At 33.5% G+C, this 72,089-nt stretch overlaps 2 long non-coding RNA genes across 2 annotated transcripts; both read left to right on the top strand.

Moving 5' to 3' along the window:
• Window positions 1-7,539: 7,539 nt before the first annotated feature.
• Window positions 7,540-8,451, top strand: LOC112735900 (uncharacterized). Its single transcript, XR_003168608.3, has 3 exons — window positions 7,540-7,669; window positions 7,766-7,934; window positions 8,027-8,451. It is a non-coding gene; the product is annotated as an uncharacterized lncRNA (long non-coding RNA).
• Window positions 8,452-35,617: 27,166 nt separating this feature from the next.
• LOC140178141 (uncharacterized) lies at window positions 35,618-40,521 on the top strand. The gene is made up of 3 exons (XR_011870384.1): window positions 35,618-36,374; window positions 36,456-36,583; window positions 40,389-40,521. It is a non-coding gene; the product is annotated as an uncharacterized lncRNA (long non-coding RNA).
• The last annotated feature ends 31,568 nt before the right edge of the window (window positions 40,522-72,089 follow it).

Consider the following 72,089-nt stretch of genomic DNA (forward strand, 5'->3'; position numbering starts at 1 on the left):
AGTTTAAATTTTCATAAATTAATTTATTTTGTTAAAGTGAATTGCGCAATAAAAAAATTCATAAAAAAATTCATATAGTAAAGTAGAAAATAATCTATTTATAAATACAAAATTTAAAAAAAATATTCTTAAAATTTGAATATGCAAATAAAAAAATAAATTATAACTTGTAAAAATTATCTCTAAAATTTATTACAATAAATAATAAAATTATAAAAATCATGTATCTATATGAATTAAATTATATTACATTATAAGATATCTAGATATTTAATCAACCTAATTAATTCGTTTGTAACTGGTTTAATTTAATAATTTAAAAAAATTGAATAACCTTTTTAGAAATATGTCAATCTAAATAATATAGATTGAAGATAAGAAAAATATAACTAAATTATATAATACAATATAATATTCTTAAAAATTTGTTTTATAACAGATCTAATGTCAAGATATTTATCATCATGTGTGGTATAACCTAATTTCACAATTATTTAAACGTTATTTTTATAAAAAAAAATTGCATTATTTATTATGAAAAAACATATTTAATTACTATTATAATTTAAATAGAATATAAAATAGATATTAAATCAATTTCTTTTAATAATTACTCAATCACAAATATCCATCAAAGACACGAGATTTAAAAGCATACAAAGTAAATATAATACCTACAACTTTTACACTACCACGATAAGATAATTATCATAAGTCTTTTTAGTTTAAATTAAACAGAACAACATATAATAATAAAGAAACAATCAAATTCAAAAAAGTTATAGAACACTTATCATACACTACGACGGTTAATATTGAGAAAGTTTTAACCATTTATTCTTTTATTAGCTAGCTATCTTTTTATCTACTTTTCACTTTATCTACGAATATGTTAAGGACTAAACCTATGCTTCAACCTTTCAAAATTTCATATATTCTTGGCAAACACAATATTATTATGCCTTTTTTCTATATAGAAACTATTGAATGGAAGAACCATTAGTAAAAAGATGAGGTTCTCTTATAATATGTATGACTTTTTATGATAATAAAATAAAAATAAAAAGCATGAAATAATATTGTGTATATTTAAGTTAATTTTAATCCTTTTTAATAATCAGATTTATCATAACGTAACTGATAAATAATGACAGTTAATACGAATTGGATATGTTTTGAGTATGCTATACATTTTATGATTTTGTACGAAACAATATTAGTTTTAATTTATATATTTATTATTGGGTATTAAAAATAAAAAGTATTTGTATTGTTAGTATTTTTCAAACTTTATTCAACTTTGACCGTAATTAGGCCTAAAAAATTACCTACCTTGTTGGAAATAAATGTAATCCAATCAATTTTTACCTGATAGTGCTATACATTCACATAATCATAGGAGAATTAACTTTAACAAGATAATAATATAGTATTTAGTTACTACGTACATGAGTATTTTTATATATAGAATTATCAATCAATTATGTATGGCTTTTGATGAAAATAATATATTCAACATGGATATTCTTTGTTAGGTAAAAGATAACAGATTGACAAAGAAAATTAATTACAACGGGTATATTCATTTTAAAAAATATTTTTCTATGTAATATTATAAAAAATATCATGATCACCCTGAATTACTACAAGTTCAACTTTCATCGATAGCGGTAAAATGGCTAAACTGAGACATTTTCAGACTATAATATTTGTCAAACAAACGATTAATGAAACACTCATCCATACCTTCTCATTTTGAGTACATTTATACATTAAAAAAAGAGTTGAAATAACAAAAGCGATAAAAATAATGATTTTTATAATTTTGTGTGGCTATTTATATATAGAAGACCAGAAGACCATGATTATCTAACAAAATTAATTTTATTTATTGCATTCAATTTGAATAAGTAAAAAATCATCTTATTTTAATTTAGTCCTTAATTCACATGATTTAAATTTAGCTTAATAAATATGATTTGATTTGATTTAATTATTAGTGAAAAATATCTCGAGAAACTATTTTATATAGATTTTTTATTTTAATGATTAATTAATTAATTTAATTAATTAATTAATACATATAATTAGTATAATTAATTTGATTTAATAAATTAAAAAAATAAATTAAAAAATACTAACAAAATATTAAAAGAAATAAATTAAAAAATACTACCAAATCAAATTGATATAAATTATAATAAATTATGTGATATTTAAATATCTAATCAAATCAATTAGTTGATATAGTTAATTTATCATAATAAATTGTATTTAATGAGTGAAAAGAAATAAATCGCTAAACACTCTCATAAGTATGTCACGTCAACTCCATCATTAAGTGCAAAAACCTGATTTTTATATAATAGAATAGATAATAAATAGAGTATATGAGAATATGATATGTGACATATTTTAATTATGAAATTGGTATTATATAATAGATTTTTTTCTGAATCCTTATTGCTTGTTCGTTGCTAATTTTTACGTAATTACTTAATAATTTTCGCCTATAAAACTATCAACTACCTAATATTATGATTTAATTAATAAGAATGATGACATTAATATTTTTTCATAAGTCTTGATATTATTTATAATTAGAAAATAGCCATAAATAAATTTATTTTCCTAATGAATGTTAATTTTGTTGCCAAATTCTATATTATCTTTAAAATTTCAGCGTAATTGAGTCTAATTTTTACATTTTGAAATGAATTTATTCAAAAAAATTAATATGTAAATCACATTATTATTATTACAAAATTACTTTTTTAACATAATTAGTAGTGCTTATTTGAACCATTAAATTTAGCTTCTAATGATATTAAAGTCAACCTATTTTATTATCTTGTACCTTCAAAGAATTTACATGACCGACATAAAAATATAACAATTGAAAAAAATTCATTACAATGGGTATATTCATTTTAACAAATATTCTTCTATCTAATACTATAAAAAAATACATCGGCCACTTTGAAAAATTGAGATATATTCACCAAACAAACAATCAATAAAACACTCATCCCAACTTTCCCATCTTGGGTACATTTATATATAAAAGAAATTATACATAAAGAAAAAAAAGAAGAAAAAAAGAAGAGTTAAAATAGCAAGAGTGATAAAAAATACGATTCTTATAATTTTGTGTGACTATTTATATATAGTAGACCAGACAACTATGATTATCTAACAAAATTAATTTGTATTTATTGCACTCAACTTGAATAAGTAAGAAATTATCTTATTTTAATTTAGTCTTTAATTCACATAATTTGAATTTAGTTTAATATATATGATTTGATTTTATTTGATTTAATTATTAGTTGAAAATATCTCAATTGCTTATTTTATTCATAGATTTATTTTAATGACTAATAAATTAATCAAATTAATTAATTAGTACACACAATAAATTTGGTTTAATAAATTAAAAAAATAAATTAAAAAATACTAACAGAATATTAAAATAAATAAATTAGAAAATACTACCAAATCAAATTGATATAAATTATAATAAATTATATGGTATTTAAATATCTAATCAAATCAATTAGTTGATATAGTTAGTTTATCGTAATAACTTGTATTTAATGAGTTAAAAGAAATAAATTGGGAAACACTCTCAGAAACATGTCACATCAGCTCCATCATTAAATGAAGAAATCCGATTTTTATATAATAGAATAGATTTTCTTGTTTAAGTTGTTGATGTTGCTTTCTTGAATATGGTAGTTGTAGGTTTTATTATTCTTGCAATTTATGATGTTTTACTTTTATACCTTTCAAGTGTTTGATAAAATGTTTGGACTAGTTATGGAGTAGAATTTTCAACTCTTGGCTTAGGTTGGTAACTTGGGTGACTTTGAATTACTAATATTCAAGTTGATTGATAATTTAGATATTTTAATTAATTTTATTTTCATTGATGCTAATTTTTTGTTAATTCAATTAGTAAGGTGATTAGAATTTATGGATTAAGATTAATTAAGTCCGGTTGACTTTTCTCGTAGTTTAGAAGCTGACGAATTGAGTTTGCTCTTTGTAATTATCATGTTGTGGTTAGTGACAACCATCAATTCTTGCCAAGATCTTTTTCAATTAATTTTTTTAATTATCTTAGTTTAGTTGTCTTTGATATTTAATTATTGTTTCCTTCTTTAATTTCTTGTCATTTAACTTCTTGTTTATTGCAATTAAAATCCTCAATTTCTCATAGTCAGTAATTCAGCGATCAATTGTAATTTCTAGAGAGAATGAGCCGGAGTTTAAAACTTCCGATAATTAATTTAAATTGTGACAATTTTTTAAACTTTAATAGATTTATTTGTCGATTTAGAATTATGCTACAATAAAATTCGAATTTTATAACTTGTGAATTTTTAAATGGTGTTTAGCCCGCGTCAACACATTGAATTAATTTTGAAGCAAATCAATTTGATCCAATAAAATTTGTTTACATATTTATTAATTAAACTAAATTTAAATTTTGAAATCGAAGCGGTAATATTATAATCTAATAAAATTAGATATTCAACTAAAATTAAATCAAATATTATAAAAAAAATTTTACGTATGAAAAAATTTTTTAAAAAATATTTTATTTATTTTTTGATAATTAATATCAATTTTATTCAATTTAAGAATTAAGCAATTTAATTATTCGATGAATGAGTTATTTCAATCATAAATACGAACATATTTTTTATATTAAAATTTTTTAAATAACTTTTATTGTTGTTTAGCTTTATTCTTTTTCTTTTTCCTGATATTTCAATATTTTTTTTTGTTGAATTTATCAGTGAAACAAGTCAAAATAAATTTATGGGCTAATCTCTTTCAAAAAATCACTCTTTTTAGGCGAATTAAAACACCAATCATTCCAAATACTAAGAAAAAAAAAATCTACATAAATCTATTTACTTATATTTCAAGTTGCCTATTATTTCAACATTATTGGAGATTCAATTAATGTATTATAAAATTATTATAGACTAATATAAATCTATGATAACAGATCAAAGTAACACCATATCTTCATTTTAAAAGAGATATCATAGAATTCGCCACTAATATATATATATATATATATATAAAAGAAAAATATTATAGTATTAATAGAATTTATTATTTTTTATCAGCTAATAATATTTAAAAATATAAATTAAAGTATGTTATTAAATTGTCAAATTAATAAAATTGGCTTAATAACAAAAAATATTGACTAAAAATAACAAATTCAATTGATCTTGAATTTTTTTCTAAATAAAATTCTACATTTCTTTGTTGATATTATTGTTTTCTCCATAGTTAAAATAAAGTTAAACCTTGAGACGGTGATTAAAAAGACCGAACATATCATACATAAAAACACTAAAAATACTTAGGTGTTTGAGAATTAATTAAAGTGAAATAATTAACTAAAATTCATTTGGACATAAAATACAATTATTTGGGTATTTAAAAATCTAACACCTTTTCTCCTTTTTATTATTATTTGTTAGGATAAGGATATTAAACGAAATGTAAATGAATAGCTTTGTTAGCTTGGAGTCGGGTAATGATTTGCTCCAGTAATTTTCTTTCCTAAAGAGTGAATTAACGGGTCAATCAGATGGATTACGTCAAATAAATAATACTCAAAATGATTCCTAAAAATTTAATTTGTATTATGTTTTAAACTAATCTCTAAAATTTAATTAATCCAATATAGACCCCCTAAATTTCAATTCATGATATGACTCGCATCAACTCTTGGATTTATCTCTATTGACAGCGAGTTGAATTGATAAGTTGTCATAGTATACAAATGAAAACAACATCATTTTATGATTTTGTAAATTAGAAAAAGAAATGAATTCATATCAAATTCATAACGAGTTAAATTCGTTCCATGCAGCCTGCCATTAACTAGAATTTAACGTCCTAACTAGTTCTGTCACTAACAAATCAAAATTGTATTAACTAGAATTTTAAAAATAATTTTTAAGACATCATATAAGTTTCAAAGCCATTTTAAAGATGAAAAAATATAAAGTAATTTTATGTTTTTACTCCCAGCTATATATATATATATATATATTTGGTATTATAACAGGCTGGAGAACGCCCAAAGAAAATTACGTACAAACTAGGCGGGGTAACAACTAACAAGGCCCCTTGTTCATCATCAGCAAATAAATGAATGATCTTTCTGGCCACTGATGAGATTTATAACTGTCTAAGAGTCACATTCAAGCACTAATCTTCTAATTTTCATAGTCCAAGCTAATTTAAGTTTATTGACTATCTCCCAAAGTTCAGCCCTATGCACTATAAAATTTTTATTTGTTTGTGGAAGTTTTTTAGTAAAAGTTATTAGAACTTCCACAATCTATTTTATTTGTAACCATTTTAAATATTTAAGAAAAAATCCCACGGTTTGTTTTTAACCCAATAAATTATAAAAAACCCAACTCAAACAAATACTTACCAAACCCATACCAAAAAATAAAAAAAATAAAGGAGTTATTTGAGAGAGAACGAGGATCTGAAACCCTAAAATCTGGATTTTATCGCCACCGCCATTCATCTCTTTGCCGCCGTTGCCGCCAAATCTCCTCCGTCAACGCGTCACCCGTTGGAGTTATGAATGGAGGACGAGGTGATCGTGGAGCTTCTCAATTCGTGGAACTCTCGCCTCTCGGGATAGTATTTCAGGGACGATTCCATTCAAATAATTGAGGTAATGCTTCGATATTCCATTTCTGCGTCGTCTTCCACGGCGGCTTCTTTCGCTAGTTCTGATTTTGCTCCGACAACTTGAAGCACTCAGAGCGCGGTTTCTTCTTGAACTCGATGGCACTGGCTGAGGAGATCTTAAAGGTGAGTGAGATGGAGTCTCTAGAAGCTTCAATTGAAGCTGCGTTCAAAGCTATCAGATCTCGTGGAACTAATTCTTATGTCGTTCCAAGTCATTACGGTGAGAATTTGTTCTTATTTAGTACGAGACTTAAATTTTGTGGTTTTTAATTATGTGAATTGTATATGACACATTCTGTATTATAGGAATTGACTGGTTTGAGTACAAGAGACAACCAAAGAAAGCAGACTAAGTGAATGTGGAAGGGCCTAGCTTCGATCTAATCCCAAATTGGATATAATTTGGAAGAAAGACTTAAGAAGGTTACAATTTTTAATATCCTTACTTTATGCCGTAGAGTTATCTATTTGGTTAAATTATGTAGTGTGATTTGATATCCTTCTAAGCATTAATAAGCATCAGTTTCTTTTCAGTGGAAGACTTGAAGGCCAATACAGAATATAATGGCTATACTGTGGCGTCAAATGTCATTCAATGGTTTTGGGAGGTGGTTAAAACTTTTAACAAGGAAGACATGGCAAGATTTCTGCAATTTGTGACTGGAACATCAAAAGTGATTTACTGTGAACATTGTTAATTTTCATACTCTACTCTTATTTTGTTTGTAAAAGTATGGTGTAAATGGTTGTGCTGTTGTAGTTGTGTGTTTTGTTTTTTGTTGGCATAGACTTATAGTTGTAAGCTTGTTGGTAATCAGGTTCCTTTGGAAGGTTTTAAGGCCTTGCAAGGCATCTCTGGTCCTCAGAGGTTTCAGATTCACAAGGCATATGGAGCTCCGGATTGATTGCCGTCGGCTCATACATGGTGAGTTTTGTATGCAGTTTTCTTTTTCATATGCTACAAATCAGATGGCCATCCCATCCTAATTTCTTTTTCCCTTTTCCCAATTACTTTTTACAGCTTCAATCAACTAGACCTTCCTAAGTACCTCTAAAGAACAGCTTCAAGAACGGTTGTTACTAGCCATTCATGAGGCCAGTGAAGGCTTTGGTTTTGGTTTGACTTCTATCCTTCTCCCATATCTTTACAAAGTAGTTCTACCATTATGTCTTCAACCTGTCATGTGGAGGTATTGTTTTCATTTCTTCGAAAATTTTTATTTTTTTTAATCTTTCTCTCTCTTAAAAATGAGTCAGTTACGAAGAGTTCCCTATTTTTCAGATGATGATGAATGTGACTCGGCTGGCAGTTATTTATTTTTGTTGAGGACAGGCAGCATCAAATGAGGAAATTTATGATGCTGTGTTGATGTGTTCATTATCAGATCAATTTTGTATATATGATGCTGTGTTGAGGACAGGCATTTGGTGTTGTAGAGTCATTATCATATCGATTTTGTATTCATTTTGATGTGGTAAGTATTTTTCTTACTGAGCAACATATTGCTGTGTGTGAATATCAATAAATACATATCTTATTGAGGATGTTTAAAGAGGAATTTATGCTCTATATGTTTAATTGCATAATATCTCTCTCTCTGTGAACGATCTTCTCGCATGCTGTGGCTTTTTGTGTGGATCTGGTTGTGATGGAGGGTATCCCCTAAATGCATCGCGATACCTAGTCAGCCATGGTGTTGTCACTGAAGAGGTAATAAATCATCAGTTTTGCCTAGACAGAATCCCACTGTGTGCAAAATCATTAAACATGGCTATTTCTTGGAGATCATAGATTTGTAGTTCTGCCATATAATTGAATTCTGCCTATTCTTATACAGACCTATGTAGCAGGAGATAGATTTGTTCTAATCCTGGTCTTTTTTGGTTCTAAACCAACTGGTCAAGGAGCACCCGACTATGGCACTCGGAGTATGCTTGCACCCTTTAAGTTTCTGGTTTCTCTTTCTTCCAATATTCTTTGTTTTGGTGTATATGTTCACATGAACCTACATCAAGTTTATGATATGGAGAAGCATCATTGCATTGTCTCGTTTCATTGAAATTTGAGATTGTGTCTGTATATAAAGCATCACCATGGACTCGATTTGCTGGTTGAAGCATCATATTGTGATTATTATCAATGGTTGTAAAACAACCTTATTTCATATTCTTATGATTTGTATTGACATATAGATCATCAAAACTCTCAATTAACTCTAATACAAACGATTTGAAAAGGAAAAAAAGGCTCCCTTTAAGATAATCGTTACATAAGAATACATTTCTTCTCATCTGCTCTTAGGTTGGGACTATTCTCTGGATTGAGGATGCAAAAGCTGCAATCAATGCTGAAGCAAAATTTCTGATGAGTCCAGCAATTGTTAAGGTTTAAATTTTGAGATCTTAGTAGTATATTAGGATGTCAGATAACAACTGCTAGTGCTTGGTCACAATGTTTTGTTATTTCTTTCATTTTCTTTTTCTTTTTCCTTATTTCTTTTTTTTTTGGGCGCTCCAATCAATTACCAGGATGTTATGTATTACATTCAGAATGGTAAAGTTTTATACATTCCTGGCACAATGACTTCAACTGAAGTAAGGCTCAATTTAGAGATTCTATTAACATGAATGCTTGCTTCCTTAACGTCCACAATTTGTGCATCTTTTTTAGCATTCGTTTGATCTTCATTTATTATTCTTAATACAGATATTGTCTGCATGTGAAGCAGGAGCTAAAATTGTCAAGGTTGGCCTTCTAATGTTCTGTTTAGTTTACCATGTTGAAGAATATTCAAATAATAAAATATAGATAAGAGTGTGTATGCAGACTTGTTGCATGGAGGAGTATACACTTTTGGTTTTTCTTGCGTTGCATTTTTTCATCTGTTTTCGGCTCATATGAGGGATGCACTAATCTCCTGATCCCGGTTCTAATTTTTTTTAGATCTGTGCTGATAATTTTCATTTTACATTCTTGTTCTTCTATTAATACAAGTAATATAAAGAATCAATTAATATATATTTATCCAGTTTCTGCACTTGGAGGATTTCAGTCCATATCAGCAATCAAGAAGCCTTTTCCTCATGTCTCTCTGGTTGCTTCTCAGGGGATAAATATAGGTAGTTTTTATAGTTTAGTGTTGATCATTCTCATGAATATTTATAGTTTTTATAGGGGATAAATTTTGTTTAAATATGTAATATTTTAATTTCCTTCTAAATTTTTAATGTGTCTTATTTAAAGATTTCTTTTAAATGATAATTGTTTAGTAGTATAATAATGTAATTCTAGTATTCATATTAATTGTTTAAGAATAATATTGACATCATTGTGGAGGTTGAAACCCCACATGAATGTGTGTTTTTTTTTTAATTAGAAATTCTTTTTATAGGGGCTCTAAACCGCCACAATAATTAACCAAGAATTGCCACAAAACGCTAGCATAGAACCCCTGCAAAAAGGATAGAAAACTGCCACTGAATGGAATTGTGGGGGTTGTGAAAAATTGCCATAAAGGAGCTCGTGGCACCTCCAATTTTGGAAGTTTTTGAAACTGTCACGATCCTTTTTGTGGGGGTTTAAAACCACCACAAACAGAAAAAAACCACCACAAATGAGCAAAATCCTTGTAGTGATAAGCTGTGCACCATCCAATAGCGTAAGAAAAACCTCCAATCCAATTTCCTCTACAATTCTTTAAAAGACCGCTGCATCCCCCTTCATAATGGTTCACTCCATAGACCTGTCAATGTTCAATGTAAAGACAACCTAGTTTTTGGGTACACGCGATCTTTTCTGAAGATAAGGAGATTTTCGAAAAATCAGTGAAAGGAACACCTTGTTGTATCATCAAGCATCTCAATCCTTATTATCACTATGTTATCTCTAAGCCAGAACTTCTTCTGAGACAAGCTCGACGACACAGTCACGAAGAACTTAGTTCTTGAGCCGTATCGGTTAGGAGATTTTGATTCTAATTTCCATAATTAATCTCAGTTTGACGAGCCGAAATCGATTCATGAGAGAAGAAAGATAATAATATATTATTATCATTATATTAGTATTAGATTTGTTTGAATAATATTATAATATTACCTGACTTGTTTTAGTTAAGAACAGGAGATCGGTTTGACCGAGTTCACAGTCTACTGGTGCAGATTAACACCAGCACTCTTTGATAAGTTTAGCAATGCTAATGCCTCATCATAAATATTCTATTCTCATATTAAATATGTTACTAGTGTTATTTATACTAATAGCTCAGAAAATAATTTATAAATGTGGTTTTACGTGTGTTCCGATACATCTAGTTTTAGTAGTTAACTAGTTATACACTGGAGATATTTTAATATTATTTTAAACCACCTCCAAACCAAACAATCACAGTCCTCCTCTACCACCCCAAGACCCCAAGGCTGGATCATTTGCTCCTTGTGGCCGAAAATAGCAAGAGAGAAAAAGAGAGAAAAGTTCTTAGTTCCAAATCTTCAAAGCTTGATTTCTTCTGAACTAAAACTCAAATCAAAATTTCAATTACACCAAAATGACTCTTTCTTCTTTCTCTTTACAATCATATGACTAATCAAGGCTGAAATCAAGATAAGTTGGCTTTCCTTCTCCCTTTTGCTTTGGTTTCACGGAAACATGCATGAACATGTGTTTTATTGATGTTTTTCCTTAGGAATCATGCTTAGCTTGACTTGAGGGCCAAGAAACTTCAATTTCCAGCAAGGGTAAGGTGAGGAATCTCATCCTTACATTCATATGACGGTTCGGTCAGTTAAGGGTTTTTGTATTTAAAGTTGTTATTGATGTTATTTAAGAGGAAAAAGTGCTTAAAGAACACCTAGAAGCATAACAGAATTTGAGGTAGCAAATCAAGGTAGGGTTTGGTGAAATTAATCTTGATTAATTGTATTTGAGTTGTATGATTATGATATGGTTTGTCTATACTTGAAATTGATGGTTTATATGAGTGATTCTTGTTGAAATTTTGGTGAAAATTTGATGAAATTTGATGATATTCAACTTTGAATTTGTGTTCTTCATGGCTGCTGAAAACCGAAACCCTAATCCTTAAATTGGGGTTGATTTTGTATTAAAATAAAGTGGAAAATATGGGGCTTTAGTGGCTGCCAATTTATTATGAATTATGGTAAAAATCGGTTATAGAAAATATTGAAAAACGGGTGAAAACAGTGAAAGAATCTGAATAATTTACGAAGAACATGAAGAACACTTTGAGTATGATGAAGAACAAGAAGAACAACTTTTTTATCTTAAAAAGGGCAAGGAAGTAATTATTTTGGTGTTTAAGGGGTTAATATATAAATATTAAAAGTTAGGGTGGTTAAAGTAAAAATATTAAAAGTTACGGGAAGTAAAAAGTGAATTTATAAAGTTAAAGGTAAAAGTAAGGTAATTTTCGAAAATTCAATAATAAAATAATAAAAATAATAAAATATTAAATAATATTATTTAATTAAAAATAATATTTTATTTAAAATAATAAAATAAGGTAGAAAAAGAAATTTTTTCGAAAAGCCTTAGAAATACAACTTTAAGTTTAGAATCTCATGATTACCTTCATAAAACAATTAGGTAGTGGTAATAACATATTAGTGAGGCAAAAATAAAAGAAAGGTAAAATATTGAAGAAAAGAAAAAAAATCGAAGAAAAAGTCGGTAAAGCTTTAAAGGCAAAGATAAATGACGATTACTGAAACGATCTAGGAGCAACATAGTTAGTACTTGAATTGCGATTAGGGTTAGGTATTATATGAAAGGTCATACTGGTTTAGCATAGACTGAATGAACCTATGCTTGGAACATGCTGACTATTCATACTGAAATTGACATAAGCTATATATACACACGTTAAAAAGATAGCAAGTGTAAAATAAAGAGGCAAAGAGAAAAAAGGAAAAAGAGAATGAAAATAAAGAGTTGAGCCTTGTGATATGATCATCTATTGTATGTTCATCTGCTGCGTGGTGGGGGCAGTCAGATAGATGGTGGTGCGACCACCGAGAATACTTTTTTGGAATACCTAGCTATAATGCTATGCTGTAAGACAAATGTTGCTTACAGAAGTATCGAGATCAATGTACTCCTGTAAGACAAAGGGTGCTTACAGTGAGTATGTTCGGCATATATAGGCTAACAAGTACTATCCTGCAAGACAAAGGTTGCTTGCTGGGTAACATCGAGAGCGGGTTAGTAACCAACAGATGAGCTCATTACTTGCACTAGGTCCAGACATACATCATTCTTGTGTGCGCACCATTCTCTGTTGTATATTCTCTGAGTTGTGCTTTACTTCTTGTATTTCTCTATTTGTAATTTATTTTCTATTTTCTTTGTTTCTCTGTTTATCTGCTTTCTTTGCTTTTCTCTATCTTTTGTAAAGTATGTTACTGTCTGAAAAGCATGACGGAGCCAATTAACATGACTAATTTTCCTGACTCTACTAAGAACTCCCAAGTTTTTATCCCTTTTCTCCCTTCTCCCTTCAGATGGAAGCAGGAGTACCCTTCTGTAGTCTGCTGATGATCGTTCTGCAAAGAGAATTTCGCTCTAGGTAGTCTTTTGAGTCTAGGGTGACTCCGTTATCTGTTTATATGTATATACCAGGAGACCAGCCGACATCACACCCCATTTATCTACAAACTTTAGCCTAAATCCTCTATACAATGTTGCTGTTATGTGGCCACTCAATGAAGTAATAGAGAGATGCTCTTTGACGATGTATGATCGTCCAGAAGAGTAGTAGATGATCTTTTGCCTTTTGATGACTTTCCACCTGACTCGAGTTTTAAAGACCTAGACGTACTTACCCTCGCTTTGTAGATTAGAGGGATTAGGTGAGTATAGAGTCTAGGTTAGCCTGGGCTCCAGCTTAAGGACTTCTTGAACAAGTCAGGGCCTGGGGTATTGTATGTATATATATGTATATAGTTATTATCTAGCTATATCTAGGGGTGTTTTAACTCAGATCTATAATCTATACTCTAATAAAGGCTGGATCACTGAATGTTGTTAACTGCTTGAGATGTATATATGTGTGGTTGTTATATAACTGTTTTACATGTTATTATTTGTTAATTGGTTATGAAAGATTCTATTTATCAATCTGGGCATTAGGTCAAACGTTTTCAAAAAAAAAATTACCTCGTAAAATAGCAACGTTTTAACAACGAATCAGGCTTATATAATAAATACTAGCTAAAGTTAAGGAAAGCAAATTGGCAGTGTTCAGTTTCTAGTATGATCATGACATACCAGAAATTAGGTCGTTACATTCAAGGTTGTCTATCCCGGTGTGGTGGGTTCCATCTAACTAAGATCTCCTCTCTTCGCACTTGGCTTGTAGTGATTCCTTTCTTCTTCCTGAATGCTTTGGTGGATTCTTCAACCTTCTTGCGGCCGTTTGTAATTCGTGTTGTGGAGCTCTCTATTCCTACAACCCCATATCTTCTAGCACGCAGTGAGAAACACATCATCTAATTCTTCTCCTGATCCATCCTTAGCTGGTGAGTAAGATTTAGTTCAATCCATTGCTTAAAGTTCATTCCAAAGAATTGTTGTATCTTTTCTGGTTTGATTAGGCTTACCCATATTCTTGATACCTTAGAACAGTTTCTCAATGCATGTATGATGTCTTCTTCATGTTCTTCGCAGACTTGGTAGATTTCTCTTCCTCTAAAGATGCGTGCTTTCCTTTTATTGGTAAGAATTCTCTCATGAAGGACCTGCCACATGAATGTTTTTATTTTTGGGGACCTTCCCATTTCCATATGGTAGTCCAAGTGCTCTTTTAGGATTTTGACCAATTTTCTATGGCCTTATATATTGCCCCGATAGCGAAATCACCATCACTAGTATGCTTCCATCCAATTTTATCTACACCTTGCTCTTCAGAGGGCACTGAAATTGCTATGATCTTGTGTACTATTTGTTTAGGCAAGAATCTATTAATCTTCTGTGTATCGCAATTTCCTGTCGAGTCCGTCCATTCCCAAACTATGCTCTCTGTATCTGTGATGCTGGTGGTTGCGTTTGATAATAGGTTGCTTTTTCTTTCTACCCATGGGTCTAACCAAAAGTTAATGGATAGTCCATCTCTAATGCAGTGAACGATGTTTTTCTTGAATTTGGGCTAGAGTTTGATCAGTTCCTTCCAAAGAAGTGAGTCTGAACTTCTAACTATTGGTCTTGTTGAAATGTTATTTCCATTGCAGTATTTGTGGATTAGGACCTTAGACCATAGAGAGTTAGATTTGTCCCACAAATTCCATATAATTTTTAGTAAAAAGGCAACATTCATAAAGTTGAGTCTTCTCATACTCAATCCCCCTTCATGTTTAGGAGAGTATATGGTCTTCCAATTGACAGCATCTATTCTCCTTTGATTCTCATTGTCACTCTAGATGAAACATCTTTGTAGTTTTTCAATTTCATTGCAAACTCCTTTAGGGATCCTTCCATGTTGCATTTCAAAGTTGATACCTAGGCTGATGACTGATTGCGCTAAAGTTACTCTTCCAACTAGTGATAAGCATTTATTCTTCCACCCTTTCAGCCTGATTTGGACTTTGTCAATGACAATCTTGAAGTTTTCCTTACCTTTTTGGTTGCTATTGATCATGTCTCCTAAATATCTTCCAAGATTATTGTTCTCCTTAACGTCGGCTCTTACAGTGATCTATTGTTTGATCTGCTTAGGTGTGTTCCTAGAGAAGATGATAGAGGACTTGGTTTGGTTGACCTTTATACCAGCTACTAGGTAGAAGTTCTTTAGAATTTTCTAGATTTTAGAAACTTGCATGGTGGACGCTACCGCAAAAAGAAGAAGGTTGTCTGCAAACATGATGTGAAAAATTTCTGGTCCATTTCTTCCAACTCTAAAAGGCTTCCAATTTCCAACTACAACCTCTTGTTTTATGTATTGATATAGTCTTTCCATGAAAATAACAAAAAGATAGGGGATATGGTGTATCCTTGTCTTACTCCTTTCATAGGCTTGAAATAGCTTGTCTTGCTCCCATTCCAAAGCACATTGTAGTTGACCGACCTTACTCAATACATGATGATGTTGGAGACTTTATCTGAAAGGCCAAACTCTTTGATTCTTTGTTCAATAAAATTTTAATTTATCTTATCATAAGCTTTTTTGAAATCTATCTTTATGGTCATGAATCCTTGTCTTCCTCTAATCTTTCTCATGGAGTGCATCAATTCCTTGGCAATGAAGATGTTGTCCTGTATGTTCCTTCTGGGGATGAAGCTTGATTGATAAGGTGAGATCCGCTCATTTAAGAAGAGGCTTCAGTCTTTGAACAAGAATCTTGTTCAGGATTTTGTATCTCACATTGCAGAGGACTATTGGTCTAAATTGGGTGATGAATTCCGGGTTTTGAACTTTGAGGATAAGAGCTAAAAGGGTTGAGTTTGATTCCTTTATTAGTTTTGGATTGTTCCAGTAGTTCTTAATGTGGTCACAAGTCTTCCTCCCTACGAGCTGCCAACTCATTTTGTAGAAAGCAGCTGGGAGGCCATCTTCTCCTGAAGCTTTGAGGGATCCTATGTTGTTGAGTGCTTTCTTAATTTCTTGGTCAGTTTAGGAGAGCTTTAAGGGTCCTGCAAATGAAAGGATCTAAGCTAGATGGAGACGTAATATTTAATATAACCGGACAACTACTCACCTCCTCTTGGTAGAGGTTGAAGAAGTATTCAGTGATGTGAGTCTCTAATAGTTTATCTTCTTCTATCCAGTTGCCCTCCTGGTCTCTAAGCTTAAGAATCTTATTTTTCTTTCTTCTAATGATAGTTTTTGTATGATAGAATTTGGTGTTCCTATCACCCTCAGTGATCCATTTCCCTTTGGATTTATGTAGCCAAAAAATTTCTTCTTTATCAAGTATGTCACTAAGTTCTTTTGGAGAGATTCTTCGAGTTGGTCAAGAAACGGATTATTGCCATAGGAGTGATGTCTCTGTATCCCAGCTAGTCTGTTAAGCACTCTTCTCTTTTCTCTGAAGATGTTGCCAAAAGTTTCCCTATTCCATTTGATGAGGTTTGTCCTAACATTGTTAATGTTCAAAAAAAGGTTGTCCTTCTCCCAGCTATGGTTGATAGGATCTTCATATCTTGGGTGGTAGGCCCATATAAACTCGAATATAAAAGGCATATCTCCTCTTCTTCCTTCAACTTGGTCAGCGATCAAAAGTGGATAATGGTCCAGACTGGATCTTGGTAGGACCTTGACTATAGCTTCCTGATGCATTAGCCTCTGGTTGGCATTAAGAAGTGCCCTATGTAATTTCTTGAACACTCTCTCGTGCCCCTCCCACAACGGTCCTCTCCAAGTGAACTTTGATCCCCCAAATCCAAGGTCAATAAGGCCACATTTGTTTATCGAGGATGCAAAATTTTTACAAGCTCTTACATCAGTGATGCCTCTACCCTTCTTTTTCATAGTCTTTGATCTCGTTAAAATCTCTAGTGACTAGCCACACTTTAGTCATGTTAGTAGCTATGCCATGGATTATAGGCCACAATGTTCTTCTAATTCCTGGCTCGGGGATTGCATACACCGCCGTTAGGTACCAATCTTCTCTATCGGGAGTTTCCAGTCTTGCATAGATGTATTGGGGGTGTATTTCAAGGGTTATAATTTTGATGTCATTATTATTCCAACAGATTCATATGCCACCAGAAAATCCTAGCGCTTCCTCAATGATATAATGTTCAAACCCCAGACTCTTGATAGTACTTTTGGCATTTCTCCTGCTAATTCTAGTTTCAACAAGAATGACAATGTCAGGTCTGTTCTGTCTCATCAACTCTTTGAGGGTACACCTAAAACTGTTGCTAGCCGCACTCCTTACATTCCATTAGGGGTGTTCGCGGTGCGGTTTGTTCGGTTTTTGATGAAAAAGTCATTCGATCCGATCGTCTAATTAAAATGCGGTTTGGTTTGGTTCGATTTTTTTACCGAAGCCATCCAAACCAAACCAAACCAATTAAATTCGGTTTGGCTTGGTTCGGTTTGATCGATTTTTTCAATCAATTCAAAAAAAATACTACCATACTATTTCACTACAAATACACAATAGCTAACAAAGTTAACCACTGCTAAGTGATCACAACAGTTGCAAAAAAAACATCAAGTTCCATCGTAGTTGAAGATGAATTTGAATCTACATCTTTATCAAGGAGCAATTGTGATCACGTCACCTTTCATTCTCATTCAAAACATGATATTTCAAGTTTCTCACTCCAATATGATACTTGAAAATAGTTTAGTTACATGTTACCTCGTAATCAAGTAAGCAATTAATCTTGATCCTAGATCAAGATTACAAAATGGATCAATGGAATGAACAACGAAAAAGCTCCATCTGATGGAGTACAAGAAGGGAAAAATATCTTGCCACTAAGAATCACAAGAATCCTCGAGGAACAAATATAAATTTCGCTGGCAAGCATGACAGATATGTGAGGACCAATACATTTATGCCACTGCTAACTTTATGAATTGCAAATAAAACATAGCACATGTAGTAATGCTTACAAATGCAAGTCTAAAATTTAACACAACCGTCATAATTTACGCAATTGCCAGGACAAAATTCCAAAATTCTTATGAAATGTCTCATTATATACCTGAATCATATCCTTCTAACTCATACAAGGAGAAAAGCTCACACTAATCAACTTCATTCTTGCAAGCACAAATTATCAAATGGAATTCAAGGAAGGGATTATCAAGCACAATTACTTAACTGTATAATATGCAAAGCAACAAGATGTCAATTATATTCCAAAATGAAAAAGTCTCCATAATTCTAAATTGATAATTTTAAGGCTCTACCGTTGTCACCTATTGCCATTCCCCAAATTAGGTGCCCAAGCAACATCTCGAACCCAATCTGTATGCATCTGAAGAGCCGGGAAGCAGTCCATCTTCCAAAATCCATTGTTCAACTTCCATACCTTCACAGTATTATCACAACCACCAGAACACAGCTTCTGTATAGGATCAAGCAACCCGGCACCAACAAGTGCACCTGGTGCCGTTGACGATGCCCATGACACAAAAGTTACAATCAAATTGTTCTAAGTTAATTGAGATCTGCAAAACAAACAATATATAGTTTGAAATTAAATTAAAATTTTTGAGTCTTTTCTTAGCTTCTCAAATCTATCCAGTGTCATCATACAAACTCAAGTAGTTAATTCTAACATTTCTCCTATTTTAGCCATTTCTATTACCTTGAAACCTTTCTCCTCCTAATGCAATAGTGTCAAATCAAAACTGTATGACAATAATGAATCAATAAACAGTAATTGGTAAACAATGAATCAACAAATAGCAAGTCAGCAACAATAAATCAACAACAACAATACCAACAATAAAGTAAACAATGCCAACAAACCGCAACAATGAATCAATGATTATTGAATAAAAATTAGTTAAATTACATACCTGACTGGGTGGTGGTCAGAAACGCTACTGGCTGGTGGCGTCACTGGCGTGGTGCTATGCTGGCCTGCTGGGTCAGTGGATGGTGGCGTCGTGCTGTGCTATTGCTGCGTCGGTGGCCAAAAACGGTCCTCTGTCCACTGGGTGCGAGCCTGTGACGGTGGTGCTGGCTGTGGCTGGGGCTTCGTGGACCGTGGTGCACTGGTGGGTGAAAAGGTCCTGGGAGCAGTGGGTGAAACGGCTTCGGCGTTGGGAGGAAGGCTTCGAGGTGGTGGGAGCCTGGGAGGAACGGTCTTTCGCCGTCGACCTCGAGACTCAACAACGTGGGTGACTGGGTGCAGAGAGCGAGATTGTGGAAGAGATTCAAGAGAGCGCTAGGTTTCAATTGGGGGTGGGGGCTAGGTCGCGCAGCCACAACGCTCATTTGAGAATTGGGGGTGGGGGTGGGGTGGGTTGGTTTTTTTAGGGTTTTTACTTCTCCGATTCGGTTCGGTTCGGTTGGGGTTTTCATGGTCAGAACCGAAAATCGAACCGAACTGCAAAAAACAGCAAAACACATTTTTTCGATTTTTTTGGTTTTCGGTTTTGTTCGGTTTTCAGTTTTTTCGGTTCGGTCCATTAGTTTAGTTCAGTCCGGATCAGTTTTGAACACCCCTACATTCCATGACATAATAATCATAATGGGGAGGTGATAGAGTTAGAGTTGCATATCAGCAACCGTGTCTTCCTTCATTCTCTCTAGGGAGGGTGTATTAAAGTCTACTTCTTCCACCAATTTTTTTATATTTATTTGCATGTCTATTTCCATAGGGTCTTTTCCTTTTTTATTTGGCTCAATAACATTTTTAATTTTGGCAGGCGCTTCTGGATCTGGAGGCTTTCCTTTTTCTAAAGTGGGGGTGTTGTGAGCTTCTTTCTCCATCTCCATGCTGCAGGTGTTCTAGATTTTATGTTCTTCTTCTATCCAATTGTCTTTGTGGTGAGACTCTGTTGTTTTTTTAATGGATTTGTTAGACACTGCTACATTTGGATTGGTATATTCTAGCTTATTGACAGGGATGCGTCTGATGTTTAGAGGACTTTGGCTGAGGTCATGCTTGTTGGTTTCTGCTGTGACTTTATTTTGGTTAGTCTGGTTGTATTTTTCTTTTTCAGTGTTTCTTGTATTTGACATCTGTTGCTTTTGTGTTTCATTCTTTCCTTTTGGTATCTATTTTTGTATAGTCTCAGTGTTGGCCTGGACATTCGTTTCCTTGATCTTCCTTAGTTTGTGGCTCAGATTCTTCCTGTTCTAAGTCTTCATTCTCAAGGACGCTGAATCTTGTGTTGTTAACTCCTCTCTTAACTCTTTCGTAGGCCTTACTTGTCCCTTCTCTATCATTTACATTATTTTCTTTTGAGTCTTTTCTGGTATCTACTTTTGAATCACCATCCATGGTCCAAAATTGTTGTTGGTTTGTTGTACAACTGCCTTGTCCTTCTCCTTTTTTTTCCTCTTGTGAGTTTTCTGCTACATATAGTTCCTGGAACTCTTGGTTGTTGTTCTCCTTCTAAAAAGGCATGGTTCAGGTCCTCTTTAGTGGAGAACTTCACCAGGTAAAAGTCGTTGCCCAAGTCAATTGTAACACCATAATATTCAAATCCGCTCGAGTCATAAGTCAATGATAATAAGGTGGTACGAATCTCAAGGTGAATTTTTAATACATAGTTTATAAGTATAATTGAAAGGAGTATTAATCGAGAAGGATGAAAAGGAGTAAAAATAAAATCGTGAATTTGTAGCGCTCACGTACCGACAAAAAGAAGGTAAAGTGTGAATTGAGACGATATAAAGATAATTTCGTCGCGAAGAATAAGATAAAACAAAAAATATATATATTATATATATAATTAGCCACTAGTCGCGACCCGCGAAGTTTAGGCCGGCTAGGGTACAGTATAAAAGCAGTTTGGCAACCATATCTCCTAATCTCTCCCAAACAATACACAAGGGCATCTATGGGCAAGTTTTCAAAAGGATTAAATACATAGAATGAGTTCTTTAAAAACAAAAGTGGAGAGAATCTAAGCAAACGTAAATAAGAGATCTTAGAGGTCTTCACCGTCTTTCAGACAACCCACAGCTCACTACTGAGCACCTGGACCTGCATCTGAAAAACAAGGGATATATACGGAATGAGAACCCTCGACCCATGGATTCCCAGTACGGTAAAAGTGCCAAATAAATACAATGCATTGTAATAAAAACTCACTAAGCATCCTAAACTTTCTTTCACCAAATATTCATCCTATGTCCTCGCTAATTCATAAATAGGCAACTGTCATAAGGAAATGCTAAATCTGATTCATATTCCTCATGCTTCCCAACTTTTTAACTCCCCAACAAATCAGAATCAGAACATAAGCCAAACCATCACCAGTTATTCTGTCTCAGCAATTCTATATCAATACTTCATATCCTCACCTGGAGCAAGTGAAATCACTTCACTGCGTCTACCCAAGGAGCTCGAATCACCTCATTCAATAATCATCATTTTAAATTAATCATATCATTACTCCATCTCAACAAGAACAGCCCTCAGCGTCAACCGACACCAGCATGAGGTACCTCTCAGTTGTACAAATACAAGAAATATAGGCAAGGAATACACAATAAGGTACAAGTAGAATAAGTAGCACATAATCAGGTAACATATCATATATGATATAGCAATCCAAAACAAATAGACAAACCCAAACAATTCAAACATATGCAAATGATGTATGCCTGTCCTATGGCTGATGATATCATCTGTCGGTTATCAAGCCAACCCGACGTGTCCGGTAGCTAACCCGGGCACAGTCTCTCTGTTGCACCTTATTACCATTAGAGGGAATCCGTGCCCTATCACCATTAGAGGATATCTATGCCTTGTCACCATTAGAGGATATCGGTGCCCTGTCACCCTTACAACCAGAGAGAAAATACAAGCATACTTACATTCAACATTTTCCATCATTATTCATTTACTACATTCATTCATAATCACTCTTCATTATTACCAATTCTCCAACAATGACCCGGAGCAAGCGGGACGAACCACGACCCTTGCTACTATCCAGGTATCACAGACATACATTCATTCAAAACTCTATAATTAAACTCATTTATCATAATTCTCATTCCCCATCTCATACCCGGAGCAAGTGGATAACGCCACTGCCTACTACCCGGGATCACACGTCACATTCATTTTCAAACCATCATTTCTGCACTTTCTCAATCACAATTCATTACTCAAAGCCTTTCTTCATCAACAAGTTATCACATTTCCTAGCTTCTTCTCATTACTAGGCATACTATAAAAATTTAGAACTTAAAGGATGAAAATGGAGGCTTAGAAGTCTGAAATTCGGCTTTAAAAACTCAAAAATCAATCTTTGTTGAAAACGGGGTCACGTGTGCGCGTCGCCCACGCGCATGCGTGGGAAGCGGAGAAAAGCAAGTGATGCGTAAGCGTCACCCATGCCCACGCGTGGGAAGTAGAGAGGTAGGGTGACGCGTGCGCGTCAGTCATGCGTACGCGTGGATGCGTTTTGTGCTCCTCGCAGAAAACCGGCACGCTACCATCACAACTCTCTGGAATTTGTACCACGCACCTGCATCAATACAGCGACGCGTGAGAGAGTAAAAATCGTGAGTGACACATGCGCGTCGGCCATGCGTGCGCGTCGAAGTACGTTTTTACCAAAAATTTTACTAAGTTTAAAAAGTTACAGGATTACATTTTCAAACCCCAAACTTTCGATGGGCATAACTTTTTTGTTTCAAATAATTTTCCACTCGTTCTTCAAACGGCATAAACATCTCGGATCCAATTTTATTTCTAAATAAATTTGATACAAATCGGGAATCTGGAGACCAAGTTATGCTCCTGGTCAGTGGTTTGATGGTTGGCCGGAGTATTTCCAGCCTCCCTGTAGCACTCATGAGGACAAGGAAGGGTGACAAGGGAGGGTGGCAAGTTTTTTTTTAGCTACGTTTTTAGGTCAGGGACATTTTCTAAGAGGCAATAATGGCATCCCACAAGTTTTTTATTCTCATAGAAGACCATTGACCTTGTATTGACTCCCAAATATTACCCAATGATTTACTAGAATGCGACCAAGTTTGATTAAGTCCCAGTCCAATGGAAATTTCAATTTGGTTGACCCGTAGAGCGGGTTATCAGAGTCTTTACATTTTAACCCATTCAAATATGTAGTCGTCCCGTACCAAACACAAACAAGAAAGAGTCATTTCAACAAAAAAATATAAATCAAACCAATTAAAATAATCTTACTTCATTTACCAAAATAAAACTTACCTTTTAGATAGAATTGAAGTATTCAAATATTCTGTTTTTTTACTTTGAACAAATTAATTAAATTAAATTTGTAAAACAAAATCCATGTAAAATGTAGTCTGGAATGCAAGTACTAATCCAAACACATACACCTTAAGATGGATTATATTTTATTAATATTATAATTTATCATATTTGGCAAGTTTTGGGATCGCCAGTATCTAACACCAACCGATCCAACACTGCGCCATCATAGTGGATTCCTTTCTTTGTTGATAATTTTATTCTTATTAGCTTTTTGCAAGCCTAACCTAGTCTCACATACATCCCTCTAAGAATTCTAAATTAGACATCTAAATTTACATTCATCATGATTTGCAACATTATTTTTTTAACACTTTTCTACTTTTTTTACTTTCTTTATTTTAAATTATTTATTAAGTACTGTCATTTCTCTTCGTATAATTAATGTATCTTGATGTATGTAATCATAAATATGTTTAGTTTTAATATTGAAAAAAAAAAAAAGAGTAAAAACCACAACTTAGTTTAAAATAGAAGTATATATAGTTAGTTGATGTTCCAAAATTTTGCCTAGAAAACGAAATTAAAAAAAAAAACAAATTAAAAACATCATTAAATGTCTAGTGGAATAATAAAAAAATAGTTAATAGTTAAATTAGTCCTAAAAAATAGTTCATTCTTCAAATTCGACATTGAAATATTTTATCAATCAAACCGATCTTTCAAAGATTATAAATTAATCATTTTTATCCTTCAGTCATTTAATTAATAGTTTTTATCAACGATAATTGATAACATGAAATGTTAACTCACGTCATACATAACACATAATATATCTAATTAGATGCTAAATAAATATATCTATAAAAATCTATCAATTTAGTGTCATTAGGTTATATTAGGATTATGGTTTATATAATAAAAAAATTGACTAAATTAATAGATTTTCATAAACATATTTATTCAGCGTTCAATTAGACATACTAAGTGTTATGTATGCTATCAGTTAATATTCTATATCATTAATCGTTTACGAAAACTAACAATTAGATAAGAGAAGGACAAAATTAATTATTTTTTTTAAAAGACTAATTTAATTGATAAAATTTTTAAAGGACAAATTTAGAGAATAATTCATCATTTAAAGATTAATTCGATTATTAACCAAAAAGAAAAGAGTTTTCCTTATATAATTATATATCCCACCTCAAAAGTCACCAAAAATATATCCCACCTCAAATAATTAAGCAAGCAAACATGCATAATATGTCCTTGCATTCAAAGAATAATAATAATAATAATAATAATAATAATAATAATAATAATAATAATAATAATAATAAATCGTATACAAGTTTCCACACCGGAAATTATGTTCCTTCAGAGACAAATGATCATGTGAGTTGGGCAGCTTTTTTGCTTTTTCATCAGCATATATAGCTTATGAATTATGATTATTTGATCTGGATCTAAAGCAAAAGCTTCTATAATTTGGACTACGTACTATAATTAAATAACTCTACTCGTTCTCTAGATCTGGCCCTGTAAAGAATGTGGCATGCATGTACCTTAGCTTGCTAGCTCTCTCTATATATCCTTTTCACTCCACTGGAGAAATATTATTACATGTATTGTATACGCATTAAATTATCAAAGTTTCGGAATGCGATAATAATGCAGATATTTTTCTCTTGGAAGCCTCGATTCAATTTATCTTGGAGGAGAATTTTTTGCGAATGAAATGCAAGATTGATGGACGTGTTATTAATCTCAAATAAAGCGCATATTTTTGGCATGGCAAAAGGGTGAGAAGCTAATAATTATATTGGCAGCCAAAATTCACAAGGTGGTGCAAATATTGTTTTTCTAAATTTGGTCTTACACATTAGAGATTTGAATAATTATACCAAAAAGAGGGTTTTCTGTCAAAAGAATAAAAAAATATGAATTTACTTTAAAATAATAATAAAAATAAAATAATATTTTTTAAATAAAATCTAACTATTTATTTGAATAAATTTTCATCTTTTTATTATTTTTCTATTTACCATACTATGCACTTAGAGTTTTTATTAGTCATGGTGTATATTATATAGTAATCTATAGTACTGATGCTATTACTATTTTGAAGATATACTTGTAAATGATGTGTCTTGATCCTTAGTGACGATAATATAATATTAATTAGGGTTAATTACGATTTTAGTTTTTATAGTTTAAGTTGAATTTTTTTTTGCTTTTAATTTTTTTTTATACAAAATCGTTTTCAAAATTTAATGTGATTTTAAATTTATTTTTTTGGACAATTTAATTTTTTAAATGATAAAAAATTTTTTTTCTCTTTTTATCACCATCACCGTCACCATCACCATCACCATCTCACCCACTATCACCCTATCACTATTTATTCACCATCTGTTCATGAATTAAAACAGTAATTTATCACTAAAATCCTTATCATTAACAAAAAATAAGAAAATCATCATCATCAACGTCAAAACAAATGTTAACAAAAAATAGAGGGAAGGGAAGGGAATGAGAGGGGAAGGGCGGCGGAAGGCAAGAAGAGAAGGGAAAGGGAGGCACGGCAGTGAAGCTGGAAACGCGAGGAACACGATCACCACCACTACCTCTCCGACGACGACGAGGAGCACGAGGGTGAGGGGGAGGTGCTGCGAGGCGAGGGTGAGTCGTAGTGAGGTTAAATTAGGGCGCGAGTCGCAGCGCTACGAGGGTGAGGGCCAAGCGGCAGCGAATGTGAGGTGCTGCAAGGCTAGGTGCTGCCTTTAGTTCGAGACTCAACCAGAGGTAGAGGACTTCTTCTTCCTCACCCATTCTGTCAAATCCTGATTTAGTGACGGCCAGATCAGCGGAAAAACTTGACGGCCTGCACGGAAAAGGCGTAGGAAAGCTTGAGGAGTTGCTCGATGTTGGAAGAAGTGATGGAGAGAGAGGAGTTGTGGAGACATTGCTCGATGGAGTGAGAAGGAGTGATGGCGATAATGTGGCAGAAGATTTTGACGGTGGGAGAGAGGAGGAGGGAGAGTCCAAATAGGAGGGGAAGGGTTGGGTGCGACGGTGGTTGGGTCTCTCTCTTCTGTTTTTGGTTCTGATAAAGAAGAAGAAGAGATGATGTGATGAAAAAGAGGAAGAAGAGAAGGATATTTTAGTTCGAAAGATATTGTATGCAAAAAAAGATTGGAGACAAAAAAGTTTTCATCCTATACTTTAGGGATTAAAATCGTACTTAACCTTATTAGTTACAAAATCATTTTTAAGTTTAAGTTAATAAAAAATTATACATAAATAATTATATTTTTTAGATAAAAAAAATTAACTTAAAAAAAACACAAATAGTTATATTTTTTATAATACCAAAAAAGAACCAAAATAATAATGTCTTGTAAGATTTTTTTTTTCCTTGCTCTTTCTCAAATACATATTTCTTGCTACATCCCCAAATTTTTCTCTTCTCTTTTCGGTCGAATTTTGACAAACTATTGTTAAGAAAAAAAGTCTGTCTCCGATCCGGTGAATGAGGAATTACAGGTAACTAGGTAAGAGTTGTTTCCAAATGTGACAGCTCATGAACTCAACAATGCGGTGGCTTCCACGTTCTTTTTTCTTATTATTATATAATATACAATTCATAAGTAAGTTAATATTGTACGATGAATAGTTATACATATACATCATGCTTAATAATGAAGTTTAATTTGATCCGAATCTTGGTTCAGACGGGGAAATTATAGGAATCAGATTCATAAGAAACAATCCAATAATTAAGAGGATAACGTAGCTATTACCAAGCATGGTCTGCGCTGCTGCAACATTATTATCAATTACCATTGCCGTAAACTAAAGCTACAAAAATGCAAACATTATTATTGGAAGCATTTTAAATATTCCTGTGATTATCTTTGGGATTCGTTATATGCCGCAGCAAGAAATAGGTGGAGACTATGCATTTTCTAGTTAATTAAATTTAGCACAAGAGATTCCCAGCTTATCCGTTAAAACAGTAATCATTTACCACATAATAAAAAAAAATTCATATTTCTCGAAATTATGTATGTTATTCATCTATTAAAATTTTGTATGCAACTAATCTATCTCATAAAGAATAAAGAGGCTAATAAAAAAGGTTATTAAACCATCTTAGAATAAATACTCAAATTGATTTTTTTTTAAAAAAAAATTAGATTATGTTTTTAACTTTTAATAAATTTTTATTCTTTAATTATTTTTGAAATCACTTATGTAGAACAAATTGGCCACTCTGTTATTTTAAAAGGGTTAATTTATCATAAAAATTATATTTTTGAGATTTAATTATTATATAATAAAATTTAAAGTTTAATTTTAATACATTGACAGTACAAAATGTTTAATACAATCGTATAATTATATTCGCTTTTTTTATGAATATTTATGCGATTAATATAAAGACATCAGTTATTTTTACTCATGTGATATTATATCATTAGATATATGTGTAAAACTATTTTAAACTATAAGTATATTAAAATTAAATTTAAAATTTATGAAAAACTTATTTATTTAATACACATTTTAAAATTTTAATTAAAAATAATAAAGAGATTAGTCTGTCAAATAAAAATAATTTAAAAAACTTTTAAAAATAAATAATTTATTAAAAATTAAAATATTTCACAAAAAATTCTTTAGTTGTTTACACTTATTTCATGAAGGGGCACATGATTGTGGAAGCAGCTTTTATGTATAAAAAAAGGCAACTAAAAATACAATGATGAGGGGAAGTAGTGAAAAGAAAAGAAAAGAATGGTTGGAAAGAATAATAAGCAAAGGAAGGTGGAGGAAAATGCGAGGAAGGGGAACGTGAGGAAAAGCAACAGTGGAGTTGACTTGAAGTTTTAAAATGGATATGATTTAACGTGGTTCATTCATGCACAGACAGCGAAGCAAAGTGTATTTGTCAGAACCGCAACGCAGATCACCTCCACACCACAATAATGTTGCTGTCGTAGCTCCTAAGGGAATAGATCCTTCAATTTTTTTTTTTCAATTATTTAATAAAATATAATTTTTTATTTTATATTTTTAAATGAAATTAAACAAATATGTGGAAACAAATATTAAATAATAAAAAATCATAATTTATTAAATAATTATAAAAAAGGAGAAAACCCAATACTACTCTCTGATGACTCCATTTTATTATTAATTACAATAAAGTTTGGCTTCCGACACCATAATAAGGTAGAACTAGAAGGACTCATTTTGAGCACACCGGTCTAAGAAAAAATATAAAAGTAATGTTAGAATTTAGAAAACAGGACTATAGTACTGAATTTCCACCAACACTATAATAAATTATTAAATAATCTAACATGATGTTTATTAAAATAATTTTTTATTGGGTTTGAATTTTAAATTTTTTAAATTTAGTTTTAAATGTTTTTATCTTTAAAAATTTTAAATAGTTTTGATATTAAATATTGACAATAATATTAGATATGCAATATTAATTTTTTTTAATTTTTTTCAAAAGATAAAACTATAAAACTAATATAATTTATTATTTTTAATCAATAATATAAAATAATATTTAAAAATATAAGCTAAAAGTTTAAAGTTAGCTGCTAAACTAAAATTACTAGTCTTTCAACTTTTTTCTTTCTCAATGTATAATAATTCTTTTTATTTCTGATGACATGTAAGATAAATATAATTAATATACCTATTGTCAAGTTAATAGAAATATCTAATGCTAAAACTTTAATAGTGGTTACAGTATAAAGTTTTATACTCGAAATTCACATTTTACGGGTGTTAATGTTAAAATAAAGTCCTAATTAATTTTTTTATAGATCTCACAAACGCTATAGATAATTTTAACCCTTTTTTTTTTTTTTCCTTCTATAAGCCGACAATGTGTATCAGATCGATCTAGGATGTGTTCCATTATGTCCTTTCCTCACCCATTATTCATTACCGACTGAACAAACGCGCAATTTACAAACACAACACGCCTCCTTAGCTTGTTCCTAATTTCTTTATTCTATTTTTAACGAGTTTCATATGTTTTATACGCTTTTATGTATAATAAAATAATAGATAAATAAAAAAAATTAACTAACACATATCTTAACAGTATGTTAATAAAAAAATTTAAAATTTTTAATAAATATAAAATAAATATATTAAAAACTTAACTTTATTTTAATAAATTTTTTTAATTTATAATTTTAACAAATATTTTAAAGATACAAAATAAATTAATTAATTAAAAAAGTTTTCTCATTGATTAATACAACATGACACTCGTAAATAATTGTCCCTTATAGTGTCTTTTCTAGTATTTTCATAGGTATATCCACAATATGAGATGACTCAAATTATTCGTACAAAGACCATAAGAATAATTAACATTAAATTATTTTTGTTACAAAAATAAGGATGAAAATAGATAAATAAAAAAATATAAAAAAGTTATATCTTAATAATATCTTTATAATATAATATTTGATCATTCATGAAAATAAATTTTTTATATTACACAAACATATATAACACACAAAAATTAAACACAAGATGAAGGTTATATTACTTATTTTTGTGAATTTAATGTGTGTTAAATTTTTTTTATAATTTATTTATAGATAAAGTTCTTAAAGTAAATAATAGTATGATATTATTTATCTAACTCTCTTATTGATTAATGAAAACACATTATGAAACTTATGCCACATTAATTGATATTATATCATATTTCATTATGTATGGTAATGTTTCATATTTCATTATCTATGATAATATTCTATGATAAGACATTGACAATAATAATTATTTTATAACATTTTTTTTAAATGTCATCAAAGATATGTCTTGTTAAAAATTTTGTCAAAAAAATTTTTGCAAAATAAAAAATTAATTAAGAAAGAGAATATAATATTCTTTGTAACGAAAACTATTTTATTAAAAGATTTCATAAAAAAAATCTAATGTGATAAAAGTCTAATTAAAAAAAAATTCAGTCTCTGTCTTTCTTAATAACATTATATAAGATCTCATTATTTTCATAATTTTTAAATACCTGAACATCTTTCGATGTTTTAATTATACTGTGATTTTGGTCAACTGTAGATATTTTAATTATGTTTTTGTTCTCCGCAACTAGAAGAATGTTTACTTCTTTATCACAATTTATCTCTCTTTTTTTTATGAGAATTTTTATATTAAAGCATTTTCAACTGATAATAAAATTTTGTTATTCTTTTTGTATCAAAAAATTATTAAACAATTTATTTATAATTTTTTATAAATGTATAATACTTTAAACTTCTAATTTATATTGTCATGACGAAAGATCCACATGCATTACTGATGATGATTCTAATTTAACACTTTCATTAATTATTTATCTACTTCTCCTAATGTATGAAACATTGTCTCATTAAAATGACAAAATATATTAAGTAACTCTTTTTGTTATCGACAAAACATTGTCCCAATACTTTCACAAAACTCTTTTTTGTTATTGAATATATATATATATATTAAGTAACTATTGAAAGATTATTTAATATACAAAATATAAAAAATATTTAATAACAAAAAAGAGTATTATTATAACAAAAAAGAGTATAATTAACAAGATTCAGAAGTCTTGTTGATATAGTTAATAACTCTTTTTTATTATGTATTTTTATATCAATATATGTATAATTTAATTTATATTTAATGAGTATTTTTTATTTCAATAAGTATTTTATATTAATAATTAATTTTAGTATACACTTATCTTGTTTATAAGAAAAAATATTTAGAAGTTAATAACTTTTAGTAATTTTGATTATTATTTAATAAAATATAAATATTAAATTATCTTTAATAAATATATTTTATTAATTTATATATATAAATTCTAATAAATATATATTTATATATATATAAATTATTACTGATTAAATACTGGGTTAAAATAATAATATTTACGGTTTATGTATTATTGGTCTGTTTATAAGAGAATTCAAGTTAGTTTGTAACAACTCTATTAACTTTTCTTTTTTAGACGGTAAATGATTCATTATGTGCTTGTATACCCATAACTCCATAAGGCCATACCCCACAATACAGTAAAGCCCCCACTCCACCCCACCGTCCCCCTTTTCTATTCTCTGTTTCTTTCAGAATCTCTCATCCAGAGCGCCTCAGTTTCTATTCTCTCTCTAAATCCAATTTTGCTGCCACTAACTAGTATTCAAAAATTTCATCATAGGGTGCCAAAACCAAAACCAAAACCAATTATATTATTATTATTGGTACGGTGCCCCCTCCGAATCGATCAAATAATGGGTCTGGAAATCATAGAAGAGTTTCGGCCAATTACTCCAATAAGAACCGTTGCTGCTTCTTCAAGTTCCTTCAAACATGTGAAGGACCTACCCAATCTACACACAACAACAATAACCGAAAAAGAAGAACAAGAAGATGAAGAAGAGTGCCGCACACCCACTTCTCCTTCTCAAACGTTGACTACTCCATTGGAATGCCCACCAGCTCCAAAGAAACAAAGGTTAACACTCCCACCAAACAGAATCAACAAGAACAATAATGTTGTAGCTCCACCTTCTAAATTGTTCTTTCAAGTTCCACTCGATCTGCCTTCTGTCTTTGTTCTTCGCATGCCAAATTAATTATTAATTATTCTATTCTTTTTCTTCTTCTTCCATGATTCATGGTATATACATATATACCATTGTATGTTCATTAATTATATATGTATTAGTATCTGTTATTATGTTGTTTCGGTCGATGAATATTATTATTATTCATTCGAGTGTAGGAAATTGCATAGACGAATTAAGAAATTGTGTAAAAGGGTGTATGTATGTATGTATGATATGATTCTTCATATTAATTTCTGCATCTTTATTCTTGTGTTATTAAATTTAATGGAGAGCTACCAAATGTTTTACTCCTCTGGAAAAGTAAACTCTCAATTCTCTTTTGCAATGTGTTGGTTGAATTTCATTGATTCGTTATAGAGAGATCTAGAGCTATATAATAGACATCCAATTCCAATATGCAAAACTTTGTCCATTTAAGATAACTGTATGCATATGACGTGAAGTGAAGAACCCTCTCCTTACTTAACTGCTTTCTGTTTTTTATAACAATGGCAGCCACATTACTCTGTTCCATTGTTGCATTCTTCCAAATAAACCAAAAGTCGTCAGATGCGTTTAGTATTTTTTTTCCCATTGAACTAACAAGATTCAGAAGTCTTGTTGAGTTTATTATTATTATTATTATTATTATTATTATTATTATTATTATTATTATTATTATTAAGACCCAAATTAAAATTAATAGTGATGGGATTGGAGTATTATTAATAACAAAAGAAACTCACATTGGTAGCATGAAGAGAAAAACTTTAGAGTCAGAAATTTTAATTTATATTGGCTAGTACTTTTCGTCAATAGTCCAATACTTTTATTCTAATCATTTGTCATAATTCTTTTAAATATTTTTGGTTAACTACTAATCAAAGTTAATAAATTGTAATGATCCTATAGCATTGTTCCTTATAGAATGCATCTTGGTAGTAATAATTTAATTCTATCAATCGAATTAGTTCTTTCATTCGTTTCCTACCTTCAAAACTAACAGAACTAACTACACGGACAGTTTAACTAACTACATGGACAATTAACAAAATTAAATTATCTTTTATATGTATTTTTCTCATTCTTTTTGGATATTTCATTGATTCTTAAATTTTTTTTATTTTCTATAGTATCTTTTAATTGAGTAGGTTAAGTGTAACAACCCAGATTTTCAACAACAAATTTCTTAAGCTATATATGTTAGGATTTGCAAAATTCAAGTGACACGTTAGATTTAGTTTGATGAGCTGATTTTAAATATGTGAAAAAATAAATAATAATATTTTACAGTAATAATAATATTTTATTTAATAATAATATCTTTAGATAATAATATTTTAATATATTAATATTTTATTATAATAATATTTTATTAATTTATTTTAATGATTTACTCGTATAACTCTCACGATTCTTCATTTCCAGCCATCTCCTGCTTTCCTTTTCTTCTTTATGCATAATCTTGAGAACTATCTCTTCTTTTCTTTTCTTCGTACGTGATGTTAAGAAAAAGAACGAAAGACAAAAGTTAAATTGAAACTCGATAGTCGGTGAGTTTTTTGAGGCTCGGCCAATTAATTCAAAAACTTTAACAAAGATTTTAAACCAATTAAAGTGTTTGTTTCTTCCTCCTTTCTATAACCGTATTAGTTTTGGCAATGCGAGAATTTTTATTTTGGCCTTACAATTTGTTTATTCTGTATATCGTAGTTTAAATATCTCTTTCATTAAAATTAGGAAGAACGTGAGTTAAAGATTATCAGAAGAATTGATTTCTATAAACTAATCTCGAGAAGTAAGGTTTGGTAAATTAAACATAAATGAGCCATATTTTATTACTTGATTGCTAATTGAATTTTTTTTATATATATATGAAATCATATTTACTTGATGTTTTAATATTTTCTGAAAGCAACATAGGCACTGAGCTTGAAGAGTGCAAGGTGTCCCTCTCTAAAACACTTTGGACACCAAACATAAAACCACTAATGCCCGACGTGAAAACATAGATGCCGAACGCCCGACTAAAACAAACTATAGGCGCCGGGTCCCCCCTTCCCTCAAATAATCATAACATATATATACATATCATATATAATATATAGTATAACTTAGTATATATATGGTGAATTATATGGTACAGATGTTGTTTTAAAGAGATGGAGAGATGTTGACACATAGCAGAATCATAAGGCGGAAGGAAGATGGCCCGGCTACAAGGAGGCAGAATCATAAGGGGAAGGAAAATGGCTTCGATTTTGAGCCATGTAGCTAATGCACTGAAGATCCGTTACAGAAAACGGGAAGATTTTTTTTTGGTGAGCGGAAGGAGATTGGCTACAGTGTTAGCGGTATTGGGTTTTTCGCTCGTTTCGTTCATTACTTCGTTCTCCTTCATTAGTTCCTTTCTCCGCCGCCTCCACGCTGGTAAGACCATTGGAAACTTCTGAAAGATAATAACCATCAACAAGCAGGAGCAGATATCTCCAAAAAAAGAAGGAAAAAAGCAAGCAGGAGCAGTGATCCTAAACGCAATATACTTAGCTTCCACGACGCAGCTAATCAAGCCTTCTCATCTCGCAGTGTCATCAGCGAACCCAGTTGGGAGAGGAGTTGTGATCCCGGAATATTAGTGTGCACGAACTGCGAAGGCACATTGAGACCCCTTGCATCTGTTCTATTCGCCGAAAGAGAAGAAGCTATATTGATATCGTTGCATCGTCACCTTCCACATCGCATAAGGAGCAGAGTTAGTCGACGAGTGTCAGCGTGGGAAGGGGAGCTATGGGGGAGGGAAGCAGTTAGAGCAGCTATAATTGGAATCAATCTATCTTTGCGGCGGTCATCAAAGGCAGCCATGGATACGACGGTCTGGTCGTTGAAGAAGGGCAGTCAATCGTCGTTGAAGGAGGAGGAAGATGGTGCGAGTAAGACCCAGAAATTTCGAAAAATCTTATTATGAACTAATTTCAATTTATTTATTTATTAAAGATTTTATTTTTAGAAAATATTTTATTAAAAATAATTAAATCAAGTTTTGATAATTAAATTAGAAATTTTACTTAACTTTATAATTATTGAATAATTTTTTATATTTAAATTATAAATCTTAATAATTTTAAAAGAATAAGAATTTTATATGAATTAGTTTAAATAATTGAGATTTTAGAATTTAATACTTTAATTTTATAAAGAAATAAATAAATTATATTATCTCTAATTTTAAATTAGAATACTTGAATTAAAAGCCAATTAGTAAATTGATAATTAAGTAATATTTTTAAAGTAATTTTAAGGAATTAAATTATATTTTAAATTTATACATTATACTCTAATTAAAAATTACCCTAATCTATTAAACCTAAATTCCCAAATTAGAATTCACTAACCCTAACCCCTCACGCTACTCACATCCACCGCCATACTTCCCCTTTTTATCATCAACAGCCGCCAAACCCCCCAACCCTCTTCCTCACTCTCAACAGCACTCAACAACACAAGCACACACACACTGAGAGAAGAGAAACAGAGACAGAGAAGATAAGGGAGGAACGGGGACGCGCCAGTGCCGGTGGGCCTCGCTCTCCCTGCTTAGCTGCTCACCACCATCATCGCTGGTGCTGACACACAGGAGAGAACTAGAGGAGAGAACCGACGGAGAAGAAGAGAAGGGGAAGCAGTTGCCGTTACCGCGTCGCAGTCGAGGGAAGGGGTGTGCCGCGCCCAGCCACCATTCAGCCTCATCCTGCCGGGTCTCACCATGGTTGCCATCGTCGTTGTCAGAACCGAATAGAGGGAAGACGCGTGAGATAAGGCACAGTTCTTGCGCCATCATGCTTCTGTTGCTGAGTCTCACCTGATCGCCGCCATGCGGTCATTGTTGCGAGTGGCGTCGCCGTCGTCGTCGGGTTTAGCTGCCGTCGTTGCAGTGGTGAAGGCCCAGGGAGAGAGAGACAAACCAGGAGTCAATGGGGGAAGAGAACAGGGAGCTTAGCAAGAGCTTCATCACTGCCCAGACATCGTTGGCATTGTGGGTTGCGTCACCGAGTCTCTGTCGCCAAAAAATGACGGGGTGGTTGTCGGGAGTTGTCACTGGAGCCACTGCCATTTCATTCCTATGTTACTTTCTAAGTGTAGTAAGTAATTTCTTTTCGGAACCCTTGATATATCAGTTTCTGTTATTTGTGGCTGAGTATTCTACGGATTTATTGCGATAGGGTTAAGCTTCGGTTCTTCCAGCCGCATTTGATAACTGTTGCCGCTGTGGGGATGATTAGATTTGACGTTGCTACTGCAAAATCAAAGTTTTTAAAGAGTCTTGTCGCATAGTTGAGCCGCGATCGAGGTAGGAATTTTTTTTAAAATTTATTTTATATTACAGAGTTGTTATAAATAGATATTGATGTGAAAAATATATTTCTGTGATTATGTGTCTTGTGGATGTGGTTGTTTGCGGGACTGAGTGGTGGGCGGTTGTTGATGAGAAATTGGTTTGTAAAGTTATTTAGTTGAATATTATGTAAAATAGTTTTTTTTGGTTTTGGAGTTAATTTGATAATCAGCTTTGGAAATGATTTGAGATATGAAAATGAATTGATTTTGGAAGCGGTTTGATTTTGAATTAGTTTGATTTTATAAATGATTTAACATTGGAGCTGGTTTAATTTTGAAAAAGATTTATTATTGAAATTAGTTTGATTTGAAAATAATTTGATATTAGAACTGGTTGAATCTTGGAAAATGAGTGAGATTTGGAAATGGTTGAAAAGAGTTTGAGGAATGTTTGGATGAGACCTGAAAAGGGTGGCAGAGTCTGAATTTTAAAGGAGATGCAGTCGAAATTTCTATAAAATCCGAGGCTTTGCTTGAAATATTATTTAGAAAATTGTGGATTTAAGAATTATATTAGTTTATATTGAATTGGTTAATAAAATAATGAATTATGCTTGAGTTTGATTTATTACGGAAAGTATTATATCTTGAGTAACTTGATTGTGATTGTTGAAGCGAGAAGAAACATGTTTGATAAATAAAAAGCATTTGAAATTTAAAATGTTTGTGGGGATCGTGGCGGTGTCTCGCCCGCAGATGGTGGGGATCATGGTTATTTACCACCCACCAGGTTTTAAAGAAAATTATTTTGTGGGGATTGTAGTTATTTACTGCCCACGTGTGTGTTGTTTTCCGATTGAAAACGTCTATGGGGATCGAGGTGGATTACCGCCCGTAGATGGTGGGGATTGAGGTATTGTACCACTCACCAGTTTTCAAGAGGACGATGCCCGGGTTAGCTACCGAACATGTCGGGTGTAACACCCTACCACGTAGAGTCTTATGCTTAAGTCATAAAGTTGAGGTGACAAGGTATTACGACCTCTAAAAGTATATATATATATATATTGAAAGCAATTTATATCGAGGAGCCTGTGAAGAAAAGTTTAAGACAAAAGTCGTACCGCTCACGTAAACTGAAAACTTGCGTACGAAAAACGTAAGATATATATATATATATATAGGAATAATAAAAAGGGAGTGTCAAAGATACAATTAACAAAGCTTCCAACTCAGTTCGCGAAGATAAACTAGTCAAAACATACAAGTATATATATAAGAGGATCTAAAAATGACTCAAAGCAGAAAACGACAACTTGTTTCTCCGAGTCAACTTCTAAGAGGGACAAACATAAAATACAAGGTGGAGAATCTATATACATACATAAATATAAACAAAGATACGACCCTGAGTCCCAAGAGTTCTTCGCTTCATCAGCGTCTCCAGAATACAGAGTGGTGCTTCTCAACCTGCATCTAAAAAATAACAATATTGTATGGGATGAGAATTGGGAATTCTCAGTATGGTTAAGGTGCCCACATATATAATAAATAAGGTCCTGGAATAGCCAGAGGCAATCCTAGAACACCGACACTCAGATTATAACACCTAAAGGGATAAACTGAACCATAAATTTGGTAAAACTCCCTAAGGTGCCCAAATAACGATATATCTCTAACCTTGCAGTTTACTTCCTATCTCATTTAACTTTAACCCTTACCACTGACCCAACCAGTCACGGTCTATGGCCCAAATCAAACCAGTTTGGCCTCCGGCCCAAATAAACTCAACCCAGCCTCCGACCCATTTCAAAACAAATCAACATTATCATCTGTCCACCACCAAAGTACTCAAAACAGAAAGACAATCACAAACACAAGCAAATACAAGGCAAACATATTTAAAGAATAGTTACAGCAAGTATCACAGTTATCAGTTAAACAGAATTTATCAGATAGGCAAACTAAAATAATTATGCACACCCAAACAAAGCAAACAAATGCAACATGATGCATGCCTGTCCTACTGGCCGTGAGCTCACGTGTCGGTTAAATCGCCAGAACCCGACACATCTGGTAGCCATCCCAGATATTTGTCTCTAGGTTGCGCATCTCCAGGAGGATCATAAACGAAGGAGATTGCCTTTTCACATCGAAGGAGTGTGCCTTTCCACCTTCTCCTGGAGGATATACCAAGGAGAGTTCTTTTTCACATCGAAGGAGTGTGCCTTTCCACCTTGCAACTAGAGAAGAATGTGGAAAAAACAATACTAAGGAGAGTGCCTTTTCACTTTTTCCACACCCTCATCATGACAAGAGAGGGAACTTCTGTCCTCAACTTGCCATCCGAACACATTTTCAAGTTAACACGCAAGCGAGATCGCACCCAGACCTTGCCATCTCGACTATTTCGGCCACACACAAATCTCGACCATTCTGGCCACACACAGTCATCCCCAATCTCATCATTAACATAAACATACATTCCAACCTATCCTATGGTCATCTAACCTATGTTTTCACGAGACATTACATGTTAAATACGAGAAACCAAAACCATACCTTGGCCGATTTCTCGCTAATGCACGGAATACCACAAATTATCGCCGTTCTGAAAATACCCAAAGCTCCAAACCTCTTTCAAACAGAAATTCAGCAACAATTATCTGACCTCAAGCTTCTAACATCGTCAATTGACCACCGATTCCATCGATTTACCTCCATAACATATAATTTAATCTTATATCACATATACATCACTAAATCAACACCAAGGCTCAACAAATTTCGAAACTGAGGTGAGAGGATCTGAGCTAGAAAACTCAAGTTTCTTACCAAATTTTCTTGTGGGTTTTGTAGAGAATTTCGAGACGAACACATGGCCGTTGACGGCTCGTCAATCGGAGCTTCGGATTAAAAGTTATGTGAGGTTGAATTATTGTGTGAGGGTTTGTCTTCCATGCAAGCTTCAGCATTTCTTCCTTGCTTTGGGAAGAAGGAGAGTTGATGCTCTTCATATATAAGGGGTTGGATTGGGCCTTGGGTTCAATATGGGCCCGATTCGTTCGGTTTGGCCTGTTCGGTTCAATCTTGGGCCAAATTCTTTAAAATTAGTGTCAAAATTCTCATTTTAATGAGCTCTATTATATTAAACTATAAAATTTTATTTTCTAATTTCTTAGATTAATAATTAACTTACTGGCTAATCATTTATTAATTTCTCAGATTTTACATCGGGTTGGCTATATAACTGACAAATGAGCTCATTAGCCATAAGGCAGGCATGCATCATATGCATTTGAATGCTTTGTTTGATTTTGAATTTGTTTTGGTTCGCCTAACTATTTAACTGTCTTTAACTGCTATCTATACTTGGATTTGTCTTGTCTGTTTTGTTTGTGTTTGTTTTGGTGTGGTACTTTTAAGATTGAGTTTTGGTGCTGAATTGATGATAGTGTTGGTTGATTGCGTGATTGGTTTCTAATTGAGGTTTAGTAAAGTATGAAATATCAAGCTGGTTTAGCATAGGCTTAATGAACCTATGTTTGGAATAGGTTGGTCATTCATACTGTTAGGAAACTTTTAAGATTCTTTTATAAGAAAAGTGAGTTTTGGATTTCTGGATACTTAACTGATTTCTTTTAAAAAGGCTTTGAATTTTTGAGTGGTTAAACTGTCGGTTTTTAAAAGATTCATAAGACATCGATAATCACGGATCTTGAAAATAGATTTTCCTTTAAATATCTTATAAAAATTTTGAAACTCCGTGGTGAGACCGTGTGGTTAGATTCTCACCCCCTACAGCTTTATCTTTTTAGGAGATGGATGACGAGGCTCACGAAGAGTTTTATTGCGTTTTGCTTATTCGATGTTGTTGTTTTAGTTATTATTTATTTATCCCTTGCCATCAATATTATCTTATGTAAGAAGGATAAGAATTGTATGTTTTGTATGTATATTATATAAGCTACTTATATAGAACTTTTGTATATATGTACATGCTTGTTTATTTTCAAGATAAAGTATTTTTTCGGCTTTTTAGAGAAAACAACGATACGGTTTCGAGTCAAAGATTTCTATTTTATTATTAAGTATGTAAGTCGTCGTAATACTTCTTTCTATCAGAGTGGCGCAGTCGGAAGCGTGACATTCTGACAGTGAAAATGTTACAGTGCGAGCTTCTGCAATAGGGCTGCGGGTCTGGATTGTGGTTGTCCATAGAATCTGAGTCCAGTTAGCCCAGACTATGTCCAAAAATATAATTTAAAGAAGGTGACCAAAAAAAAATTTGTTACCTAGCAGATTAATGTGCAGTTTGTTCAACCGTTTTTTTACTTTGTAGGATTTTTTTTCTAAAAAAAACTTAATTTGACGTTAATAATTAAGAAAATTAGAAATAATAAGTTATTTAAAAATAAATTTAAATTAAATTCAGTATAATTAAAAATCAATACATTGTTGTTATGTGTGATAAAATTAAGATGAAAATGTAGCCACAAAAAAAATTAAAATGAACATTTACAAAGTAATTATTTATTAACGGGTTAATAGGCATAAGTTATTTTTCTATTATTTTTAAGAGATTAATTTTTATATTTTTATATCTAAAATTATAAATTTAGTAGAATAATTTAAAAATTAATAATACAAATATTTAGAAATAAATATACAAATTTTAAAAGTTATTAACTTTTAGAATGTATAAAATTTATAGCTGTAAAAATATGTAGGATAGTAAAAAATTTATTATGTTATTATTATAGGTAACAAAATGAAGATAAATATTTATAAAGTAATTATTTATAAACATTATATAAGTTTATTAATTTATTTTTTTAATATTATTTAATTTAAAATAAAGATAAAAATTTATATTCGACGTATTCTTTGTTGCTTTCTTTTTATTTTAATTTAATTATAAACAAATACATGTACTCAAAAGTTAAATTGAGTACCCGTTTAAGAAATTAACGTATTAATATTTTGTTGTGTCTTTGATATGTGAATCAAATAATTAATGCGATATACCAAATAAATGATATAGTGAAATATAAAATTACTAAATTTATGTTGTATGAAACATTTAATTTAATTTAAATTAAAAATAAATATTTATTTAGGAGCAAATTTTAAGTACAATACGCTATAGAATCAATTATTTAAAAAAATTAAAATAATTAACTCATCCAATACAAAACAGTTTAAGAACAAAAAAATGAGATTTAATTTAAAGAATAAATTTTGATGAACTCAAATAAAAAAAATATTTTACATAATTAATTATAAAAATAATTTTATCCTATACAAAGTAGTTTATAAAGAAAATATGAGTCAACAAAATGTTTATGGCCAACCTTCAGTTTATTGTTGAAAAAAAACACATATTAGATAAAAAGAAAACAATTTGGAATCATGAATCAAACAGAAAATGTAACATCCCAATTTTTTGAATTAGGTTCATTTAGTAATTAATTAATTGATTAAAATTGTAATAATTTAAGATTTAAATTTAAAATAAAGAATTAGAAAATAATATATTTGGAAAAAAACTAGCATATCTAATTTGAGATTTAAATATATGAAAGCACTAGCAATAGTGAATTTCTAATTGACAATAAACCACTTTTCAAGATATATTCATAACTAATTCCATGCTTATTGAATTTGAAATATTTTTAGTTACATGAAAAGATAAAAAAACTAGATTTATTCTTTAAGTTCAGTACAAAATCAAATTCAAATTAAATTAGGTAGATAAATCTGTTACAAATTCATAGTAGAAAATCGCGCTCTTATCAGCCAGCATGATATATTAACAGTTTTTTAGAAATATATCAAGATGTGGTTAACTGATTGACTTTGTTTAGGATTCGTTTTAAAGCTAACTCAATTCTCTATAAATTTGTGTCTAATAGCTATTTCCGAATTCTAAATGTAGAAAACTGTATAGGGCTTGAAAAGTGACAATGCATATTGGAGATTTTACCTAAACGCGAATTAGATTCTCCTAACATAATCTATACATATCTAGGAGCTATTTGTGTCCTTTATTTCTCATTCTATTTCCTTTTTTCTATACAAAACATTCTAGATATCTTTTTTAAATTATGCAAACTACAGAATATGGAGATTTTCTTTCTATCCAATCAAAGATTCATACCTATATCAAAACATACTCAAAGTCCTATACAATGGATACGACGACACCCTATAGATAGACTACTAAAAAACTTTTGTTTTTCACCCCTCTTTCCATACTATCTTTAGGAACGACGCAGTACAAAGTAATACACTGCTCGGTTGAGGAGGAAAGACAAGTGCACTATTAGGAGCGAGATATCAAGGACGTAGATACGAAACGTTAAGTGCTTACCCAAATTCATGTTAAGGAGGAAGAATAAGCGATTTTTTTAGTCATAATTATACAAATTAAGAGAATTAAGATTTTCTGTGTCTTATTTATCTTTATTGAGTGATTACAATTGTGACTATGATGTTCCTTTTTTATGATTATTTGGTATGAGTAAAGCTTGTCATTGTTTGTACATTCATAATTTAGCACGCCCGTTTTTTTTTCAATTAGTAACCATTCAAATAAAAACTAGTTATTCACTATTTTTACATATATAAATTATTTTATATATGTAATTCCATATTGCTTTAAAAAAATTTCGCAAGATTTTGAATATCAATTACCAATATAATTCAAAAAAGGCTTAAACCCAATTTAAAAATATTAGGGTGTTACAGAAAAAGACAGTGCATTAGACGGGATGGAGACAACTTAAAAACTTAGACGAATAAAGGCTACAAATTGGGTAAGTAATTTGGATAGTAAGAAAAAATGACTGTGTAAAATTTGTAAATGCAGTTAATGGAGTAAGTGTAACATCCTAATTTTTAGCACCTCATGATCGTATTAAAAGTCCGGGTGCTACCTATCTCTTATCCTTTAATTTAATACTATAATTATTTAATATTGAGCCTTCACGAATACGAATTGAATTTTTATTAAGAAATTGAAAAGCCATTTCTTTAAAACACTTAATCACATAATTATATCCACATAATATTAAATACATAGACTTATATAATATTCCTCAAATACAAGTCCTACCCCTCTAAAGCCAAAGCAATAAATGACGATGGAAAAATAGAATCTAAGATTAAACCAAATACAGAAAGTAGGAATACATGTATATATTAAGCTTCGTAATTCGGTCGCGGCCTCGCGTCAAGGGTTTCTGAACCTGTCACTGAACAAAAGAAATCTGTAAGGGGTGAGAGCATCGTTCTCGCTGGTTCTCAATAAAGGGTTTAAGAATTATTATAAGAAGATGTTTTTAAAGAAAACTGTTTTCAAGCTCAGTGATTATCATTGTCTTATGAATCTAATCAAATATCGACATATAATTAAATGTTAAATTCCAACACCCATATCTTAATTTCATAAAAGTTCCACTCTTTATAAATAGACATAATATTCAATATAAATACCAAAGGATCAATCAATCCAAACTCACCAATCACGGCCTCCGGCCCAAAAAAACTCATCATCGCTATTATCGATCCACCACCAAAAACTCAAATCAGAAATCAGTCACAAGCACAAACAAATATAAGGCAAACAAATTTAAAGAACAGTTACAGCAAGTATCAAAGTTACCAGTTAAACAGAGCTTATCAGATAAGCAAACCAAGACAATTTAAGCACACCCAAACAATGGCAAACAAATGCAGTATGATGCATGCCTGTCCTACTGACCATGAGCTCACGTGTCGATTACTTTGCCAAAATCCGACACATCCGGTAGCTAACCTGGATATGGTCCTCTTGAAAACCGGTGGACCACCACGAACCCCACCATTGCGAGCGGTACACCACCACGAACCTCACAAGATCTTCAATTGAAAAAATAACATACGTGAGTGGTACATAACCACGATCCCCACAAACACTTTCATAGCCCATAGACGGTAAACAACCACAATCCCCACGTCCACCGCGACACTGGACAAGCGGTACACCACCACGATCCTTGTCAGGCGCATAATCACATATAATCATTTATACACACAATCCATCTTAATCAATATACTCAACACTGGATAAGCGGTATACCACCACGTGTTAGGATTTGGTTGAATTAGTCCCACATTGCTTAGGATAGCAAATGGAGTGGGTGGCCTAGGCTATAAATATGAGGCTAAGTTCTCCATTTGTTTTTGCACCAGTCAGAAACACTTTAAGCTTGTATCTGATTTTTCTTTTCCTCTGTACTCTTTATTAGAGAGTGTTGTGAGGTGTAGTTAGATATTTTCTTTGAGAGAGTGTGGGTGTACTGGGGTGCCGGTGAGAGAAAGAAGTCTATGTGTTGTAACAATTTTCACATAGTGATATTCTCTGGTTGTCATTTGACAACGGCCGTGGTTTTTCTCCGGTAATTGGAGTTTCCACGTTAAATTCTTGTGTTGTGATTGTGTCTATTTTATTTCTCTGTCAAAGGTGTTTTCTCAAGGGGGAATGGTGTATGATTCCCAACAAGTGGTATCAAGAGCTTCGGTTTGGTGGGATTTATTCTTAGTATGCTCTGTGGTTGCAGCTTAGTCTGACCTTCCACATCAGAAAAGAATTTTGTCCTGTGGCTTGAGGTTGATCTTTGGTTGCTGTTGTTGTTGCTGGAAGGCAGTGTGACACTGTGAGAGTGCAGTTTGGAAAGATTCTGGCTAAGGAAAGACTTGGTATTTAAGTGTGTCCATTGTGACCCACCTCTCTTTCCTGGGGACCCTTCATAGTGCACGGTTGAGTTATACTATTCCAGTATACGGTTGCAACAATGTCAGGATATTCAAGTGCTGTGAAGCTTGAAATAGAGAAATTTGATGGAAGAATCAATTTTGGCTTGTGGCAAATACAAGTCAAGGATGTGTTGATACAATCAGGTTTGCACAAGGCGTTGAAGGAGAAGATCTCTGGTTGCTCTCTCTATGAGAGAAGATGATGTTCTCTAGAAGACAAGAAGTATCCTCATGGTATTACCGCACTGCCATGTATAAGGATGAGTTGTGGCAATCGGGTCCACAATTGCACACGGGCATTGGTTGGCGTTGAGATGCAAGGTGTGTGGCGGAGTTAGGTCGATGGCTGAAGAACTTCCAGGAAAAGCCAATTTGGAAGTTGCACCATGAATTTTCAGCAAGGTTTCGATCTGTACCAAGGTGAAATGCTTGGAGTGGTCTAATTCCAAGTGAGTATACTTTCATGGTGGAGTATGATAGTTCTCTGAACTATGATTGTCGGTATAGACAATGGCAGCAAAGAATTGTCGGTGTTGACAATGGAAGCTGAAGATGTGTGACTATTTCAATCAAGGTGGAGATTGTTAGGATTTGGTTGAATTAGTCCCACATTGCTTAGGATAGCAAATGGAGTGGGTGGCCTAGGCTATAAATATGAGGCTAAGTTCTCCATTTGTTTTTGCACCAGTCAGAAACACTTTAAGCTTGTATCTGATTTTTCTTTTCCTCTGTACTCTTTATTAGAGAGTGTTGTGAGGTGTAGTTAGATATTTGCTTTGAGAGAGTGTGGGTGTACTGGGGTGCCGGTGAGAGAAAGAAGTCTATGTGTTGTAACAATTTTCACATAGTGATATTCTCTGGTTGTCATTTGACAACGGCCGTGGTTTTTCTCCGGTAATTGGAGTTTCCACGTTAAATTCTTGTGTTGTGATTGTGTCTATTTTATTTCTCTGTCAAAGGTGTTTTCTCAAGGGGGAATGGTGTATTATTCCCAACACCACGATCCTTGCCAATTAGTAATCGCATTCTCCTCAAATCATTTTTATTTAAAAACTAATACCACTCCTTACAACCTTTTCCAAAACCTCCCAAAATCACTTCACTTAAAACAAGTTCTTTCATACAAAACCCAGTTTTTACTTAACCAAGATTTTTTTTTTCATACTAACTTCAAAACTATATTCCACGGAAAGATCTCTAGACTTTAGGGGAGTGACAACTAATCTCATTTCTTTAAATTCATAACTCTTTAATTCATATAAATTCAATAATTTTATTTCCATTTACTCAAATAGCCGAAAACATAATCCTTGTAATTATCCAAACCAAATTTTTTTTGTAAAGCAATTTAAATAATTATTTTTACTCAACAAAAATTCCCAAATCATACTCTTTTCTTTAGTTGTATCAAAATCGAATAAAACGATTCTTCAAATCCCAATTAACGAAAAGTAAAACTTTCAAAAATTCTCATTAAAATTTCAACACCACCTCTTCTAAAATTCGGACCCTTGCTACCCTTTTCGGGTCCCACCCAAACCAAACCAAACACCTGTCAATCATTCAAATCACTTCTAATATTAAATATTTTCTAAATTCAAATCATTTTCAAAATTAAACTAAATCCCAATATTAAATCTCTTTTGGTAATTCAAGGAAAGACGCACTTTAGCAACATCAGCCAGCTAATCAGAATATTCAACTTTTTTAATAATTCAATAAATCGATCAGATAAATAATCACATCCATCCAAACAATTCAATTCAATTCATAGGACTCACGTAATCATGAAAATATATTTTTCATACTATTATCGACTTATAATAACTCTTGAAAGTAAAATAAATTTAAGAAACAATCCCGCTACGTTACCAATACGAAATCTGCCAATATCTACCAATATTTATTGGGTTGGACCATAAAGCCCACTTAATTAAAAAAATCACATCCCAAATTAACCCAGATTAATTTTAAATTACTACTCTAACCCTAATTTACCATTTATCCATGTGTTCTTACCGTAGAGACACTCCCCCAATCCCATCTCCACTTTCAGCGTCGCATAGCAATCCGAATTGCCGTCTTCACCGGCCGTCGCCGTCAACGGAGTCAACGCCTCCGGAACACCCGACGGTGCTACTAACAAGAACGTTCCCACATTCGCCCAATTGACGCCTTCTCCACTGCATGTTGCCGTTGGAAGTGCATTGAAGACGCATCTAGTCGGCTAGCCTTCAACCCGACGCTGCTTTGTATCTCCGCCTCAACACACGCTGTGGCTGAACTCTTCCGGCCTCGTGGAGTCAATAGCAATGCCACAACTATTTGGCCGCTGCATCTCCCACCCAGTGTTGCTCCCTATCTCGCATTCGAGCCCACCTTACAGTGTGTCTTCCTTCCGTCACCGGTGCAACAGTAAGAGGTAAGTGGGTCTTCAAGGTTTTCAATAATTGCTGGTACTAGGTTTCATGTGTGAGCATTACATTGGGGTTGAGATTATTGATTCAACATGGTGCTGACTTTGTTGCATGTTTTATTTAGAAAATTAGAAATGGTGAATTAAGAGGTTTTTTGTTGACATAGTTCCCTACACTAAGATGGTTTCTTATGTTGTGCTCATCTATTTGACAAAAATGTTGTCATGATTCTTATGCTAGTATCAATTACTTAAGAGCTTTTATGTTGATATGGTTTCTTTTTGCCGGATTTTGACTGTGTTATGAAATTTGGAACATATTTGTGGTCCCCCTCCTATATAATATTGTTGTTGTTCTCAACCTTTTTGTTGCCTTTATACCATGTTTTGGTTTTAATATTCTTTTGGTTGTTTGAATAATTTAGTAATATATTTAACTTAGTATATGTATGTCTCCCAACCCCATCAACATTTTAATTTGTGGAGCCTATCCCTGTTAAATTATTCACCAGCCATGAAAAGATAATAAAGTAAAATAATGACAATGAGCCTTATGACGATTCCCTTTGATATGGTAAATTTTTTTCTTCTATATCTGGCTATATATGTGCTATCTTTGTTGCATTAACTTGTCACTGTAAGCCTCATCACCTTAATTTAGGGAACTTTACCTTAGATGTGTCTTCACATTTCTTTTTAAAATTACAATTTAACTTGAACTGTAGGCATATCTCAGTTACTTGTTTGTTTAGTTTACTTTCTATATTGTTTATAATTTTTTATCAATATACTGGATCTAGATGTAATAAATTCAATTTTGAAGTATGAACAATTTGCATAGGTCAGTGTGTCTTGTGCTAAGTTTTATTATAACACACACAGTAGCAGTAAGTAGTACTAAATTTTTTTCTTTTTTAAACAGGTTGACATGTTAATCAATTTAGTTTATAAGTTTCTATTTATTGTCTTGCTTTTTAAAGGTAAAAAGGAAGTATAAAAGTAACTTTCGATTCATAACTGCTTCATGCATCAAATAGCAATTCACTGAATAATCAATCAATTGGGATTAATTTTTTAATATTTATTCTTTGCTTCATTTGCCTATGGCTTAAAGTTTTTTCAGTTGTAACTTTGTAACTTTTTCAAATTTGTTTTGAATAGGAGTAAGCTTAGCTACAAAAGAAAATTATTGAACTATTTCACCAACAAGATAAAATGTATAATAAAATTAGGTAAAGCTTCTCCTTTTTCATCTTTGCACAATCCCTCTTCCCTTGATTTTAGTGTGTGTGTTTGGTTTACAATTGTCACTAGTATTTACTACCAGGTATTATCCTTACTGTCATGAGCAAAACTCTCTATTATACTAGATTCTATAGAGCATGGATCATGACGTAGTATATAGTAATAGATTACTAACATTTATCTTATGTTTTGTACTGTATTAATCGTATGGCATATATTCTCAAAGGTAGTAGCATACAATTTCATTTGCTAGTAAAATTTTCTCTTCTAGTATTGAAACCATTGACTTCATGTAAGTGTATGAATAAGTGAAAAATTGGTCATCAATTAGTAAAGATATCTGTTGGAGATTCCGAACTCGTTGGAGCCAACCATTGACTTCATGTCTTCTACGCCGGGGATCTCATCGTTCTCAATTCTTATCCACATTTATGCAAATGTTTTCAAGATGTTCCATATTTAAAGATGTTTTATTTAGAAAATTAGAAATGGTGAATTAAGGGGTTTTTTCTTGACATGGTTTCATGCACCAAGATGATTTTTTATGTTGTGCTCATCTATTTGACAAACACACTGTTGTCATTATTTTTATGCTGTTATCAATTACTTAAACACGTGTCATTGTTTGTATCTAGATGCAGTAATTTAACATTGATTTTCACATGCAGGACACTATCAAGTTATTTAGATTGGAAATAATGCTTGACATCATCCTATGTCACAAAAATTCAGTAATTGGAGATGCTTTGAATGCCCTTGACAGCCGTGATCGAGCTCCTATGCGTCGCAACCAACCAAGGAACAAACATAAAGTGGTTAGGACACCGTTCATAACACCTAGCACAAAGAGCATGCTTCGGCGAGCTGTAGGAATGCAGAAGAAAAGGACGATCAAAAAAAGATAAACATGGGAAGAAAAAGTCTGCTTACATTCTTGTTTACTTAGGACAGGGATATCCTCATATTCTAAGATATATTTTGTTGGGACTATATATTTTCCTTGTTTTACACAAAGAGAGAGTTTGTTTTGGATTCTTACGCTGTTAGCGGGTAGTTGTTCTTTGAACCTTGTTGAACGCTCAACGCTGTTGGTTATTTCAACGGAAATACATGCACTGTAGATGTGAATCATGTCTTTTGTACATTGGTTTGGAATAATTTTGTGCACAGGCTCAACACCTGCTACACTTTGAAATTTTTTGTTTCCAGTAGTTAATCATGTTGAAGTTTGAATGTCTTATCTTTGGATGTCTCCACTTATGTTAGCTATGTATTGTTAGTCACATATTGTTCACATGTGCCTGAAAACAGAACTGTTTGCTTATGGAAGTGTCTTGATATGGATGTGTCTTTAGTTGGAGGTGTCTATCTTAGTCGTGTATTGTTCGCAGGTGTGTCTTTTCACGGATGTGTCTTCTGATGGACGTGTGTTTTGCCAAGGTGTCTCTCAAGTTTTGTTTAACCATGGATGTGTCTTCTGTTGGAGGTGTCTACCATAGTCGTGTATTGTTCGCAAGTGTGTCTTTTCACAGATGTATCTTTTGATGGAGGTGTCTTTTGCCAAAGTGTCTTTCAAGTTTTGTTTAACCATGGATATGTCTTCCATGTCTTCTTCGGAGGTGTCTAGGTATAGATGGATGTGTCTTCTACTGGAGGTGTCTTATATGAATGTGTCTTTTTTGTGTTTTCATGTAATACGGATGTGTATTCTAAGGGTCGTGCCTAATTTTGTCATTTCTTCGTTGGAGTTGTCTAGGTATGGATGTGTCTTATGCTTTTCGGTAGTTTTTTTAGTTATCATAGAAGGAAGGTTTCAATGAAGACTTGATTGATTCATTATGAGGCCTAACTCACACCTTTTTAGGTTAGTAACCGTAATATTGAGAAATGCAGCCTAATTTAAATAAATTTACTCGCCTTTGTCCTCCACGTTATTAGGACTTAACATTCATGATTATGGTGAAGCTAATTCATACTTAAAAAAACTTGTAACAATATGATCATATTAGTGGATAAAAAAACTCAATAAGTAATTATATATCCTCAGCTTAACAATGTCTATTAAATAAAAAAAGTGAATACTTTGTCAAAGATAAGTGAAAAAAATAAATAATCAAGAAAAGAAAATGTCCATACAAATCTATAATCAAAAGTCATCTAAGTATGTCGAAATGAGTTTAACAAAGACAAGAACTCGCTAATTTTGTCACTAGAATAAAACACATTTCACTCCTCATGATTCACTGCCATTGCATCATCCTCTAATTGAATAACATCTACAGATTCTTTCTCCTAAAATCAATAACTAAGGACATATCACCAAAAAAGATAATCATCCACCATTCGATACTCGAAAAAACTCTTCCAACAACCACTTATCCATTTATACTACCAACTAATAAACAACCAAAACTAAATTGATATAAAACAACACCATCCATTTTCATATCTATAAAACAAACATTAATCAAAGTTGCAAACATCAATTAAACATGGTGAATGGCAGAATAATAAACCACATGAAATGTAGAAAATGTAGAATCATTCTAGCATAATTGAAAGAAAGAATATCCACACCAATTCTAATTAACCAAACAAAATTACAATCCTTCCAACAAAGCTTATCACTGTTAATAACTCAATAATAAAATAAAAAACAAGTACAAATAAACATAACCAAATTCACTCAGAGACGGGACATTAATGTTGGTGGAATCAAAATGATCACTCACATCATATGCAGTATTATACGATGCTTCTTCACAAATTGATTGATCCATCGACGTAATATAGTCCTCTGACCTTCAACGGAGACACATACACCTTACTGAAGATGGTTGAGGAGAAGAGGATTGCGTGACACCTTCAAACACTCACGTCGTAGTTTTCTTCCATGGGATTGGTGGTTGGTCCACTCGCCTTCAACGGAGACACATATACCTTACCAGAGATGGTTGAGGAGAAGAGGGTTGCGTGATACCTTCAATTACTCAGGTCGCAGTTCTCTTCCATGGGCCTAGTGGTGCGACAAAGTGGGATCCGGGTGAAGGCACATTCACTGTCGAAGGGTAATGGCGGTGTCCCGATGACTTGAAAAGTTCCACGAAGGAGAAGTGGGATCCGGGTGAAGGCGCAGTCACCGTCGAACGGCCATGGCAGCGTCCCGGTGAATTTAAAAGCTTAACGAAGGAGAAGTGGGATCCGGGTGAAGGCGCAGTCACCGTCCAACGACAATGGCGGCGTCTTGGTGAATTGAAAAGCTTCACTAAGGAGAAGTGGGATTCGATTGAAGGCGCAGTCACCGTCGAACGGCAATAGTGGCATTCCGGTGAATTGAAAAGCTTCACGAAGGAGACGCTTCTGGCGAGAAGCGAATTGAAAAGCTTCACTAAGGAGAAATGGGATACGGGTGAAGGCGCCATCACAGTCGAATGGCAATTGCAGCATCTCGGTGAATTGAAAAGCTTCACGAAGGAGACTCTTCCGGCGAGAAGAAAGAGGATTAGGGTTGCGTGACGGGTTGCACCGCAGTGTTCGTAATTGGTGTGATGCCTCATGCTACGTTACCACTCCTTGATCTTTCAAAATGCATTATAATGGACCCCACTAAATTTCTAATTGATATAACAAATTATATTTAATTATTTTTAATTATTTTTGGTAACAGTTGGCAGATTCAGATCTTGGCACCCTATACTTTTCCTTTAAGAAAACGCCCCTATCTCAACTCTTTGAAATTCTCAAAACCAAATGCGTCTAAAAACCTTATTTCTCTTGTCCGGCAACTGTGGCGAGAGCTTCAGCGGTAACGCAGCCGCTTGTTGTCACACGCAGCAGTGCTGCCATCACCTCCACTCTTCCGGTCAGCCTCAAACAGCAACGGCGACGGCTCTTGACGGCTCCGGTGGCTGCAACGGTGGTGAAGAAAACCACCATAACTTCCTCTCTTCTCCATCGTGTCCTCTCTTTATCTCGTCTGACTCTTCTCGCGGTAGCTCGATGGCGATGCTCCTCACGATTTCGACTATGGAAGGATCAGCGGCTCCTTCTGGCGATTTCTCCCAAACAAAAGTTTCGTCAATGTGAAGAGCAAGAAGATACAAATACTTTTATCGGATTAGATTTTTTATTGGAGTTACGGATCTCAAAAAGTCGAACGCCGAAAGTTTACGGTGCCATAGAATTCTCTTTCTTTTTCTCTCATGGTTTCTTTCTTCCTTTTTCGAGTAAATACCCATAGTAGTCCCTGAGATTCACGCAAATACCCATAGTAATCCCTAAGATCCCGATTTCTCCATTGTAGTCCTTCAGATAGAGCTCCGAGCACTCAAAGTGGTCCCTATGTACATTTCTGGTGATGAGTCATCACCGGAGTGCTGACGTGGACTCAGTTTGCCACGCTGGAGGGCTCCCAAAGGCTAGCTGAGCTGGCGAGTTTTCAATTTGTACCCAAATTAGTCCCTCCTATTATATTTAACCCTAAATCCCCAAATTCTCAAACACTTCATCTCTTCCTCTTGTTCATCTCTTCTTCTTCTTCTTTCAAGCATATATCAGACACTATAGGTGTTGGTGTTGGTGTTGTGTTGACAATGGTGGTGGAGGAGGAGTGGTTTGGGTTGGGAGAGGGGTCAACAACCCACAACCCTCTGGATCTTCTTCAGAATCAAAGCTGGATGGAGCTTACACAGCGCTACAGGCATGAAAATCTGCAATCACTGATGACCCAAAGAAAATTCTAGGAACATGGGTTGGTCCAAATGTGTGTAAGTACAAAGGAATTTTTTGTGATTTTACTTAAGATGAAATGGGTGCATCTGCATCAGCATTCCCTGTAGTTGCAGGCATAGATCTCAACCATGCAAATCTCCAAGGAATCCTTGTCAAAGAGCTATCTTTACTCACTGACATATCCCTTTTCCACCTTAACAGTAACAGTTACTTCTCTGGGACAATCCCTGAAGAACTCTTCTACAAGAATTTTGATGCACTATTTCTCAACAACAATCAATTTGAAAGTGAAATTCCTCAGAATCTTAGAAATTTCCCAGCATCAGTGATAAATTTAGCCAATAACAAGTTGAGTGGAAACATCCCAGCAAGTTTTGGATTCATGGGTTCTAAATTGAAGGAGATTCTGTTCCTGAATAACCAGCTAACTGGTTGCATCTCTGAAGAAGTGGGGCTATTCACTGAGATTCAAGTTCTGGATGTTAGCTACAATACTCTCATGGGTCATGTACCAGACACATTGTCTTGTCTGCAAGACATTCAAGTCCTTAACTTACCAATTCAGTAATTTGATTAACCTTTTGTCCCCATTTAGAACTCAACTTAGCAAAAAAGTGCTCTTTTTGTTGTTGACGATTTGTATGTGATTCTTCTCTGTTATTTGTGATTAAATATTATTAGTTTTTGTGCCATCTTTAGGGGTTCCCTTCTGATGGATGATGGGGAGCTTGATTTCTCGAACCAGGAAGTGTTCTCAAGTCCAAACATGGCTGAACTTCCAAGCAGTGGATCAATGGATTGCTTCTTTGAAGAACTCCTCAAGGACAGCCATGCTTGCACGCATACCCACATCTGTAACCCCCTGGTCCTGATCATTCCCATACTCATACCTGCTACCATGTTCATACCAAGATTGTGCCTGCGCCGTTTGAGGAGCAAGTTGGAACTGACGACACTGCTGAGTCTGCTGAAAAGAAGTCAAAGAAGCGCCCATTGGGTAATCGGGAAGCCGTACGCAAGTACCGCGAGAAGAAGAAGGCTCGGGCTGCTTCTTTGGAGGATGAGGTTGTCAAATTGAGAGCTTTGAACCAGCACTTGAAAGAAGAAGAAGAAGAGATGAACAAGAGGAAGAGATGAAGTGTCTCAAAATTTGGGGATTTAGGGTTAAATATAATAGGAGGGACTAATCTGGGTACAAATTGAAAACTCGCTAGCTCAATTAGTCGTTGGGAGCCCTCCAGCGTGGCAAACCGAGTCCACGTCAGCACTCCGGTGACGACTCATCACCAGAAATGTACCTAGGGACCATTTTGAGTGCTCGGAGCTCTATCTGGAGGACTACAATAAGAAAATCGGGATCTTAGGGATTACTATGGGTATTTGCGTGAATCTCAGGGACTACTATGGGTATTTACTCTCCTTTTTCACAAGGAATGTTTCGGTCTTGCATGAAGGGAAGAGAATGATTAATGATGATTAAGGTGATTAAGTGACATGTAGGTGGGTTAGGTGTCACTTAATAAGGCTGCTGAGTTAGCGATTCAAATTATAATCATCTTAAATGGATAACTATGAAAACTGGATATATTAAAACACAAGTAATAATATATACGAGTTACTAAGATAAAAGACATTAGCAACATAATGATAAAAATATACGGTAAAGTATTAACAAAGCCAAGTTCATCGAAGAATGCCGATATTTACTCATATCGGTGGTGGATATCTAGCTTGATAATAATATTATTAACTAAATTTTATTTTCAAATTAAAAATATCAATTACTTAAATTAAAATATATAATTTTTATTATTTATAAATTATTAAAATTATATTTTTAATTATGTAAAATATTTTATTATAATAAAAATATATATAAGAATTTCAATTTAATTGAACTCAAATAATTATAAAATTAATTTAATTACTTTTAATAAAATAATTTTTAAAAATAAAAAATTCTAATTAATAAAATAAATTATAACTATTTATATTTAAATTTAAAAAATATGGATCGTTACAGTGAAGATAACTATTAATGGAAATTAAATTTGGGTGGAAATTAAATTTAGGCATTAATGTATGGAAACTAAATTTGTTTAACGTATAAAGACCTTTTATCATTTAGGCATTAATGGAAATTAAATCTGAATACCAAAACTCCATGGAAGTTTCCATTATATGTTGTACTAGATTAGATAAGTGTCTTTAGTTTTATTTATTTTATACATTCTATTTAATTTGAATCAAATTTATAAGATTAAAGTATTTATCTTTATGAATAATTCTCATACATAAAAGAAATTCTTTCTTAGAAAATTTGAAAATTTGGTCTTAAAAATTATTTTTTTTTTTTACAAATTCGTATGTGTAGGTGTTGCAGTAAAAAAATTTATCGAAAAATATTACTAATTATAATTTCACAGGTGTTATTTGGTATTGGAAGAAGATTGGATCATCTAAAAATTGAGATTTTTAGAGAATTTGTTTTAATCAAATGGGTAAATACTAAAAAAGAATTGTGTAAATTAGGAGTACTTCATTATTAGAGTGGAATATGATAAAAGAATAAGGAAATATAAAATTTGAAGAAAAAAATTAATTTGACTTTCTTATATTATTTAAAGGTATTGTATTTAATAAAATGTCATCAATTAATATTTTAACTGTTTAACTCTATTGATTATTATTATTATTACTATTTGAAATTTGAAACAACTGATCATAACAAAATTTAAATAAAAAATTGGTATGACCAAAGAAAATACATTTTGAAGATGATAGGGTAATAATTTTTAAATTTGAAACACAATCTGAGCGTCTTACTACCATTAGACAAAGATAAAAATTAAAAACATGAAGTAATAAATAAAGAATTGCAAATTTATAAAAGTTACTAAAATTTTTATTTTGATTTGCTTTTGTTGGTCAGATTATTATAAACGGAGTGAATATTTATAATGATTTAATTTTTATAATCCTAGCTAGTTTCCTTAATTAATTGCAGCGTATAACCCGATGTAGAAAATGAGATACAGTGTTTCTATGTAATATTATGTATACGGTTTTATTAGGGTTCACGAACAATGAAACATTACTCATAGAAAGATAAAGTTGCACCTGACGCAACACAGCTTAGTAACACCATAATTACTTTAAACATTATCTCATGCCATCATGCAAAAGAATAACTAAAAATTACGATAATTCTAAGACTTATACAATAATATATATAGAAAAAGATAATAATATTAGAAGTCCAATAAAACAATAAGCTCAAAAATAGAGTTATAAAAATGCAAAATGTTTAAACGAAGCTAAAAACAGGCACAAGATATATGTAGATATATGAGTATAATAGTCATAAAGTACTAGCCTTAACTTACGGAGTTTAAACCAACTAGTTACATACAGACATAATAGAGTTTTGAGTTAAAACAACTTATACAACTTATATCTCATAGTCAAGCCTCTAAGGTAACAAAGTAATAAAAGTACAAAAGATAGAGAGAACTATAACAAAATATCCAAAATGACTCCAAAAATGATAAAGATCCTCCGCTCTGTCACTATCAGATAACTCACCGAGGTGGGTTACGACCTGCATCTGAAAAACAACAACAGAATATGGTATGAGAATCGGAAGTTCTCAATATGGTAACAGTGCCCAATAATGTAAGATATAAGGCTCCGGGACGCTAGAGGCAATCATAAAACTTCACATCAAACGTAAGATTCAAACTTAAAGCATAAATAAATCTATAACCATAACTTTAAAACCATAACTAAATAAGGGTAATCTAACTTAGGGAATTCTAAACTATCATTTCACTGCTGTCCCATAGACTTCACCAGCCTAACCACCATGCGATCCCATCGCCACTGCCTACCGAGCCTCCTCAATCCCAGTAGAAAGCACAAATAATTGCATACAAGTGATACACAAGAAATAATCAAGTATAGCAAGTAAATCAAAAAGCAAGGCATGTTATACAATTAGGCATAGTATGCAAGTAGACAAAGCAATCAACCACATAGACAATGCACATGATGAATGCCTGTCCTATTAGCTGTGATATCACATTGTCAGTTCAACTGCCAACCCGACACATCCCCATGGGAATGTTGCCTTTCGGTCACGAATAAAATGGGTACCCCCAAGGATATCGTGCTCGGCGCACGGTGATGATCGGATTTTTGTGTGGTCTAGAATTCACAAATGAATCTTCGTTGTAAGTATAGTTTCTAAACCAACAAATAATCCTTTCATACAAAAATTTGTTTGTCACTAAAACAAACTCCTAAATTTATAAACTGAAGTATTAGAACCTCGGGTCGTTCTCCCTAGGAATTGCAATAAAGTGTCTTGTTATTGGTTATGAGATATTTTGGGATTTTTGGGATAAGAGACATGAAATGTAAATGGCAATAAAAATAAACTAACAACTAAAAAGGTCTTGGCAAAGGTTTGGTGGTCAAGGATCTCTATCCCTATCACTAACCACAACATGAGAATTGGCAAGGATCAACCCCATTAAGTCATCCTCTAACTAATAAAGGAAAGTCAAATGAGCTATGTCAATCCAAGTCCATAAGTCCTAGTTCTACACGAAATCAATTAGTGAGATCTAGCGTTAATGGCTCCCAATCGTCAATCACTTGGACATTAGTGACTCAAGAGTTCCTAAGTTACCTTCTCAAGCCAAGAGCATAAAATTCTACTCTAAAATATAACCAAGCATTTTATCAAACACTTGGAAGGCATAAAAGGAAAACATAGTAAAATTGCAAGGAAAGTAAATCTACTCTACTCAATTGCAAGGAATTAAACAACAACAAATCAAATCAACAATAAAAGAACATGAAAACATAAATTGTATTAAAGAGAAATAGAAGAACAAAAGTGCATCAACAACAAAGTAAAGGATTACAAGAATTAAATGCAAAATTAGAGAGAGGAAGAGTAGAGGAACAAGAAATTGTAAAGGAGAAGTAAATCAAAGCATGAATTAAATCTAGATCTAAGAACTAAACCTAATCCTAATTCTAATCCTAGAGAGAAGTGAGAGCTTCTCTCTCTAAAACTAACTAAAACTAATTCTAAAACTTAAACTATGACTAAAGATCAAAAGTATGTTAATTCCCCTCCAATCATTGGCTTAAATAGCATCAAAAATGAGTTGGATTGGGCCCACAAGGCTTCTAAAATCGCTGGCCACGAGTTGCTTTAAGTGAGTCATGTGCACCCATCGACGCGTACGCGTACCGTACGCGTGTGCGCCCCTATGCACGGTGCAACTATAATAAATCTTATATCATTTTGAAGCCCCGGATGTTAAATTTCCAACGCAACTAGAACCGCATCATTTGGACCTCTGTAGCTTAAGTTATGGTCGATTAAGTGCGAAGAGGTTCGCTTGACAGCTTTTGCGATTCCTTCATTTTTTCATGAGTTCTCCATTTTTACATGCTTTTCCTTCATTCCCTTGATCAAATCTTTGCCTCCTAAATCTGAAATCACTTAACAAAAATATCAAGGCATCTAATGGAATCAAGGTGAATTAAATTTAGCTATTTTAAGTCTTAAAAGCATGTTTTCACTCTTAAGCACAATTAAAGGAGAATTTATAAAACCATGCTATTTCATTGGATAAATGTGGGTAGAAGATCATAAAATCCTCTAAATTCAACACAAGATAAACCCTACAAAGGGGGTTTATCACACGGTCCAGGGATATAGGGCCCGCACACACTCTTGAGATTCCGAAAGGATGCGAGCGGGATACTCAGCCACAGACCTCACATCTCAATGTAAGCAGGACTAACCACCGCCTTTACGCCGCCGCTGCGACCTCGACAGGCGAGATTAATCTATCATTCTTGCCAGGCACATAACGTCTCAACAATATCAGTATAAAACATTATAAATTCTATCAGTGATCACTTTCAGTATTCAATATTTCATTATTGAGGTAATACTCAAAATGGTCCCTGAAATTCTCAATTCACTTCAGATTAGTCCCCCACTTTTTAAAATGACCAAATAAATCCCTCACTTTCAAAATCGTGAATCCCATTAGTCCAAAAATTACCAGAAATTTTAACGGTGCTGATGTGTACAGTTAAGTGCCAAGTTGGCAGTTTGATGCATGCTAATGTGGACATATAATGATTTTAACTCAAACTGGTCCCCAAAATTTAGTTAAAATACCCAAATTGATCCATTCCTACTTATGAAACTCTAACCTCTAAATCTTTATCTTTATCATATTCTTCCCTCTCTACTCCTCTTCGCTATTGCTACACCTAATCATAACAAAATGGTTCCACTCCCATTTTTGTTCTTCACTTTGTTTGTTCCCTCTGCAAGTTCAAACATGAAAATTGGTTAGATTGAGATGATCGACATAATCTTAAATGATGATATTCACATTAAATGTACACCATATAGCTAACAAATGTCTCCTTTATTTGTTAAACATTGATCTAACTTACATCTTAAATTATGCTACCACACTCCTCACAATAGAATTGACTGCTGACAAATACTATCTTTCAAGTTCCATTTAACAATTTGCATGAAAAAGTTTAAGATAAAATTAAAAAAAAATGGTTAGCATTCCTCCAACTACAGGATTTGCCTAAATGCACAACATATTTATCCTCCCAAACTCAAGCTTTATACTTCAGTTGAAGGACATTTCTTTCCACCAAAATTTCTTTCCTTTTTCTCTCCTACAACTCTACCAGTGACCAATTATAATATTAACCACATCAAAGAAGTCCAAACATCAACCAATACTAAAGTGAGCATGCCTCTTTGCATCACCTTTTCAAACTATTTATGTCTATTAAGTGTCGCATGATTGGGTCAATAGATGGCTCCAACAAATAGAACTTAGAAAAGACCCCCTTACTCAAGCTCTAAGTATTTACCAAAACAGAGATACTACACTAGGAGCTAACCAGTGTTGGTGCAAATTGCTTGTAAGAAAGCTCAGTTCACACAAAGAACCATGATTTAATCAAACAAATTAGTTTGTAGAAGCTTGCAAAATCAAAGACCTTCTCCATATGTGATATGGAATTGGTATCTAAATAAAAAACATTGAATTGTAACAAAGGTAAAGACATTCTAATTCCCCATTAAATCCACTACTCTTAGTAATACACAAACATCAGAATCACCCAACTAACACTAACACAGTTGGTGCACGAATTGTAAATCACACTTTTCACAACTCGTACCACTAACCAACAAGTGCACTGGGTCATCCAAGTAATACCTTATGTGAGTAAGGGTCGATCTCTGATGAGCGGATAATTTATACACTTTTTGGCATTATTTTTACATAGTTTTTAGTATGATTTGATTAGTTTTTAGTGTATTTTTATTAGTTTTTAAATAAAAATCACATTTCTAGACTTTACTATGAGTTTGTATATTTTTCTGTGATTTCAGGTATTTTCTGGTTGAAATTGAGGGACCTGAGCAAAAATCTGATTCAGAGGCTGAAAAAGGACTGCAGATGTTGTTGGATTCTGACCTCTCTACACTCAAAGTGGATTTTCTGGAGCTACAGGAATCCAAATGGCGCGCTCTCAATTGCGTTGGAAAGTAGACATCCAGGGCTTTCCAACAATATATAATAGTCCATACTTTGCTCTAGGATAGATGACGAAAACTGGCGTTCAACGCCAGTTCCATGTTGCATTCTGGCGTTAAACGCCAGAAACAGGTTACAAGTTGGAGTTAAACGCCAGAAACAGGTTACAACCTGGCGTTTAACTCTAGAAACAGCCTAGGCACGTGTAAAGCTCAAGTCTCAGCCCCAGCACACACCAAGTGGGCCCCAGAAGTGGATTTCTGCACTATCTATCTCAGTTTACTCATTTTCTGTAAACCTAGGTTACTAGTTTAGTATTTAAACAACTTTTAGAGATTTATTTTCTACCTCATGACATTTTAGATCTGAACTTTGTACTCTTTGATGGCATGAGTCTCTAAACTCCATTGTTGGGGGTGAGAAGCTCTGCTGTGTCTCGATGAATTAATGCAACTATTTCTGTTTTCTATTCAAACACGTTTGTTTCTATCTAAGATGTTCATTCGCACTTTAATATGATGGATGTGATGATCCGTGACACTCATCACCATCTCAACCTATGAACGCGTGCCTGACAACCACCTCTGTTCTACATTCGATTGAATGAGTATCTCTTGGATTCCTTAATCAGAATCTTCGTGGTATAAGCTAGAATCTATTGGCAGCATTCTTGAGAATCCGGAAAGTCTAAACCTTCAAACTCACAAGGGTTGGGCGTAGTGACAGATGCAAAAGGACCAATGGATCCTATTCCAGCATGAGTGAGAATCGACATATGATTAGCTGTGCGGTGACAGCGCACCTGTACCATTTTCACTGAGAGGACGGATGGTAGCCATTGACAACGGTGATCCACCAACATACAGCTTGCCATAGGAGAAACCTTGCGTGCCTGAAGAAGAAGACAGGGAGAAAGCAGAGATTCAGAAGACAAAGCATCTCCAGAACTCCAACATATTCTCCATCACTGCATAACAAGTATTATTTATTTCATGCTCTTTTATTCTTCGAAATTCAAATTGATAATTATAATTGATTTCCTGACTAAGATTTACAAGATAACCATAGATTGCTTCAAACCAACAATCTCCGTGTGATCGACCCTTACTCACGTAAGGTATTACTTGGACGACCCAGTGCACTTGCTGGTTAGTGGTACGAGTTGCGAAAAGTGTGATTCACAATTTGTGCACCAAGTTTTTGGCGCCGTTGCCGAGGATTGTTCGAGTTTGGACAACTGACGGTTTATTTTGTTGCTTAGATTAGGAAAAATTTTTCTTTTTGGTTTAGAGTCTTCTATTATTGTTTTTGGTTGAAATTTTTTTTAAATCCTTATTTTCTCTTTTTAATTTTTTTTTTTCGAAAATTTTATAAACTGATAATTGAGTTTTTCTGTTTGAGTTTAGTTTCATATTTTAAGTTTGGTGTCAATTGCATGTTTTTTTTCTTTTAAATTTTCTAATTTGTGTTCATTGTTCTTTCTTAATTTTCAAGTTGTTCTTGTTTATTTTCCTTGTTTGATCTTTAGTTTTTCTTGTTTTGTGATTTTTCTTCTTTTTCTTTTGTATTTTCAAATTATTAGTATCTAAAAAAAATTTTATTTATTAAATACCTTATTAAAACACATTAAATTTATAGCTCAATTGGCTAGAGCGTTGTGCTTATGTTCTTGGTAATTGGCTATCTTTTTTTTAAAACCTTTTCAAAAATAATTTTTCTTTGAATAAATCTTGTGCCAAACTTTAAGTTTGGTGTTCTCCTGTTAACTTTTCTTTAGTTTTCAAAAATTTTATTTTGGTTTTCTAAAAATTTTAAGTTTGGTGTTCTTTCTTCATGTTCTTGTGTTCTTGTGAGTCTTCAAAGTGTTCTTGAGTCTTCCTTGTGTTTTGATCTTAAAATTTTTAAGTTTGGTGTGCCTTGGTGTTTTTCCTCCAAAATTTTCGAAAACAAGGAGCATTAGATCTAAAAATTTTAAGTTGTGTGTCTTTTGTGTGTTTTTCTTTTTCATCATAAAATTCAAAAATAAAAAAATATCTTCTCTAACTATTTTTGAGCAAATATTTCGAAATTTTTCAAAAAAATTCAGATTTTTATTTTAAAATTTCTATTTTATCTTATCTTAGTTTTAAAAATTTCAAAATTCAAATTTTTTTTCAAAAAAATCATATCTTTTTCAAAATTTTATCTTATCTTATTTCAAATTTCAAATTTCAACTTCCGAAATTTCAAAATTTAAATTTCAAAATTTAAGATTCAAAATCTAATTTTCAAATTTAAAAATCAAATCTTTTCAAAATTTAAATATTTTTCAAATCCTTATCTTATATTGTTGACTTTTTCGAAAATTCAAAAATTCAATTTTCAAATTTCAACTTTCAAATTTCAATTTTCAAATTTAAAATTTCAAAACTTTTTAATTTAAATTCCTTATCTTCTCTTACCTAGCTTATCTTATCTTTTCTAATCTCAAATCTTAAAATCAAATCTTTTTCATATCTTTTATTTTATTTTATTTTCTTACAAGTATCTTTAATTTTAAGACATATCTTTTTCAAAATTTCCTAACAAATTTCTCTCTCTTCATTTTTTTTGAAAATCCTCACCCACATCTTTTTCAAATCTTTTTAATTAATTAATTTAGTTTTTTATTTTCTTTTATTTCTTTTTCTTCTAATTTTCGAAATTATAGTCAATTTTTCATTTATTTTATTTTATTTTATTTTAATTTCGGTTTTCAAAAAAAAATTTAAAAATATATTTTCTTTGCAATTCATATCAATTCTATTTTATCTATCATGGATCTAAGTGGAAATGAACAGTCTAGAAGGACTCTGGGGTCATATGGTAATCCCACTACTGCTGTATATGGGAGTAGTATCTGTATACCCTCCATCAAAGCAGGCAGTTTTGAGTTGAATCCTCAGCTCATTATCATGGTGCAGCAAAGTTGCCAGTATTCCGGTCTTCCACAGGAAGAACCTACAGAGTTTCTGGTACAGTTTTTACAAATTGCTGACACAGTACATGATAAGGAAGTAGATCAGGATGTCTACAGATTATTACTGTTTCCATTTGCTGTAAAAGACCAAGCTAAGAGGTGGTTAAATAACCAACCTAAGGCTAGCATAAGGACATGGAAACAGCTGTCAGAAAAATTCTTGAATCAATATTTCCCTCCAAAACGGATGACACAACTAAGGCTGAACATCCAAGGCTTTAAAAAAGGAGATAATGAATCTCTTTATGATGCCTGGGAGAGATACAGAGAGATGCTAAGAAAATGCCCCTCTGAAATGTTTTCAGAGTGGGTGCAGTTAGACATCTTCTATTATGGGCTTACAGAGAAAGCTCAGATGTCTTTGGACCACTCAGCTGGTGGATCTATACACATGAGAAAGACAATTGAAGAAGCTCAAGAGCTCATTGATACATTTGCCAGAAATCAGCATCTGTACCTAAGTAGTGAGTCTTCCATAAAAGAAGAAGCCAAAGCATTGTCTACTGAACTTGGTCCTCCAGAACAAGTTGCTGAAATCAATCAACAATTGTGCTTTCTAACAAAACAGCTAGCAGAATTCAAGGAGATGCTACAAGACACTAAAAATACTAATAAAAATATGGAGGCACAATTGAATCAGACAAAACAGCAGTTATCAAAGCAGATAACAGAAGAGTGCCAGGTAGTTCAATTAAGAAGTGGAAAAATATTAAATACCTCACTTCAGAGCAGCAGAAAGCCAAGGAAAGAACAACTGACAGAGGATGAGCAAAATATCATCAAAAATCCCTCTGAGGACAGTAAGAGCCCAGAGAGGAACAATTCTAGCATTCAAACGCCAGAAACAGGCAAGGAGCTGGCATTAAACGCCCAATGGAAGCTCAGCTCTGGTGTTCAAACGCCAGAAACAGGTAAGAAGCTGGCGTCCAACGCCAATCAAGCTTTTAACCCTGGCATCCAAATGCCAGTGAGGGATCAGACACACACAAGTGCTGATAGCAACCCCTCTAAAAAGGCTTCTCCAACCATCTCTGTAGGAAATAAATCTACAGTAACTAAGGTTGAGGAATACAAAGCCAAGATACCTTATCCTCAAAAACTCCGCCAGGAGGAGCAGGATAAGCAATTTGCTCGCTTTGCAGACTATCTCAGGACTCTTGAAATAAAGATTCCGTTTGCAGAGGCACTTGAGCAAATACCCTCTTATGCCAGGTTTATGAAAGATATCTTGAGTCATAAGAAGGATTGGAGAGAAACTGAAAGAGTTCTCCTCACTGAAGAATGCAGTGCAGTCATTCTGAAAAGCTTCCTAGAAAAGCTTAAAGATCTCGGGAGCTTTATGATACCATGCATATTAGAGGGTAATTGCACCAAGACAGCTTTATGTGATCTTGGGGCAAGCATCAACCTAATCCCTGCATCCACTATCAGAAAGCTTGGTTTGACTGAAGAGGTCAAACTAACCCGGATCTGTCTTCAACTTGCTAATGGCTCCATTAAATACCCATCAGGCATAATTGAGGACATGATTGTCAAGGTTGGGCCATTTGCCTTTCCTACTGAATTTGTAGTGCTGGACATGGAGGATGACGTCGGGTTTTCTACCAGTAAAGAAATTCATTGAAACGGTTGCGTTGTAGATATAGTTTCTAAACCGGCAAAAATCCCTTCGTACAAACGTGTTGGGTGTCACAAGTAATAAACCCCTTTAAAAATTGTTAACCGAGTATTCAAACCTCGGGTCGTCTTCTCAAGGAACTGCGAGGAAGTATGTTCTTATTATTGGCTATAAAGGTTATAATCGGGGTTTAGAAGGTGAGAAGCAAGTAATCTAAATGACGAGTGAATTAAATGGCAATTAAGAATAAATAATAATTGTAAAGCAACTTTTAGCAAGGTAGAAAAATTAGAGGTCCAACTTAGTTATCTCTCTCAACTATAATGAAAGTTGAATCTAAACTCCACTTGGTCAACCTTTACCAGGGCAAAGGAAAGTCAAGGGACTGATTAAATTGACTTTTGAATCCTAATTATTTCCTCAGAAAAGGTTGGAATTATTTAAGTTCAGCTCAATTAGCAAGATAACGATTATCAATTATGTTGAGTTTAATAACTGTTGAGTTACTAAATTCTTAACCAGAACCAAAAGGGGAAAAGTAAAATTTCTGGAATAATAAAAGTGTCCTTAGATGGGAAGCAATGGCAACTTAAGTCAAAGAGAACAATCATAAACTGAAAATACCTCAATCATCATTAATTCAAATAGAAATCTGTAACATGGAATAATTCATAAATAATAATAATCAATTCAGATGTTGGAATAAATAAAGAGAAGTAATATTAAAAGAACATTAAACCTGGGATCCAGAGTTACTCTTAAAACAAGAAGAAATCCTAAATCCTAAAAGAGAGAGAGAGAAGATCTCCCTCTCAACTAAATCTAATTCATTGAAAGGTGAAAATATGCGAGCTCCCTTTTGACTGGAAGCATTCCCACACTTTATAACCTCTGGTCTATGCTGTTTGTACTTGGATCTGGGCCAAAAAGGGCTTCAGAATTCGCTGGGGGCGTATTCTGTAATTTCTGGTGCGTGGCCTCTGTCATGCGTCCGCGTGGGTCACGCGGTCGCGTCATTTGGAGCTTTTCCTTGCCACGCGGTCACGTCAGTCATGCGACCGCATCATGTGTATTCTGCTTAAGGCGCGCGGTCGTGTCAGTCATGCGGCCGCGTCGCTGCTGATTCGTGCTTGGCACGCGATCGCGTCATCCATGCGATCGCGTGGACACCAGTTTGCTTCCTCCTTCCATTCTAGTATGTTTCCTTTTTCATCCTTTAAGTCATTCTGCCTTTAGAAAATCTAAAACTACTCAACACACCAATCACGGCATCGAATGGAAATAAAGGTAATTAAAATAATTAATTTTTAAAGCTTAGAAAACATGTTTTTCATTATATGACATAATAAGGAAAGGAAAGTAAAACCATGCAATTAATGTGAATAAGTAGGTGAAGAGTTGAATAAATCACTCTAATTAAGCACAAAAGAACTCATGAAATATGTTTTTATTAACCTCCCCACACTTAAACACTAGCATGTCCTCATGCTAAATCCAAGGTAAATAATTAAGGTTAAAGTGATGGAATGTTATGAAATGCAACCTATGCTAAATGCATCTACCTAATGAGTCATGCAATTCTAATTCATCCACTCATATATAAAGCTTACATGTAGCTAAGTTAATTCACATTCTCAAGGAGTTATATATATATATATATAGCTAACCCTTAAATAATAAAGCATTTTAGCAAATGAGCTGGGGAAAAAGATATTGTACAATCTTGCAAAACAATTAGTAAATATAAGTACAGATATATTTTGATGAGTTATTGAACCCTCACTGGATTTTGTGTTTACTCTCTAGTCACTCAGTGTTTATTGGGTTTATTCACTCTATTTTTCTTTTTATTCTTAATTTCTATAGCTTTGTTCTTCATCTAACCAATCAACAATTATGGAATATAGTCATACCAAAAAGTCATGAGGTCTTTAACTAAGGTTGTAATGGGGCCAAGGTAAAGGTAAGGTTTTATGTATAGGGTTAAGTGAGCTAATAAGTGAATCCTTAATTAGACTAAGATCTCACCTAACATACATATTCAGCAAGATAAAACTTCTTTACCTATTTTCCCATAATTTCCCACTTATTATTACATGCTCATGTTTTACTTTTTATTTTATTCCATGTGCATTGTTTTCATTGGGAAATTTCTTTTTTTTGTATCCCCTTTTATTTGGATGCTGAAAAAATAAAATAAATTTTTTTTAATACACATGATAATTGAATCATTTAGATTTTCTCATGAGCATGCTTCCCAAATTTTATTTTGTTCCCTTTTACTTTTCTACCTTTTTATTTCTATTACCCATGTTCCCAAAAGGCTTCCCACATTTTACTCTATTCATAATTTGTCTATCTTAAGCTAACCAAGGATTCACTTGGGATTTTATTTTGTTTTTCTGCTTAAGGCTAGTAATTTGGCTAAATAGAATAAATGGGTTTTAAAAGGCTCAAGGGGGCTAACAAGGGTGATGTAAAAGGTAGGCTAATTTGGGGTAAGTGAGCTAAAATCAAATGATGGCCTTAATCATTCTCTTGGTATATATCTATTCTATATTCTATAATTGGACGTATAGATTAAAGCAAAGGAAAGAACATCAGAATAAAAAGAAATGTAACACACAGAAATGAAATTATAGTTTGAATGCAACCATACAATTTAAGCTCAAGACTCACAGGCTGTGTGTTCTCTAACTCAAGCATCATATATCATTCATATATTGTATGCAGGTTTAGTTAAAAATTTCCATTATTCTCTTGAAAAAATTATTTAGGGTAGCTTTTAAAGTTTTAATGTTCCTCCTTGATGAAATGTTGTCAACTAACATGTAATGCTATATATACAAGGTGTGTGTTATTTTGATTCTGTTAAAATTTCTAGTTTACTTCCTTTTTATATTTTTTTATTTAAACTATACTATCTTATGCTAAAAAGGGTAAACTATACTAATTAATCCACTAATAAATCAGAATTGCAAACTAAACTAAATAACTAAGATAAACTAAATGGCTGAAGTATGAACTAAAGATGCAAAATGCAGCACATAGCGTAAAATACACAAGTAGCAATGTATAAGTACTCAGAAAATAACAATAAAAGAAAAAGAGAAAAATACAGAAAAATATTTAAAATAAAAGAAAAGTATGTAGTAGTTCACCAAAATAAACGCCAGAGATGGCGACCTCCCCACACTTAAAATGAAACATCGTCCTCGATGCTCAATCAAGCCTGGTGTGAAGGAGTGTCATCAATTGTAGGGATGGGCTGGGGGTCTGGCTGCTGTGGAGGTGGGACGGACTGGAGCGGGATCTCCGGATCTGCAGCCTCTATCTGGGGCATAACCTCCTGATGCGGGGCAGCCTGCTCTGTGGCTGCCTGCTGATGAGTCTCTGCCTGGGAATGAGGCTCCTCCTCGTGCTCATCCTCCTCCTCGTGCTCATCCTCTGATGGCTCTGAAGGGGTGTCGGGCTCGGAGGGGATGTCGGCGCCCTGTCTGATCATCAGCTTCAGATGGGAATAGCGTCGCCTGCTGCGGCGCTGTAATCTCTCATACCGGCGCCTGTTACGGCGCTCCATCTGATCAAGCTGGCGGAATAGACGGTGCACGAGGCGATAGACCGGCTCAGAGGCGAGTGGAGGTGCAGTGGTGGCAGCAGGGGCAGCTGGGACAGCTGTGGATGAAGAGGGTCCAGCAGACGGAGGGGGTGTCTCATCAGTAGCAGTGACAGGTGGTGGTCTGTAGCCCAAAGCAAGGAAGTTCCTGATGTGCGGGATGATCTTCCTGCAGTCCGCTGCTGGTGGTCTCTCATCGGCATCCTCCCAAGGCACATCAGCCTGACGGCCTAGCCGTGTAACCAGGTAAGGAAAGGGGAGGGTGCCTCGGACGTGGGCCCTGGCCATATAATGCCGGATAAAACGAGGCAGATAAATGTCCTTACCCTCCAGCACACACCAAAGGAGGGTGATCATGGTAGCCGGGATCTCCGTCTTGTGAGTACTCGGCATCACAAAGTTACTCAAGATCTGATGCCAAAGCCGAGCCTCATCATTTAAGTACACTCTCTTGATCCCTCTAGGCATAGTGGTGTTCTGACCCATCTCCCAAGGAACAGCAGGGTCAAGAGCTATCCGTGCCTTTACGGCATCCCAGTCAAATTGCATCTGGCCCATGTCCTCCTAAGCCTGTGCAAAACCATCTGGCTGATCGGACTTGGCTGGGAGCTGGAGAATGGTCTCTATGGCCTCCTCAGTGACCAGAATTAGCTTTCCTCTCAGGTTCACTGCATCTAAGGTAGTAAGGTAGTAGTTGCCATAGAATTCCCGGACCCAAGATGCATTGACCTCTGTCAGTGGTCTCTCCAGAAAGTACCAACCCCGTTGCTTGATTTGCTCAGTGGTGTATTGTTGGAGGGATTCTGGAATCTTCAAGGTACGTTCCAGGTATAGATTTCTGGAGTTTGCAAAAGTCGGGTACTTCAGTTCACAGTACCGGTTTGCAAATTTTATAGGATCATTTGCAGGAAGCAGTTGGTTAGCTTTCTCCTGCTGAGTGAAATTCTTCTCCCGCCATGATGTATCGTGCATTAGAGAAATGATGGACTGGGAGGAATCTCCTCTCTTGCGCTTGCCTTTACCTTTCCTCTGTGAAGCAGACATCCTGAAAAACAGAAAACCAGGAATTGGATAAAATAGGAAAGCAAATAGGCAATTAAATAAAGGAAACTAAGCGGCAAAGGAGAAATAAAATAAGGAAAATGAGTATATGAAATGTGATTGAATTAATGTTAAATGGAAAAAAAATAAGCAATATGCCATGGTTAGAAAGTTAGAGGAAAGTGAAAATAATCAGAAAAGAGACCAAAAGGGTTAGTATGGTTAGGATTTGAAAAAGAAATTAGTAAATTAAAATCAGTGAGTTAGGAAGGTAAGTGGCATAGAAAAATTCCATATAACAAGGATTCACAGGTAAGAATAGAAGTACTCATAATTGAACAAGCAGTTTATGAACCAGGAAATCAAAAAGGATGAGAAGGTCTGCCATAGCATTCATGTAGTGGTTTGGGTAAAGCAGAGTAAAACAGATTTCAGAAATGCCAAACCAAAGCATGAATGAAAACAAATTTAAAAAAATTTGGGCAGCATTCCGGCTAAAATTGGATTGTCCTAGAAAATAAACAGTAATTTAATCAGTTCATATGGATTAAAGAAATCAAGCTGCATGTACATAGATATAAAATAAACATAAAAACTCAATGTAAACAGCAGCAACATACAAGAAAGCAGCATATGAATCATGATTATAGCAACAACATATTTGCACATAGGATAAAACAGAAGTAAGAACAGTGCAAGTAAACAGACCTAGATCCACTAACCACAGCCTAAGCTACCTAACAACTTAAAAATCCACTACAACATGCAAGTCTAACTATCCTAATTATGAACATAAACGGAATAAAAAATACAGAAAAGTGACGAACAGATAAAAAAAATGGTTGCGTGTTGCGGAACCTGGTAAGCGGAAGGGGTGGAACAGGGAAGAAGGTGGCAGCGGAGGGGGCAGCGGCGGCGAGGATTTGGGTTGGTGATAGAGGAAGGGAGGGGGGCTTGCGGGTGGGTGGCGGAAGGGTGTACGGCTGGGTTGCCGGTGGTGGGGGGCGGTGGTCGCGGAGGCAGTGGCGGAGAGGGGAGGGGAGAGGAGGAAGGGAGAAGAAGGGAGGGGAGAGGGTTAGGGCGGCGGCGTACGGGGTGGCGACGGCGTTGGGGTGGTGGTGTGGCGACTGGCCGGCGGTGGCTGGGAAGGAGAAGAAGAGAGAAGGAGAAGAGGGTTGGGGGTGAAAGGGGAGGGCTGCGCGACTGATAGGGTTCGCGGGCTGGGGGGTTATATTTTCGAATCCACGCGGCCGCGTGGAGCACGCGGTCGCGTGGCTGGGACGAGAATGGGAGTGACGCGATCGCGTGTAGTGCGCGATTGCATGAGAGAGGGGAAAGAAGGTTGACGCGATCGCATGGGTCACGCGATTGCGTCGCTGGAATTTGTGCTAAATGCACGACTCCAGCGCCGTTTCAGCGCAACTCTCTGTCTCCTTTTGGGGTGATGT

Source organism: Arachis hypogaea, chromosome 13 (assembly GCF_003086295.3).
Source record: "Arachis hypogaea cultivar Tifrunner chromosome 13, arahy.Tifrunner.gnm2.J5K5, whole genome shotgun sequence".
In the NCBI taxonomy this organism is placed as follows: Eukaryota; Viridiplantae; Streptophyta; class Magnoliopsida; order Fabales; family Fabaceae; genus Arachis; species Arachis hypogaea.